Here is a 72,089-nt window from a genome sequence, read left to right on the forward strand (position 1 = left end):
ATAAAAATAATAATAAAACATGGCGCTCCTAGGACCTATACCCTCGTTTTTTCGTTGTTCGAGGTATAAGTTTCGTCATAAAAAACTACAACACGCGTGGGCTTTAAAAGCGCTTTTTTTGGCCTTTAACAGCGCTTTAAAGTGCTGCCAAAGCCAGCGCTGGCGTAGGCTACGAAAGCGCTTTTAAAAGCGCTCTGGTAGACCCCCCTATAAGAGCGCTTTTTCCAGAAAAAGCGCTCTGGTAGACCCCCCTATAAGAGCGCTTTTTACAGAAAGCGCTCTGGTAGACCACCCTATAAGAGCGCTTTTTCTGGAAAAAGCGCTCTGGTAGACCCCCTATAGAAAAAGCGCTCTGGTAGCCCCCCTACTAGAGCGCTTATCCAAAAGCGCTTTGGTAGGTTGCGTTTTTTTTTCTTTTTTTTGATCTTTATCAGCGCTTTTTGTAACAAAGCGCTTTCGTATGTGGACCTTTAAGAGCGCTTTTTAAAAGCGCTGTCGTTGCTAAATGAGATATTTTAAAGTGCAGCCTATAATTTCAGCCTCCCAGATCGACCTGTAATATTTTCGACCTGTAATATATTTTCAACCTGTAATATTTTCGACCTGTAATATATTTTCAACCTGTAATATTTTCGACCAGTAATATATTTTCGACGATATATTTTCAACCATAGGTAGGACTATATATATACTAATATAATACCATTATAATATCCAAAATTATATATATACATCATTATGTCAATCAAACTAAATCTCTAACATCAACAATATTATACTTCAAATATTAATTGGCAACAATATGAACAAAGTTAGTAACCATATATTATGGAGTACTATAATATTCTCTTCAAATCGACACAAATCCTACTACATGAATAGCTGATGAATATAAAATTGACACAATTCCTCTTTGATTTCTTCCAACTTAAGTTTCGGGTAAGAAGCAGCACGAAATTCGTCAAAGTACTACAGAATAAAAACATAATATGAATGATTTAGTTAAATGTAATAAATTATAAGAAGTTATCTAATTAAGTTATAAATCCATACCGTGATTGGAATCTCTAATTGATTCATTTGAAGGATTTCTTTCATAAACCTCAAAACAAAGTATCCGCAGTCTGAACTGTTCCGCTGTATCGGACACTACATAGAAAAACAAATAAGAAATTATAGTTGTCTTGTTTTATCAAGTAGCATAAATATTATAAGCAAAATTGTGAAAAATAATGTACCTGCACTTTGATCCAAGTAATGTTGTTTGATTTAGTCCGGGATACCTGTGCGTCTCGTTGACTTCGGAACACTTGTATTGATCTAACAAAAATATAAAAGCATATATTTAGATTAATCTCACAAATAATTAAATATATAAATATACAAGAATATTTAGAACGATCCCACTTACAAATCAATAATTTCCTTCATAGCCGGATAATTGCTCCACTCACCATCTACCGAATTCAGAAAATATACAACTTCTCTTATCGGGTTGATAGCAAGCAACAACCAGTGTGCTCTATAAGTTAAAACAATAGGTTATATAAAAATTTTGCTACGCAAAAGAAACAAAGATTAAATGAACCAAGAATGAGAAACTAACCCTACTGATCGGGTATTATACGCCCAAAGAATCAGACTTTCTGTATTGCCGGATGACATGAATCTATCGACTAAGCGTTGTCTAACTGATTCCGGTTCCGAATCAATTGTCATTCCGCTGCAATGGGCGGAAGACACGAAACGGAATCTGTTTGACAATGCAGTCCCGCGCAACACTCTGTCATGCAACAACCTTAAATAAAAACATTATAAACATATTAGCGGATGAGTGAAAAACATAATAAACATAATGTGTAAATAAATTGTTCGACTAATTAAATAATATATCGGATGAGTGAATATTACCGGATGTACGAGTGCATATTAGCGACGCCTAGTTGTTCTTGCGTAAAAATCTCTTCCAAGTCATCTATTGCAATATGTGAAATGAATTCAACACCAAAGATACCTTCCTCCATATTGATTTGACGGAGAGCACCTTCCTTCAAATCGGACATATCAACAAGTGTTCCGAGCGTCGTCCGATATCGAGGAAAAAAAGCACCACCTTTTTTTGCCGCTTGCTTCGGAGGACCCTTAGGCGGTACGCTACGAACGACCTGTGTCACTTGTTGTGACTCCCGAGCAGATGCCTAAAAATCAAATAACGATCGATAAAATATAAAATCATGGAGTTTTACATTCAAATTATATATTAACACCTTAAATGTACCTCTTTTAGTGATGCAACAGACTCCTCCTCCTGTAAAATCCCTTTGCCCTTAATTGCGGGTTTTGTAGGAGCAGTCTAAAATTAAAATGTAAAAAATAATTAACGTAACGGTGCAAAATTGACATTCGAAAACTAAATGATTCATAATGGTTTTGACTATACCTCATCACCAATGATAATGAGCTCCGAGGGCCATGCAACAAATGACCCTATTGCATCTCGCATCAATGTTGTCTCTGAGACCATGTCAGGTACTGGTAGCACCGCATCATGATCTAATACAACATCAACTGATACTTTCAGGTGTCCATCCGGGAGCGGTCTATGGTGAAGTAAATCTCCCACAGTGTTGTGCACTTTTCCCTTGCCAACTAGGCGATAAGACGGTGACGATAAGTATAGTTGGCAAGAAGAAATGCCCTAAACCAATAGTAAATATAAAGTCATTATCGTTAATAAAATAGAACAATTTGTAAGGAAAAGAAATTTATAATTACCTCGGGAAGTTTTCTTTGACAGTTAAAACTAGCTTTATCACTAGTTTCTTTCACCGATGCAGTATTGCACTTTTCTCTCATATACATATCTTTATCTCTTTGCAATTCAGAGACTTGTGCTTGCAATTCCTGCAATTTTTGCAACACTTCTTCATTTGAAGGATTTCTTCTCCTAGGATGCTTGTAAAAAGAGGTTGGAGTCACACCATGACCCTTACCCCTCACCCGACCGGGATACTCAGGAGCATCTAGTGCTCTACTAAGTATGCTCCTATCATCCTGGTCCTCACCGGTGGACACCGATTGCGACAATGTCTCCTGTAATTCATTTACATTTCAATAATTATTAGTGGAGATAAAAAATCATTTATATATTAAAAAACATTTGATTTAATTAAAGACACAGTATTATACTTACACATTCAGCATAAACTCTCTGAACATCGGGATCGACAGCTCGATTCTTGCCCACACGAGCTTCCTTCCACAACACATGTTCAGGAAGTGAAGTTTCCTCACTTTTAGACTCCTCTAACTATGCATTGACACAAATGATAAAATCGTCAAATAAAACACATTTAGACAATTAATTAAAACGCATTTCTATTTACTTACAATTTTATCCTCTAAGCGTGCATATCCCAAACGCCCTTTTTTGTATGGATACGCGGGTTTGGATGCTCTCGCACTATTCGTGCCACTCCTTTTCCGAAAATCTTCATCTCTTTGATTTACAAACTCAACCCAATCTTTTTCATCAATGAAGATCTCATACTTTTTTGGCCGTCCCGGTGCCTCTTCAAGAAAGTTTCCATCTTTATCCTTAAGATAGGTGTTTGTCAAAAAAGCTTTCCACCCTCTATATCTTTTCCCGGCCAAACTAAGTATGTAGCGTCTACGATCATCTGGTATCTCAAAAGTCCTCTGCAAAAAAACATACGCATAGTGTGTTAGTATAAGTAATTTAAACAATTTATCGTCAAGATAATAACAACAACCATATATGATATATACCTGAAGCTCGTCCCAAATCGCTTTTTTTTCGCATCCAACTCTTCGCTTTTCAGATTCCATTTAGCTACGGAGACTGGAATATGCATACGAACAAGTGTACCAATATAGCTTGTCAACTTTGTAGAATTAGGACCAATTGGTTGGTTTTCAGAATTCCATTCCAAATGGTATACTAATCCTTGGTCTCTATGTCGAACGATTCCCTTCATAATGGTGATGCCTCGTGCAACTTCTTTTGCTTCAGTATCAGGTGGAGCATTTGTACCCGGAGCATCTCTTTCTTGTGAGTTTTCTTGTGAGTTTTCAGGTGGAGCATCTCTATCCGGAGCCATTGAACCTGTATCAAACAAACTAAAGCACATTAGTACACTATTAATAAGCTAACAATCTATACAAGTCAAATGGAAGTCAAACCATGCATGTACAAGTAAATCGGGAAATTCTATCGGTACAAATCAAAATAAGCGTCAAAAAAGAAAGTTGTCGGAATTGAACGAAATTTACACGGCTATGGTAAAACGTCCCCACAGACTCAAAAATAAAGTCGGTTTTCCGAAATTCAGACCCTAAGCCCGACTTTTGATTACGGGAAGAAGCAAAACCCATAAAAAAACAGTCCCGAAATGTAAAGATAAGTGCATGAGCAGCTCCGGAATCGTCAAAATAGTATAGTTACATGTAAAGAAGTCGACAAACGGATACATGGTTCAAAAGTTATGTACAAAACGAGAATATGCACCAAAATTGAATAAGTACTATACTATTGAATAAAACAATCGGTACAAATTGAATAAAGCAAATTAGTCGGAATATGTATACTATTACCTTTATCACTAACGTCTCTTTCTTTTCTTGGTAGGATTGTGTTCTACGCGTCTCTTAACAACGCGGACGGTTGGATTGATCCAAATACCCTCATTATGATCATTTCTAGTACAAGATTCATTCTCATTTTGATCGTTTCTTGTACAAGATTCAATGCCAACACCAATATCACCTTGATCTTCAATGTTTTCATCAACTATTTTGTTAGATAAAAGCACTATAGACCATTTCGTACTTGTCGGATCATTGACATAGAACACTTGTTTAGCTTGAGAGGCTAGAATGAAAGGCTCATCTTTGTACCCTACCCTATTGAGATCCACTTGCAAAAATCCTGACTTATCCATTCGTATGCCACTATTATTTTCAACCCACTTGCAACCAAATACAGGAATCTGAAACTTCGCGTAATCAAACACCAAAATGCGCTCGATAACCCCAAAATATGACAAATTTGCAAATTTCGGATTTAAGTCATTCACACTTGATATGTGCATTGCTTCAGCTACCAAGGTAACACCACTATTTTGCATAGTACTTTTATCATCCTGTTCTTTGGTATAAAATGTGTATCCATTAATTGCGTATGCGCTATAAGAAAGCACAATTACACTTGGACCATAGGCTAAACATCTCAACCTTTCTGTTACTGAAGCAGGATCTGAACGATACTTTGAATAAATATGATCCCTAAACCACGCTATGAAACTTCGATTATGCTCTCGTACTATCCAGCTCTCATTTCTATTTGGATTTAAATCTCGGAGAACAACCTTGTGCATTTCAACATACGGCTCAACCTCAATCTCATTGTGCAGAACATACAAGTGTGCTTGATCCCGTTCGACCATTGATACTGTCACAACTTTATTTCCAATTAGCCTTTTTCCTTCTTTTTTTTCGACAATATGAGATTTGGGGAGTCCAATTGATTGAACATTTGACAGATATTCAGTACAAAACTCAACCGCTTCTTCAACAACGTATCGTTCGGCAATACAACCCTCCGGTCGACTTCTGTTTTTCACGTACCCTTTTAATATTTTCATATAATGTTCAGCAGGGTACATCCATCTCATATAAGCTGGTCCGCACAATTGTGTCTCTTTCACAAGATGAACGACTAGATGAACCATTATGTCAAAAAACGAGGGAGGAAAATACATTTCAAGATCACATAAAGTAACAACTATCTCTTTTTGCAATGTTGGTAAGATCGCGGGATCGACCACCTTACTGCAAATTGACCTGAAGAAGAAACACAACTTAGTTATTACGCTTCTTACTTTTTCTGGCAGAATAGAACGTATACCTATTGGTAAAAAAATGTTCCATTATAACATGGAAATCATGCGTCTTCAAACTCTTTAACTTGAGGTCTTTCATGGACACAAGTCTTCTAATATCTGAAGAGTAGCCTTCTGGAACTTTAACTTCACTGAGGAACTTACACAATGTTTTCTTCTCCTTTCTAGATAGAGTGTAAACAGCAGGTGGCATATATGTTCGTCTTCCTTTCGTCACGGGTCCCAATTCAGTTCTCATTCCCATGTTTACCATGTCCTTCCTTATGTTAAGGCCATCCTTAGACTTTCCTTGTATATTAAGTAACGTACCTATGACGCTGTCAAATACATTTTTTTCAATATGCATAACATCCAAGAAATGTCTTACATACAACGACTTCCAATATGGAAGTTCAAAAAAAATTGACTTCTTCTTCCACCCACCTTTGACAAGTGAGTGTGCAAAAGGCTTGCCAAACTGAGTGCTCACATCTTTCACCTTTTCAAAAATTTGATCACCTGACAAAAAAGGCGGGGCTGTACGATGTTCGGCCTTTCCATTGAATGCTTTTCTCCACCCACGGTAGTGATGATTAGAATTTAAGAATCTACGATGGCCGAGAAAGACATTCTTCTGACAAAGATCCAATCGTGTCGTATCAGTTTCATCTTCACAAACAGGACACGCCTTTTGACCTTTATTGCTGTAACCGGATAGATTTCCGTATGCTGGAAAATCATTAATTGTTCCAAACAACATCGCCCTCAAGTTGAAACTTTCCTTCCTATACCCATCGTAAACCTCCACACCGTTCTCCCACAAAAACTTTAAATCTTCGATTAAGGGTGCCAAGTATACGTCTATGTCATTCCCTGGTTGTTTAGGCCCAGAAATTAGCATAGATAACATCATGTACTTACGCTTCATACATAGCCACGGAGGTAGGTTATAAATCATAAGAATCACAGGCCATGTGCTATGCGAGATACTTTGAATACCATGCGGGTTCATTCCATCAGTAGACAATGACAACCGAAGGTTTCTTGCTTCTTTTCCAAATTCAGGATAATCAGTATCAACTTTCATCCATTGTGGTGAGTCTGCCGGATGTCGCAACTTTCCATCAATAATTCTTTCATCTGCATGCCAAGTCAAGTGTCTTGAATCGGTCTCACTACGATACATGCGTCTAAATCTCGGAATTATAGGAAAATACCATAAGACTTTAGCAGGAGACAACTTTTTCTTATATCGAGGGGCACCACATTTAGGACACTCATTCAACGCTGCATACTCGTTTCGAAACAAAACGCAATCGTTTGGACATGCATGTATCTTATCATAGCTCATGCCAATAGAGGACAACATCTTTTTGGCTTCATACGTTCGATTGGGAAGAACATTATCCTTTGGTAGCATATCTTTCATAAGGGCTAATAACTCTGTGAAACTTTTATCCGACCATCCATTGTCCGCCTTTAAGTTGTAAAACTTTAACACCGTAGACAATCTTGTGAATTTTGAACAACCATCATACAACGGTTTCTCTGCATCGCTTACCAACCTCTCAAACATTTTGGGACAATCCTCAAGATCTTCTTCAAGCGCTTCTGCAATCTCTTTGACTTGATCGCACTCGTATGTGTCTGTGCAATCGTCGTTTGAAGCATACTTCCTATTACAACTCGACTCAGCATTCCCGTTACTTTTCTCACCATGCATTGTCCAACATGTATAACTTCTATCAATTCCAAACCGTAGTAAATGGGATGCCAACTTATTCACGTCAACCTTACCCCCATAACAGCAACCCAAGCAAGGACACGGCATTCGAAGCGGGTCTTCGGAGTGCGCAACCGCAAACTCAACGAATTCCCATACCCCTTTCTCGTACTCTTTCGACAATCGGTTTGAATTCATCCACGTCTTATCCATGTCTTAATTAAGCTAAACAAATGCTTCTTGGTTTCTCTATCAGGTACTAAGGAATTCTGTCAAGATAATAAATAGCTATCATCATAATAGAATACCTAATCAGAATACCTAATCAGAATACCCGATTTCTTAAAGAAGACATTACCTTATTTCAAGGTAATATAAGTCCACAAACCAAAAAACTGGTTGAGAGACACTAAATTGATATTAAATAGAACCATAAACAATAACCTATAAGCAGAAAATAACAAACTATAAGCAAGAAGAAAGGGATAGTAACCTGAATTAGACTTGATGTGGGAGATGGGTAGGTTTGAATCGGCGTTGTACAAGTAGAAACCAGAGACTTCAAAGTAACTGTAAAATTAAACACACACACACACACGATGCAGTTAAATACAAATATCCACTGTACCAAACAAAACTCATGTAACTAATGCATGCTAACATAAACTACAAGATATTTAACCTTGACATATAAGGTTCATCCTTTTCAAGTTTAACCTTGACATATAAGGTTTAAGGAATTATCGCTAGAAACAAGATATACATCTATACCTCTATCATTTTTATTTGCATTGTCTTCCTATCTTCCCTCGTAATAATACCTTTTGAGGAACATGTAATTTATTTTTATGTACCCCACCTTGCCATAATTATAAGACATAATTTCTTTTCTAATTCGTGACTTGTCGGAATTCTCAAATTCGTAACACTTATGTAAATTCTTAGTTTGGCCTCTCTCTTATGACTCTATAACTATAGCTTCATACTGATTATGATTGACAATTAAACAACACTCCTTTCATCTAAAATCTTCATTAAATATTATATCTTCAACAGTTGACATTACTAGCTTTTCATTTAGATACTACGTTAAAATAATGCTTTAAGAACACTCCTTTAAGAGTGTTCTTTTTTACATTACCATTTTCTCATTCTAGATTAATAGATTTACTATTTGAATCTTTAGATGATGGACTAATGATAGTTTAAGCTTTTATTCAAATTTAATTTTAGAAAACTACTATTTTGCGAAGACAAGAGTTAATATTACACAACATATCAGTGTCAGCCTTAGAAGTTAGAACAAAATTATCCATACAATTAGTAGAAGTTATGAAATGAAGAAAAATATCCATACAATTATACAACATATCAGTGTCAGCCTTAGAATTTAGAACAAAAAACTACTTGGAAGACTAAATTCAAATATATAATTATAACACTGCAATTCATATGGAAGACCAACCCAGAAACATTGATTACAGTTATACAATTTAGAATCGATGAAAGAAACTCATAGGTAGTGTGTATCGGAAAGCAAAGAGTGAGCAACATGTTTCTATTTACAAACCAGAAATGTTTCTATTTACAAAGACTGAGCAACATAGTGGGAAGACTTTACCTGAACAGAAGCAGCAAGAAGATGTTGATTTTGACCAAGAAAACCCTAAAATCCCACAGAACGGCGTAGCAGCGGCGGCGGCGGCAGCGGCGGCTAGTTGGTTTGGGAGTGAGAGTGAGACGACGACGGAGGGACGGAGGAGTGGCTGAGACCACGGCGGAGGGAGTGAGAGCGAGGAAGCAGAGAGTACGTGAGCGAGGAAGAAGAAGACGATGTACGGATATGTTTTGTGTTTCTGAATAAAATAACGTGTTTTAGTTTTATGAAAATTTTAAAAAGGGCTACCAGAGCGCTTTTCAGAAGCGCTTTCATATGCCCCTTTATACCAGCGCTTTATTACTAAAAGCGCTTTCGTACCCACCCCCTATAAGAGCGCTTTCAAAAGCGCTTTCATACCCACCCCCTATAAGAGCGCTTTTAGAAAGCGCTTTCATACCCACCCCCTATAAGAGCGCTTTTAGAAAGCGCTTTCATACTCACCCCCTATAAGAGCGCTTTTAGAAAGTGCTTTTATTACCCCCCCTATAAGAGCGCTTTTCTAGCGTGATTTTTAATTTTGTTTTTAGCCAAACCTACCAAAGCGCTTTTGGGCAAAAGCGCTTTCGTAGGTGTGCTGTTAAAAGCCAAATTTGGCATAGTGAAAAGTGTTATTTGTTGTAGTAGAAGGTGGATTTCAGGTAAAGGTTCGGCGGTGTTGACGTGTTCGTGCGTATTTGAAGGAGGAAAATGGTAGTTGGAAATAAAAATGGGTGTGGAGTTGCTTTAATGGCGTTTGAATGAAGGTGATGCGGTTGTGTTTGTGTTTTTTAACTCAGAAATAATGGTGAGGTTGTCAAGCAAAGTAGTGTTGGTATGAATAAGTTGTTTGTATGTAATAATGTGTTGTAGGGCTGAAAGGTGGGTTTCTGGTGTAGTAAGGTTGTTGTAATGGTTGATGGTTTTTGTTTGAGTAGAGGTTGTTTTGGTTAGATAAGTGGAATCCATGACTTTATGGAGATGATTTGAAGATGAGTCAATGAGAGCTAGAAGATATATGGAGGTCTAGTTTTGAAAGAGTTATGTATGTCGGTTTTGTGGGATTTAATACATGAATGGAAGTTACTGTGTAGTTTGTGGAGCAGAAAGAGAAGCGGAGCAATGATGTTGGTGGAGCAGAATAAGTGTTTTGGTTAAGGGTAATTTAGTTGTATAGAGTTTGTTTGTGGATCTGAAATAACAGTGTGGTGGAAATTGTGATATGAAAGAGTTATGGAGTTGCAAATTGAAAGAGTGAATAGAAAGAGAAGGTTTACGTGATGGATGGCATGAAGAAGAAGATGATAAACCAATTATGTTTAGCTTTTCTCTATCTCTTTCCAAGTTATCATTTTTTCCAAAAATATCAGAGTGGATTGGTCTATTGTCAAATGAGAACGATATAGTTGTGAATTTAAGGGCGGCTGGTGATTGGTGTATATAGCTCCCTTCATGCAAACATGCATACTACATATTTATATTAAGAGTGTAGGGTTTTTTTTGGTTAGAAAGAGATGTGGACTTTATTGAATGGGCCTCGAGTCCTTAAAACCACACACACTTCCAAATAAATCAAACCCCCTTCCTTTCTTTGTATTTTTTTTAACCAACATATAGATTAAAAATAAAACTAACACTAAATATTTTTTTAATTGAATTGAAATAAGAAAATATGAATTAAAATAAATCATTTTTTTTGGATATTTTCAAAAATGATAAAAATAAAAACAAATATCTATTTCTTCTCTAAAATGAAAAATTCAGATAAATGTTTAACCCGAATAAAATATGCAAAGATGCGAATGAAAGTAATTTTTGTTGACTTTAATAAAATTATAATTTTTTCAAAATATGTAAAATGCGACGATTGAACGATGAATGCATACGACATACTCAAATAAATGAAATACATGGGGCAAAATTTGGGGTATGACACTAGCACACTCTCACACACTACCTACTAGACTTACTATTTATTGATGTATGGGGACCTGCCCCTATGATTTCCACTTGTGGATTTAAATACCTATGGATTTGTGTCGATGCTCATTCTAAATACACTTAGGTACTTCCTATTAAACTCAAGTATGACGTTCTAATCACCCTCACACACTTTATTACAGCTATTGAATTTCAATTTTCTACTAAAGTTAAGGTAGTGCAAACTGATGATGCATGAGAGTTTTAAGATGTCACTTCTTTGTTCCACTCAAAAGGATTTCAACATAAATTAGCTTTCCCTCACACACATCACTAAAATGGATTTATGGAGAGAAAATACAAGTATGTAATAAAAACATGCTTAACACTATTGGCCCAAGCCAATCTTCCCTTAAAAATTTAGGACCATGCATGTATTAATGCCTAATACTTAATAAACAGAATTCCAACTTCCCTTTTAGGCATGCAATCTCCCTACAATGTGCTTTATCATTCAATACCTGACTTTGAATTTCTCAAGGCATTTGGATGTGCTTGCTATCCACATCTTAGGCCTTATTCTCCTTGCAAATTCAAATTTGATTACATCTTCTTGGGATACTCTTCAATTCATAAAGAATACAAATATGCAACATCAAATAGTAACATTTATATTTCTAAGGAAGTTATCTTTTATGATTCCAAATTTCCATATCCATCCCTCTTTCCAACTCAATCTTTCCCTTCACTATCTAATATTATCTCCTCTTGAACCTTTAATATGATCCCTATCTTTCCTTATGCTTATGTGTCTTCACCATCTTAACTAAACCTATATATTGTCTCTCCTTATTTATTCTCATCAAGCCCATCACCCACTACTTGTTCTTCAAGTACATCACCTTCAATGGATTCACCTTCCATCATCACCAGTCATGTTTCACCTAGCTCTGGATCATCTTCCCCTTATGACTCACATTTTGAACTATAGTCGTCTTTGCCCTCTTCTCCTTAACCCTCATCATCTTCATACATGTCAACACATATATTATCCCCTTCTCCAGCCTTACCTTTTCTCCATCCTCAAAACACTCATCCCATGGCCACCAGAATAAAATGGGGAATTGTGGAACCAAGACTACACCCAAATCTGCTTCTCTCTGAACTAGAAGCCTCCTTTATAAATTGGCGTTGAAGTATCCTAAGTGGTTAGCAACCATGAATGATTTATATTCTGCATTGTTAAGAAATCAAACCTGGACTCTTGCTCATTTACCACCCTATAGACATGTTATTGGTTGTAAATATGTGTTTAGGCTTAAACAAAATGTTGATGGAAGTGTGAATAAGTTAGGGGTGGCATTTTGATAATCCAATGGATTATTTTTATTTTATACTTTAATTGGTTTAAATTATTTACGAGTTTCTTCGGGGGGAAAAAATTGAGTTTTAAAAAAAAAAACGAAAAAAACGAGTTTTTCCGAAAAACGAAAAAATCGTGTTTTTCCGAATAACGAAAAAAATCAGGTTTTTTCGAAAAAAACAATAAAGTCGAGTTTTTTTCCAGAAAAACGAAAAAATTGAGTTTTTTCGGAAAAACGAAAAAGTCGAATATTTTTGGGGAAAATGAAAAAATTGAGTATTTTTCGAAAAAATGAAAAAAGTCGAGATTTTTTGGGGGAAACGAAAAAAATCGATTTTTTTTTCGAAAAAACGAGAAAAGTCGAGTTTTTGCGAAACGGAAATATCCGGTTTTTTTCGAAAAAATGAAAAAAGTCGAGATTTTATGGGGAAAACGAAAAAAATCGAGTTTTTTTTTCGGAAAAACGAAAAAAGTCTAGTTATTTCGACAAACAGAAAAATCGAGTTTTTTTCAAAAAATGAAAAAAATCGAGATTTTTTTGGGAAAATGAAAAAATCGAGTTTTTTTTCGAAAAACGAAAAAAATATGAGTTTTTTTGGAAAAATGAAAAAAGTAGAGTTTTTTTTTGGAAAACGAAAAAATCGATATTTTTTTCGAAAAACGAAAAAAGTCAAGTTTTTTTTTGCAACACGAAAAAATCGAGTTTTTTTCCGGAAAAACGAAAAAAGGCGAGTTTTTTTTTCTCTGGAAAAGCGAAAAAAAGTCGATTTTTTTTTTGGAAAACGAAAAATTGAATCTTTTTCAGAAAAACGAAAAATCAATTTTTTTTTGGAATAACGAAAAAATTGAGTTTTTTTTGAAAAAACGAAAATATTGAGTTTTTACGAAAAATCGAGTTTTTTTTCGGAAAAACGAGAAATCGAGTTTTTTTTTTGAGAAAAACGAAAAAAACTATTTTAAAATACATAAATTATTATTTTTAAAAAAATAAAATATTTTAAATTAACTTTTGGATGGATGGATATCCATCGATTATAAATTTGTTAATGGATGGATTTTATTCCTTAATGGATGAATTGGATGGATTTTATTCCTTAATGGATGGATTGGATTGAATTTTTATTTAGAGAGTTTAATGGATTGTAATGGATTAATGGATTGGTTTGATCCATCCATTAAGGATCCAATCCATATCCATCCAATCCGTCCATTTTGCCACCCCTAGAATAAGTACAAATCCAGGTTGGTGGCAAAAGGCTTTCACCAACAACATGGCTTTGACTTCACTTAAACTTTCTCCCATATAATAAAGCATGTCACAGTCGGAGTTTTTTTTACCATTCTCATATCTAAAGGTCAACTTGACTTTCTCCCCTATAGTGAAGCATATCATTCAACTTGAAATTGTTGACTCTACTATGGTTTGAAAACTAAACAAGTCCATGTATGGCCTCAAGCAAGGTCTTAGGACATAGTTTGACAGACTGACTCAAGCCTTTACAGGATTTGGATTTGTGTCCAATAGGTGTGACCCCTCCCTCTCCACTCTTGTCACGCCTACATATATCATCTTCATGCATGTATATCTACATGAAATCATTGTCACTGGAAATTCCTCCACTCATATACAATAACTCATCACAAAGCTTCACTCTTAGTTTGCTTTGAAGCAGTTTGGCGGTCTTAAGTATTTCTTGGGTATTGAAGTCCTCCATCTTAAAGATGGCTTTTTTTTCTTGTCTCAAGCCAAATATATCAAATAACTATTATCTTAAGGCAACATGTCAGATACAAAAGGGATCCCTACTCCTATGATGTCAAGTCTAAAGCTCTCCAAATATGGCACAGACTTGATGTCTGAACCCCCCATTTTACAAGTTCATAGTGGGTGCACTGCAGTATGCAATTATAACAAGACCTGAAATTAGCTATGCAGTAAGTAAACAAGGCATGTGAATTTTTCTCTCAACTAGAGGTGGTAAACGGGCATGTTCGTCCAGTTTAGACCCGCCCCGCAAAAGCCCACAAAAATGGGGTGGGCTTTGTTAAGGGTGCAGGCCTAAAACTCTGTCCCGCTCTGCAAAAAATTGAGTGCGGGGTGGGGCGGGCACACAGACATTGTACCTTTTAAGCCTAAAAATTGCAAATTTTCATTTTAATGCTTGCGCCCGTAAAAAATAGGGCAGGACAAGCATATTAGAGGGTACGGGTCTAAAACCCTGGTCCGCCCTATAAAAAAGTGCGAAAAAAACGGGAATGTCCGACGGGTCGGATCCGTTTTTCTACCCTACTCTCAACCCCTTGATAGTCATTGGGTTATGGTCAAAAGAATACCCAGGTACTCTCCATCATGGTCTACTTTTTCAACCCGCTTCTACGTAGGGTCTCATATCCATTAAAGGCTTTTCTAATGCAGATTGGGGAATTGATACTAATGATAGGAAATCCACCTTAGGCTCCTCTGTTTTTCTAGGTCCAAACCTGGTTTCTTGGTAGGCCAAAAAGAAAACCCTTGTGGCCATATCAAGTACTGAGACTCACTATAAGAGTCTTGCTAAATCAACCTCTGAAGTACTTCGGATTCAATTCCTCTTGGCAGAGCTTCATGTGCATTTTACTTCACTTATGTTGTTTTGTGACAACCTTAGTATTGTTGCACTATCACAATCCAGTGCGTCATGCTAAGACCAAGCACATGGAGCTTGACATCTTCTTTCTTAGAGAGAAGGTTCTCAACAAGACTCTAATGGTTCAGCATGTTCATGCCTTTAATCAATATGTTGATCTTTTTACCAAACCCTTTTCTCCTCTAAGATTTTTGCAACTCAAAGACAAACTTCAAATTCAAGATAAGTCCTTTATTACCTAGAAATGACCCTCCTTTTGAGGGGAAGCTATTAGAGTAACTAGAGTTAGTCTATATAGAAAAGTTGTAACGACTAATGATAAGTCATGTAACTAATTGTGTTGAGTCAGCACATTTAAGTTAGTTATAAATACTCAGTTCTAAACTAAATAGTAACTAACTTTTGAATATAAAGTTCATAATTTAATAATACAAAATTTTTTCTCTATCCTCTCTACATTTCTACAATTTCTAATCATACCAAAGATATCAAATAACTACATATATCATCATTAGTTACTTATAGATGGAGAGAAAGATAAACACTACTATTGATGGTAAAATTAAGAAAATTACACAAAAAAAGAAATGAAAAAATTATTTAATATTTTTGAAAACTAAAGCTCATAAAAAAATAAATATAAAAGAAATATATTGTCCTTCGTGATCACTTGCTCTTAATAGGATGTTAATTTATGACCAACCCTGACACAAGTTAATTAAAGTGTTGCAGTTTCTTCTATCATGTTTGGAGGGCCAGAAATTCAAACAGATTTGATGGAAAAAGAATTCATTAGAAGTCTTGTATCACTAATATTGTGGTTAGAGCCAAGTGGATAGGTGACAATATGGGAAACCCCTCGGACAATTCTATCACAAGCTTTTCAATTTTGAAAGGAATGCATATTAACATAAATCCTAAAAGACCCTCTTCATTATTGGAGATTCTTTGGTGTCCTCCCCCCACGGGATGGGTTAAAGCTAATATTGATGGTGTAGCTCGAGGTAATCCGGTTCTTATGGCTTGTGGAGGAATGTTTAGAGATAATAACGCTACTAATTTGGGAAGTTTTTGTGATTATATGGGAGGAGGGAACTCTGAATTGGCTGAGCTATAGGCAGCTATGGTTGCTGTTGAAAAAGCAGTTAGTATGGGATGGAGGAAGCTTTGGATAGAAACAAATTGTATGCTTGTGGTGAAAGCCTTCTCTGATCCGGCTCTTGTTCCTTGGAGAATCAGATCTCGTTGGCTCAGTTGTCATGCTTTCTCTCCAAGTATAGATTTCATGGTCTCGCATACTTATAGGGAAGCCAATTTTTGTGCTGATTATCTAGCGAATATTGGGCATACTTGTAGATATTTTTGTTGGTTTAATTTTGTTCATCCTATCTTAGTAAAGGATTGTCTTTTAGACATGGATGATATCCCTAGGCTTAGGCTCATTTCCTAAGGGGTCTTGGTTCGGTCCCCTTGTGTTTTTGTAATCCTTATTTTTTGTTTTAATGATATCTTCAGCATATTAAAAAAAAAAGAATGACATGTTCTCATAGTGGTCTTTAGAGTAAGATTAGAATACCTAACTTACTAAGATTCCAAAATAAAACAAATTAAATCTATGCTAATTTACAATTTAACAAGTACATTTGATAAGCTTATAAATTCAAAATAAATAAAAAAAAAATCAGTTCATTTGATCTGAGCTGAAATAAGTAGTAGTGATCTATAATTGAGCATGCAAGTTCAAATTGAAAACAAAAAGTTCATGATAAATTTGCGTTGAATTTCGAACTAATCTAATTCTTATTAGAGCAACTAAACTATTTTTTGACTCAATAGAACTCATTTAACAGCATAGTAAAATGTTACAAAGTGACCTTATGTATCTAGATGGTGTAGTGTAAAACAAATTTACATCTCGCATCCTCATTATTCAACATCATAGCATAGTCAAAGACTAAAACAAAGGATTAAACACTGAAACTGAACTCATGAACTCTTCATCCGATTCCAGAACCATCATTTTGTCCGGTGAAAGACACACTTCCAGATCTATACTCCCTCCTCCTTCTTGTCCTGGATATGATGTTACTTTTCCATCAGATTTGTTAGCATAACCACTTCTAACAGCTAATGCTTTTCCCATTCCAAATTCATTTCCATACATATTAAACCTCGGTGAACTACCCATCATAACAGAACTAGGATCCAATATCATATCCAGTCGATACACAATAGGAGACTCTAACCATTTTTCCACCGATCCCCGGACCACTTTGTCATCATGATTTGCAATAGCCAAATGAATCTTCCAAGCTGCCCACCCTAGATCTTTCTCTAGCAGTTCCTTTACAGTTGCTTCAGCACTCACTGCATAGAGTGAATTGCCAAAATAATCCTTTGGAATAGCCGGTTCCATTCTCGTTCGGTTGTTTATAGCTAAGTTGCAAGTTGTTTTCTGATCAGGCTGTAGTTGACGCGAACGGGTTATAGATCTCCAAACTAGTGCTGATAAAGATTGGAAAGAAGAGATTTTGTTTGTGTTGGACTCTTTGTTAGCCTTTGCTTTGAGTTTTGCTATAGATTCTGCTGAGAAATGGAAGATTCTCTCTCTCAATATCGGTGCTTTATATCTTTGAATAAACTCATCGTGATGTTTGAAAGGAAGGTTGATAATTGGACCATAACCTTCTGGAAACCATCTATTATGGATGGGTTGGTGTGAAATTGAAACAGGAACACTAGCATTATTTTGAAATATTTCAGAAAGTGTGTTAAAGAAATTCCAATAAGCGGTTCCATCACCAATACAATGATTCATGGAACAACCTATGAAAACACCGTCCAATAATTCAGTAACTTGAATAGACAACAAAGACATGGTGTGATCGTCATGGTTGACAGCTTTGTGGTGATCAAAAAACGATTGAACAATGGGTGGAACATCAATGGGGGATAGGATATCATCTATGGTGATATCTAAAGTTGCATAGATAAATTTAGCTCCGGGACTGTTTTTGCAATCGACAAAAACAGTGTAAGAAGGAGGATCTTGGGTTTTGTGTGTAACAAGACGTCCTGAGAGGGGATAGTAATGGAAAAGTGTGAGAGAAAGAGAGTGTTTAAGTTTTATCAACAAATTCTCGATAAAATCTGGTTGATTAACTAGTGAAGATGTTGGTTTTTTGAAGAGAAGGCCCTTTTGGATATAGTTTAGAGATAACATGCAAATATCCCAATGTGCTAAATAGCATATTTGATTCGAGTCTTGGATAGGGGGGTGCGGTTTGATGAAGCATTCAAAAATGTGTTTCAGAGGAGGAGTGCCCATCTTTCAGCTGGTCAACAAAACTCGTGTTTATGTTGATTAGAGGGAGCTCGTTTCTTTTGAAGATAAGTTTGTTTGACTTCTTCTGTTGAAGAAAATTATGATTTATTGTTTGTGTAAGATAAATAGTGCAGGCACCTGTATTCCACCGTAGAATTTAACTATGATATGATAAGGAGGTCGTGGATTCTCTACATTCACACATGTGACTACGATCTTACCTTTATGAGAAAGAAATAGAAATAAATAAATAAATAAATAAATATAATAATAAATGAGTTCGAATAGTCTTTTAGCAAGGCTCGGGAAGGTTGGAAGAAGCGTTTTGAAAATCTTGAATTATTTAAAGGGTATACAAGAAAAATATTTGCATAAAAACAAACATGAAAAAATATTTGCATGAAAACAAATATAATATGTGATTTTATAAATAATTAATTATAATTTTTTATTAATTAAAAAAAAAATTCTCTCTCTTACTCAATCACAATTCACAATCACCCCATGAATCTAATTAAAAAAAATAAATTTAAAATTTTCTCTCTTTTTATCCTCTTTTTATTAGTTGTTTCTAACACTAAGAGTTTAGGTTCGCATCCGTGCAAGTTTTTCTCGGGTATACAAACGTCTAGCAGTAACTTGAATTTTTCCATCCTACTTAAGTGCACCCTACCATATGGAGTTCTACAATTCACTTAAGTTCATTGTACCTTACTGTGTTTCGTAATTCTCCTAAGTACTTTGTAACTTACAGTGTTCTATATTTCACTCTCTCACCAATTTGTCCTTATGTGTGTAACCTTGTAGGTTCTCGTGACGTAGGCAATTATACTAAAACATATATAATATAATAAATCTTGAGAGGTGTCTAGCAAAACATCACTGCTACTCAAATCATAAAAATGTCATGAGATCTGGAAAAAAAATTGTGATTATGTATGTTATACAATTATCCTTTTGCCCTCCAGTCTATACTAAACACAAGGCATAGATTGTGTCACTCTTCTTCAGTTCAATTTTGGGCACTTAAACCTATATTCTATTATGCGGGATGGACAAATTCCATCTAGGTCACTAATGTATCTCGACATGATTTATGGATCACCCATTAACCATTTAAATGGTCATCAAATTAAATACAATGCTTTAATGGAAATACTCTACTCCACATCTAGGGCTCATAATGACTAAGTCAAACTTAATGTTTCATTAAACGGACTAGTTATTCTAGGAAATTTATTATTTTAGAAAAAAACATAACAAAGAAATGTCTTTTACTATTAATAAATAATTCGATACAAGTATAAAGTTCTAATAAAACTATAGGTTTAGGGCTTACACCAACACTATTAGGGACGATGGTCTTTTCTTTTGGAGGTTTAATCGACATTTCTTTCAATTTCTTGGTAAGGGGGCACATTGATTTCCATTGCATTTGTTTTATCTTTTTCCTTTTGGTCATGTTGTGAGGCCTTATGTATCTTTTGTTCTCCAGAAAGGTTGACGCATATCGTTACTTGCTTGTCATAAACATTGTGATACTTCATTTTTAAGTGGGCTTGAGAGGCCCAACGTCCATTGTTGCTGTAAAGGGTCTTCCCAGGATGTAGTTGTCAACACTTATGTAGGAAACTACTAAGAATTTTAGGACAAATGAACTGGTGTCCCTTCCTTTTTCCTAGGGTGATCATTAGCTCGATATACCCCTGGGTATAAGTGATCGTGTCGCTGAAAGCTTGTAAGTGGTATCCCTTATATGGCCATGACTTCTCTCTTTTCAGTCAATTCATTTCAAAGAGCTCTACATATATAATTCCACAAGAACTTCCTCCGTCGATAAGGATTATAGACACGTCATGGTTGGCTAAGGTTGGTGTTATTACCAAAGTAAAATTATCATTTGGAATTATGCATACCTTTTCGATGTCCCAGAACCAGCTTCCTCTTCCTTGTTAATCGTTATTAGCCTAACGATTCTTCTTTTTATCGTGCCTTTGGAGGGGGTCCCTTGGTTGAAGAAGGCTTCCCAATAAATGTGATGTACTTACGCTTTCCTCTTCGGCTTTCCTCAACATCACCTTTTTTGTCTTTCTTTCCTTTAGCTTCGTTGATTACCTATAAAGTTTTCTTTCGGGGCCTTTTTCTCCGGTTGGGGATTGTTTTTCCTTAGTGATTCGTCTCTCCTTTGATAGTCTTTCTTTTTTCCCTGACCCTCATTTTGGCCATCCTCCTGGGTGTACCAAATAAGTATCCCTTTCTTGATCTGCTCCTTAATCACATCCTTTAGATGGACGCATCCGTCAATGTTGTAGCTATAAATATTGTGGAACGGAAGTACTTTGACTTATTCGTCTTAGTTGAATCCTTGGCAAAATAAGGATTATTAATCTCATTTTCTTTAAAGTAATTATTTGTGCATTCTTAATCCCTTGTATAAGATAATTATAAGAAGTAAAGTAAATAGTGTAGTTCGGGGAATATGTTATTTTAGGGATGGAAATTAAGTTTGTATGGAATTCAGGTATGTGCAAAACATTAGTTAGATAGAAATAAGGATTGAAGTAAACATTACCAAAATAATAATTTGTAATAGACGCTCTATTAGGAAGTCAAGTTATGATTTGTTAATCTCAATTAAGTGAGTAAAGAGATTATTAGAGTGGCATATATATATGATTTGTGCCCCATTATCTAGAATGCATTTGCTATTATGAGAATTTAGTAAAAGAAAAATGTTATGAGTACTTGAAAGTTCATTCATGGTGGTATTCATGTGGTGAACGCACGCTTGTTGTTGAGTTAGAACTTGTTAAATGAGATCAAGAAGATTCTTCTATTGATCAGAAAGGAAGTTAACCAGGAAATTGGTAGAAGGGTGATATTTAATTTGTTATTAAGTTATGTCTTCATGAATGTCTTTAGTGGTGGAAGTTTCTGCTAAGTTTATCTTTTTAAGGTATGGAGGAAGCTCATTCTTCTTGAAGAAAACTTTGATCGTGTGGCCAGGCTTGTGAAATTAGGAGCAGATCATGATCCCTCTACCATGACCTGTAGGAAAGTACCTTTTAGCAGAATCTGGGGAACAGACTCTGTTGTAAGGTTTGGTGAGTTGAGCAATGAATTTATCTTCATTAGTTAAGGTGGTATGTTAGTGCTGATGTTGAATAAGCATTGATAAAACCTTGTTAATGTGCGCAAGTGGTTGCATGAGCATTATTTGGGATTTAACGGGAGTGTATTTGATCGGTCACCATTTCTACCTAATTTCTATCATGTATTCGGTCTAAATTTGTCGATTCGGTAACACTTTGATCAATGTTTTAGTGCTTTTGTTTAAGTATTTCATGTTCCATTGTTTTTATGTTTACTTTGCATTTTGTTTAATTTAAGTTATTTAGATGCTTTTTATGCCGTTTGGTTAGTTGTGTGCAAGTTTCAGGTCAGAACGAGTCGTCTTAAATGTCCAAGCAACCATGAAAGAAAGAGGAGCAAGAGAAAGAGAAAAAATACAAATACTGGGAGCAAACACGGTCGCCCGTGCTTCCACGCACGGCCCGTGTCAGATGATCACCTCTCCCCCATACAAAATCCAGGGGCGACGCACGGCCGCCCGTGCTTCCACGCACGGCCCGTGTCAGGATGGCTGGGAGCAAAAATAAAAATAAAAGCAGCACGGCCGCCCGTGCGTCCAAGCACGGCCAGTGCTGCTGTGAGCGTAAAAACTTCCAATTTTAGAGCTTTTTCACCAAATCTCCACCTTGAGGGTACTTTAGACATTTCTTTTGCCTGAGATTTGTACCTAGACTATTTAATTGAGTTTGAGAGAATTATTTTGGGACTTTGGCATCACACGATAGAAAATCACAGAAGAGAGAAGATAGCTTCATCAGGAGTTTTGGAGACGGAGAGATTCAACGGTGGACACCATTGAAGATCAAAGTTCCCAATTATCTTTGTAATGTCTAAATTCTTTACTATGTCTTTCTTGAATATTATGAGAGGCTAAACCCCCCAATGCTAGGGGGGTGGTCCTGATTTGGTTTTGTAATAACGATGAATTTGTGATTTCGTCAATACATTGGTTTATGATTTTCAGTTAAATTATGCAATGTTCTTCTTGTTTTCTTTATCGGTCAAATAAGGATTAATCTATGGCTAACAAATACAGGACTGTAGTTGTTAGGGTTTGTGCATAATTTGATTATAGTAGATATCACCTAGGACTAGGGATACCCTATAATTACCACATAATCTTGATTATATAAAAGCTTGGTTTCAATTTAGGTTCCTAAGGACTTAGGATTTAGGTTGGAAGACCAAAGGTTTCCTCACTAAGGACTTAGGAGGAAACACCCTAAAGATGTGGTAACTGAATGTTATGAACTTGTTGAAGAGATCTTAATTCTGAAAGTGTTACATGCCAAATCAACCACTCACCCTAGCATCTCATATATTTGATAACAAAAATCAATTTATTTTCTCATTATTTTACTTTGCAAGGATTTAATCCCCCAAAACCAAAACATTAATCTTTTGTTCAATTGAATCATATTTTACGAATCTGTATTTCCTACGCAGTCCTTGAGATCGACATTCGGGGAATTTCCCCTATTATTACTACAGAGGCAAAAATAGTACACTTGCTATTTTTCCGATCAAGTTTTTGGCGCCGTTGCCGGGGAATGCCAAAATACAGATTTTTAACTTAAGTTCAATTGAAATTTTGTTGCTCTGCGACTAAAATTTTATTTTCTGCATTTTTTATTTTTATTTTATTTTCTTTCTTATTCTAAAAATTGTCTAATCTGTTTATGCGAGGTAAGGCCTCAGCTGAATTTCTTTTTGACGCAGAAATCGAAAGAACTTTGCACGCAAGGCGCAGACAAGCTCGTCGAGAAAATCTGGAATCTGAAGAAGAAATTATTTCAGTTCATTCTGGTTCAGATTCTGAAAGTGAAGGAGAAGTCATGGGAGAGAATCCACCAGCGCCGGAGAGACTTCTTGGTGACTACGGTGCTACAAACACGCCGGGAGGTAGACTGACAATTGTCAACCAACCGGTAAATGCGGCTAACTTTCAATTGCATCCGAGCACAATAAATCAGCTGGAAAGAAAACCTTTCACCGGAAAGGTTAATGAAGATGCAAACAAGCACCTACAAAGGTTTCTTACCATGAGTACGACTTTAAAAATTGAAGGGCATACCGAAGAGGCAAAGAAGCTGAGAATGTTCCCGTTCACCTTGGCCGAAGAAGCAGAAGAATGGTTCTATTCTCTTCCAGCAGGCAGTATCACGTCATGGGAAGAGATGGAGAAGGCTTTCTTGAATGAGTATTTTCCCGCCTCGGTCTTTATAAGGAAGAGGTATGATATTTTGAATTTCAAGCAACAGGAGGGTGAACTTTTAGGAGATGCTTATAAAAGATTCAAAAGAACCCTAGTGGCATGTCCCACTCACAACATGGACAAAACTGACCAAATGCAGATATTTGTGAATGGGCTCAAAATGAAAACAAAACAGTTGATCGATACAGCAGCTGGAGGCTCAACAAATTTCACAACAGCCTCCGGAATTATCAAGATCATTGAAGCGATAGCTGCAAATGAGCATTTGGAGTTGTATGACAGGTGTACCAATAGACCTGAAAGAGTTATTGATCTGAAGTTGGAAACCTCAAAAATTCGGGTTGAAGATGCTATAGCTGCAGAGGTAGAAAAGAGATTAAAAGCTATGAATATAGGTACTCAACAGGTTGCTCAAGTCCAACAAGCTCAACCTGTGATTTGTGAAATCTGCCAAGGCCCTCACCAAACTGTGTGTTGCGTTGCTACTCCCCAGCAAATTGAAGAAATCAAATTCTTGAGGCAAAACAACCCGTATTCTAACACCTATAATCCAGGGTGGAAGAATCATCCCAACTTTGCTTGGAAAGATCAGCAACCAATTCCTCAGAAGGCGGAGTGGGAAGTAGCTATTGAGAGATTGGTTGGACAATGCTCTCTGTTTCAAGAAGAAACTAGAAACAACCATAGGAACACCACAGCTTCGATAAAAAATTTGGAAGTTCAAGTGGGCCAAATAGCACAACATCTTACTCTACAAGCACAAGGTACCTTTCCGAGTTCAACTGTGAAGAATCCGAAAGACGAAGAGAAGATTAATGCTGTTACTACAAGGAGTAAGAAAGTGGCAGAACCGGAAAAAGAAAAAGAGGAAATAGATGATCCTATGGTAATAGAGGTGGACCTGGAAATAAGAGAGAATCCGAAAGAGCCAGAAGTTGTGATACCACCGGGTAAACCAGTTGAAGAAAAAAATAATAAGAAAGATGCTGAACCGGTGATCAAACTACCTTTCCCTTCCAGAGTGACAAAGAAGGATTCAAAAGAAAAAGACTTTGAGAAATTTACTGAATTGTTCAAAAAGCTAGAGGTGAATTTACCCTTCTTCGAAGCACTTGAGCACATGCCATTGTATAAGAAATTTCTGAAGGAGGTAATGACAAAGAAGAGATCAGTGGAAGGAGAACAAAAGATTGCAACTGAGAAGTGCGGTTTAGTCTCGTCAGTAAGGAAGATCCCAACCAAGAGGAAAGACCCTGGAGCTGTGGCAATACCATGCACTATCAAGGATCGAATGTTCAAAAAGGCACTCATTGATTCTGGTTCCAGTGTAAGTTTAATGCCACTATCTATTTTCAAAAAGCTTGAATTGGGAGAGGTTAAGGAAAGTAAGAAAAAGTTAAGGTTCGCTGATCACACCACCAAGAAATCTTATGGGGTAGCGGAAGATGTACTAGTGGAGGTTGACAAATTTGTTTTCCCTGTTGACTTCCACATCATGGACATTCCGGAAGACGAAGAAACACCTATCCTTCTTGGGAGACCCTTTTTGTTGACAGGCCGCTGCAACTTTGACATTGAAAAAGGGACACTAACGCTAAAATCATTTGATGAAGAAGTAACCTTGAAGATGTTGGGAGTTAAGAAACATAGGACAGGTGTAAATGATCAAACTACTGTGGATATGGCGGAAAGTGAAAAAAAAGACAAAAGGCCTGAACAGCTCCAAGAAAAAGTCTCAAGCATAGCCTCTCGGGTGGAAACAACTCAGGGAGCTATCAAAAGTCCGAAGAAGGCTAAGGAAGTCAAGAAGAATGCGGGAAGTGAGTTGAAGAGAAAAGTGGTCCATGCTTATCATCTTCATGAGTTCTTGGGTGAGAAAGTAGCAAGCAACAAAGTTTGGAAAAGGAAATACCCTCCATAATAAAGGGTAATGGACCGTCGAGCCATGCGACGTTAAACGAAGCGCTTCGTGGGAGGCAACCCACAATTTTAATAATTTATTTCTTTGTTTGTTTGTTTTATTTTCAGGAAATAAAAGAGAGCATCTCTAGTGGAAGCTAGGAAGTGATCATTGGAATGCAATACCTCTGTAAGCAACCTCTCCAAGGCTGGTTCTAAAACATTGAGGACAATGTTTAGTTCAAGTGTGGGAGGGGTTCTTTTCATTTGCTTTTAACTGTTTTCCATTTTTTGTTTTTGTTTGTGTGTTATGTTGACATTGTGTTATAGATCGACTTATGGATGCCGAATGAATGATGAATGGTATTTAGTGGATGAAAGGTGCAACCTGAACCTATTCCCCCGAGGCACCCTGGAAGTTGATGCAGCCGAAAGAAAAGTAACAGTTGGACGCAACTTGCGGATACTGGACAAAGAGGATTTTATGGTGTACCTACGCCAGAAAGAAGCCACATGACACGAGGAGTGCTTTGGAACCGGTAAGCTTACCCAACATGGTGAGGTTATAAAAAGCCAAACACAACAGATTATCATCATGAGAGTTCATTCAGGTATGACTTTATCATTCTGATTTTGCGTATGTTCTACTGACACAGCATAATATGAGGATACACACTGAGGCATTTGTTTGTTTTACCACCTAAGCCTTTCTAGCCATCCTAAATTATATGTTTATCCTTTGTTACCCCAGTTGAGCCATATCCTTTTGTTTGTTATAACCATATCTGTAACCCCCAGCCAAACACTTCCAACCCCTGCTCGGCATAAATGTTGTGGTTTTCAGAGTTGTGCTAAAATCTAAGTTTGGGGTAGTAATCATCAAAGAAGAGGGCAAGTAAAAAAAAAATGGAAATAAAATTTTTGAGACATATGAATGTATGTCCCATAAAAATAAAAATAAAAAGAAAGAGAAAAACTTGCCCGAATGAAAGACTCAATTACATTAAGCACTCACGGAAGAATGAGTGAAGCAAAAGAGTCTAAGTCGAATAAATTCCCAGTGTAACAAGTTGAGCACAATTACGAAAAACACAACATGAATGTCGAACCCAAAACCATTTGTTTATCCATTTCCTTGTGTATCCCACCGTACCTAAACCCCATTACAACCCAAAAGGCCTCGAAAAGTGTGTGAACTTTGTTAGTGTAGTGAAGGTAGAATTTATTCAAAATTAAGAGTTGATATTGCATACTTTTATTTTGTGAGTACAAAACACTTTAACCCTGAGAGATTTGGTGAGAAGTGTGAAAAAGCTTGCAGGCAAAAAGGTACTCTGATGTGGAAGTGTGGTAGAAAGTTTGGTTCGGCAAGCCAGAGATTCGATTAAAAAGGTAGACGCAAGTCGCGAATAACATCGGCAGTGTTGTGGAAAGAAAAATCCAGGGTGACCTCTGTTTAGTCTCTTGCATCACTTGAGGACAAGCAATGAGATAAGTTTGGGGTTGTGATCGGTCACCATTTCTACCTAATTTCTATCATGTATTCGGTCTAAATTTGTCGATTCGGTAACACTTTGATCAATGTTTTAGTGCTTTTGTTTAAGTATTTCATGTTCCATTGTTTTTATGTTTACTTTGCATTTTGTTTAATTTAAGTTATTTAGATGCTTTTTATGCCGTTTGGTTAGTTGTGTGCAAGTTTCAGGTCAGAACGAGTCGTCTTAAATGTCCAAGCAACCATGAAAGAAAGAGGAGCAAGAGAAAGAGAAAAAATACAAATACTGGGAGCAAACACGGTCGCCCGTGCTTCCACGCACGGCCCGTGTCAGATGATCACCTCTCCCCCATACAAAATCCAGGGGCGACGCACGGCCGCCCGTGCTTCCACGCACGGCCCGTGTCAGGATGGCTGGGAGCAAAAATAAAAATAAAAGCAGCACGGCCGCCCGTGCGTCCAAGCACGGCCAGTGCTGCTGTGAGCGTAAAAACTTCCAATTTTAGAGCTTTTTCACCAAATCTCCACCTTGAGGGTACTTTAGACATTTCTTTTGCCTGAGATTTGTACCTAGACTATTTAATTGAGTTTGAGAGAATTATTTTGGGACTTTGGCATCACACGATAGAAAATCACAGAAGAGAGAAGATAGCTTCATCAGGAGTTTTGGAGACGGAGAGATTCAACGGTGGACACCATTGAAGATCAAAGTTCCCAATTATCTTTGTAATGTCTAAATTCTTTACTATGTCTTTCTTGAATATTATGAGAGGCTAAACCCCCCAATGCTAGGGGGGTGGTCCTGATTTGGTTTTGTAATAACGATGAATTTGTGATTTCGTCAATACATTGGTTTATGATTTTCAGTTAAATTATGCAATGTTCTTCTTGTTTTCTTTATCGGTCAAATAAGGATTAATCTATGGCTAACAAATACAGGACTGTAGTTGTTAGGGTTTGTGCATAATTTGATTATAGTAGATATCACCTAGGACTAGGGATACCCTATAATTACCACATAATCTTGATTATATAAAAGCTTGGTTTCAATTTAGGTTCCTAAGGACTTAGGATTTAGGTTGGAAGACCAAAGGTTTCCTCACTAAGGACTTAGGAGGAAACACCCTAAAGATGTGGTAACTGAATGTTATGAACTTGTTGAAGAGATCTTAATTCTGAAAGTGTTACATGCCAAATCAACCACTCACCCTAGCATCTCATATATTTGATAACAAAAATCAATTTATTTTCTCATTATTTTACTTTGCAAGGATTTAATCCCCCAAAACCAAAACATTAATCTTTTGTTCAATTGAATCATATTTTACGAATCTGTATTTCCTACGCAGTCCTTGAGATCGACATTCGGGGAATTTCCCCTATTATTACTACAGAGGCAAAAATAGTACACTTGCTATTTTTCCGATCAGTATTGCTCATTGAGCCTTTTGATAAAGAGAGTGATATGGCCATTGTTGTGATAATTATTTTTAATAGGTAGAATAAGTCAATAATAACAACTTAATCACATGTTGGGAGGGGACAAAAGTTCTCTTGTTCTTGCCATAGAATGGTAAAGAATCATGTGATGAATTAATCCCATTGCCTCATCGAGAAGATTTCTTCTTTCACATCAAAGAAACGGAAGATGTCTCCTTTATGATAATGATTTTGAGATCTTGCCGAATTTTTTAGTATATTTCAGCCAAAAAGGATACTCTCAGTAATATATGCATCTATGAAGTTTGTAATCCATGCTATGACCATGGTATTACATTAATCACATGCCAAGGTCATTCAATTAGAGTTTATTGGGAGAATTAGGGTTATGTCGATGAACCCTAATTTGTTCTTCAATCTGAGCACCACTTCGACTGATCTAGACCAAGAGTGATAGTTGTTGAGGGATGTAAAAACTATTGCATGACCAGGGATATGTGAGAGATTCATGAAGAGCGGGTCCAACATATCAGTTTGATAGTTGCGATGAAGATTAGGGTTGTGATTGGGAATGCAGTGTTGAAGGTGGGTAGTTCGGGGATTGATGATGATGGTAGGGGAGATGTATTTTGTGTGGTGGGTTCTTCTTCAGTGGCATCGGCGGGGGTGACCATTGTTGAAGGAAGAAAAAAGATTTAATGGGACGAATATTTTTAGTTTTGTAGAGAAGAAAGAGATAATAGAACGAAGAAAGAGAAAGACAGACGTAGATTAGGTTTATCAAACGATGAGGTGATAAAGTTGAAATCGAATAAGCCAATTACGAAGTGACTTATGGCAAGAATGGTGATAAAGTATTTAGAGATATCACTTGCAGGGAGTCATGTCCTCTAGTATGGGGTCATGTGCCCCATTATGTTTTTTAAAAATATAACCCCTACACATTTTTATAATTATTAATAAAAAAGAATATTTAATTAAAAATAATATGACCCATCAATAATTTGAAAGAATATTTTTTTCTATGAATATATTATGAGAAATGAGATGTAAAATCACATGGTTTATGAATGATTGTTTAAATTTCATTCAAGTTATTTATTATGAGTTTTTTATTTTGAAAGTCAATTATAAAACCAAAATATATGTGACTAAAATATAGTCTTGTTTTGTGTTTAATTTTAAAAAGTTTTGACTAAAATATACTAATTTACAATTTAATAAGTATCAGTTCTTTTGATCTGAGCTGAAATAAGTAGTCGTTGATCTATAACAAGCAAGTTCAAATTGGAAAAAGAAAAAGTTCATGATGAATTTGAGTTGAATTTTGAACTAATATAATTCTTATTAGAGGAACTAAACTATTTATTTGACTCAGTTGAACTTATTTAATATCATAGTAAAATGTAAAATGTTACAAAGTGATGACCTATGTTTCCTGATGTAAAACTAATTTACACCTCACATAACAACACTTTAGCATATTCAAATATTAGAACAAGGGGGGACTAAACAAAGAAACTGAGTTCATGAACTCTTCATCCGATTCCAAGACCATCATTGTATCTGGTGAAAGACATACTTCAAGATCTATACTCCCTCCTCCTTCTTGTCCTGGATATGATGTTACTTTTCCATCTGATTTGTTTGCATAACCACTTCTAACTGCTAATGCTTTCCCCATTCCAAATTCATTTCCATACATATTAAACCTCGGTGAACTACCCATCATAACTGTATTAGGATCCAATATCATGTCCATTCGAAGCACAATAGGCGACTCTAACCATTTTTCCACCGATCCCCGCACCACTTTGTCATCATGATTCGCAACAGCCATATGAACCTTCCAAGCTGCCCATCCTAGATCATTCTCTAGCAGTTCCTTTACCGTCATATCAGTACTCACTGCATGAATTGAATTCCCAAAATATTCCTCAGGAAGAGACGGTTCCATTCTCGTTCGGTTGTTTATAGCCAAGTTGCAAGTTGTTTTCTGATCATGTTGTAGTTGACGCGCACGGGTTATAGATCTCCAAACTAGTGCTGATAAAGATTGGAAAGAAGAGATTTTGTTTGTGTTAGACTCTTTGTTAGCCTTTGCTTTCAGCTTTGCTATAGATTCTGCTGAAAAATGGAAGATTCTCTCTCTCAAAATCGGTGCTTCATATCTTTGAATAAACTCGTCGTGATGTTCGAAAGGAAGGTTAATAATTGGACCATAACCTTCCGGAAACCACCTATTATGGATGGGTTGGTGTGAAATTGAAAGAGGAATAGTATTAGTGTCATTTTGAAATATTTCAGAAAACGCGTTAAAGAAATTCCAATAAGCAGTTCCATCACCAAGAGAGTGGTTCATGGAACAACCTACGAAAACACCATCCAATAATTCAGTGACTTGAATAGACAACAAAGACATGGTGTGACCATCATGGTTAACTGCTTTGTGGTGATCAAAGAAGGAATGAACAATGGGTGGGACATAAATGGGGGAGAGGATATCATTTATGGTTGTATCTAACGTTGCATGGATAAATTTAGCACCAGGACTATTTTTGCAGTCGATAAAAACAGTATAGGAAGGAGGGTGTTGGGTTTTGTGTGTAGTAACAAGACGACCAGAGAGAGGATAGAAATGGAAAAGTGCGAGAGAAAGAGAGTGTTTGAGTTTGTCAATGAAGTGTTGTTGGTTTGGTGATGATGCTGGTTTCTTGAAGAGGAGGCCCTTTTGGATATAGTGTGCAGATAACATTAAAATATCCCATGGTGCTAAATAGCAGATTTGGTTCGAGTCTTTGATTGGGGGATGCGGTTTGATGAAGCATTCAGAAACGAATTTTAGAGAAGGGGTGCTCATCTTTCGGATAGTCAACAAAACTCAAAACTGGTGCTTATGTTGAACAGAGAGAGCTCGTTTCTTTTGAAGATAATTTTGTTTGACTCATTCTTTTGAAGAAAATTATGATTTGTTGTCTATATATCGTGCAGTAAGCTGCACTCCACCGCCAAAATTGAACCATGGTATGGTCAATAAGGAGGACGTGGATTTTCTGCATTCACATGCCTACAAACAAATTGACAAAAAAAGTTTGGAGAAAGATAAAATGGGAGGTAATGACAAACTGGAATTTATGAATGCAGAGGATTCAAAGTGGTGAAATTGTAAGGGTTGATTATTATTCCACGGTATTCATGTTTTTTTTTTTTTTTTTGGGTTTGTTTGGTGTTTGGTAGAGTGGCTGGGTCTGGGATTTCTATGGGATCTTCTTGTTCACAATCAGGCATTTAAAGTAATAAGTAATCATTGTAGAAAAATGTAAATGAAGAGAAATAACTGAAGAGTTAAATGGTAGTGCACTGACAGTGTAAAATAGGGAGTCATGAATGTGCCATGTCATTAAAGTTTTTTTTAAATAAAAGAATGTTTTAATTAGATGCATGGTGGTGATTGATTGACAGTGTAAAATATTTTACACTGTCAGTGCATGACCCATTTTCTCATAATTGAAGAGTTAAAAGTTAGTGCACTGACAGTGTAAAATAGTTTTACACTGTCATCCAATAGGGAGTCATGAATGTGCCATGTCATTAAAGTTTTTTTTAAATAAAAGAATGTTTTAATTAGATGCATGGTGGTGATTGATTGACAATGTAAAATATTTTACACTGTCAGTACATGACCCATTTTCTAATACATAATTACAAATATGCATATCATCTTTGTACCATAGGAATTGGAAAAAGATTCATATGCAACCGGGCCTCTCAATAGGGTTATAATTTTTTTAAGTTAATAGGGCATTATGTTTCCGTATCTTAGCCGATCCACCCATTTTTTTAAGTCAGTCATTCTCTTATTTTCTAAAATAAATATTATTTTAACAACTTACAGAAATATATCTTCATACAGAATTTTCATCAAATACGCGTCAGATCTTTCTCATTTCCAACAAAAGCACTATAAATCACTTCTCAAGTGTATCTTCTAATTCATTCCGTTCAAGTATTTTTTTTTTATTTCATTCAATCCAAGTGATTCAACTTGAACCGCACATTCATTAAATTTTTCAATCCAAATTCTTTTTTTCTCTACACGCATGAAGTAATATAAACATTAGGTCGTGTAATTCAAGTTAATATATAGGAAGTTACACTCATTGTTAGGTAGTTATATTGAGTATTGCATTTTGCTCATTGTACCTTGTATTTTTGTCATTTTTGCTTTTTTGAGTTGCAAGAAACTATGGAAGTGCATTTTCGTATTTGTTCAAAATTTGACTTTTCAGGAATACGAAAATTCATTTTTGTATTATGTCAATTTGTATTGGTTGGTTTGATTGTGAATGTCTCTCATCTGGGTTTGATTTTTTCAACTTTGTTTGATTTGTCTACTTTAATTATAGGTAACATGGCTGACAACTAAGAACGATTGAGGCACAGTAGAGTGTCCCAACATGCATTTATTCGCAGGAAAATAGTATGAGCCTCACGACCATTGGTTGGTGCTAGTTCACATGATGCGGAAGCGTCGTCTTCTGGGGTTCAGATACCTTTGGCTTTGGCTTCCCATAGGCAGGTGTCACATGTTGCTGCCCCAGAAATCCCATCAGTCCAAATTAATGCATATGTTGTTGATGATGTCGTTCCTAAGGAATTTGGAGGAGATCCCTATGACACCTCATTATTTCATATGTATACGAATCATGCTCTTAGGCACGTTTGGAAGGAAGATGTGAAATTTATTTGTATTTATTCTTCGAAACATGTGTGTTATAATATCAAACTGTCTGACAATGATGTATTTTTTACAGTTCCATGATGCTTTAAAATGCTTCAACCATGGTAGGAAGTTGCGAGGCTATAGCTGCCTAAGGAGCGGTGATTTCGTGATGTCATGCAGCTATTTGGGCTGCGAGATTTATGCATGACCAGTTATGCTACTGTTAACCATGGTATGTTGTCAACGTTCGTTGAGAGATGGCACTCTGAGACGTCATTTTTTTCATCTTTTGCATGATGAGATGTTCATCACACTAGATGATGTGTCGTCCTTGCTACATCTTTTGATCAAGGGAACATTAGTAGACCATTCTAGGATGACCAAATCTAATGCACTGGATATGATGGTGAACTATTTGGGAGTTATCCCAAAGGATGCCCTAAAGGAGATTAAAGACACCATAGGGTGTCTAGCTAGATTTGGATTCCTGAAGAACCTATATGTACACCACCTGGTTACGGCAGTGGAGGCTGATAGTGATGATGCACAAGTTATGCATCATATAGCAAGTGCATTAACGTCATACCTCATGTACTTGGTTTACACGTCCATATTTGTGGACAAGAATGCCTATTACGCCGATGTGGTTTGCCTTATATATTTCATTGGCTTCAAAAGGATTCATGAGTACATATAGGGGCCACTTGTTTAGTTTACCTATACTCGAAGTTAGTTGAAGGCTGTCTTTGGAAGACCAAACAGATAATATCTAGTTACACGTTGTTTAAGATAATATATCTGCATCCTATACTATTACTATACCATTTTCATGACATTTGCACTACGTCATTATTAATAATTCATGTGTACTATATTCTAACATGGATCCTCCATCACTTTCTATGCATCTCCAACTGGTCATATGTTGATGAATACACTGGGGATAAACCACGTGATTGTGCATTCTTCTCACTCAAAGAGAATCGATCGACTGAGCCCTTCATAATGCTTCTTGACTATACTGCACCAAATGATATACCATTTCGGCCGTAAGATCACTGTCAGACGGGTCCCTTAGATCACATAGCTTTCTACTCTAGATGTAGTTGACAATTTGCAAGTTGTTGTCTGATCATGATGTAGTTGACGTGCACGAGTTATAGATCTCCAAACTAGTGCTGACAATGATTGGAAAGAAGAGATTTTTGTTGTCTTGGATTCTTTGTTAGCCTTTGCTTTAAGTTTAGCTATAGACTCGGCTGAGAAATGGAAGATTCTTTCTCTCAAAATAGGTGCTTCAGACCTGTGAATAAACTCGTCGTGATGTTTGAAAGGAAGGTTGATAATTGGACCATAACCTTCTGGAAACCACCTATTATGGATGGGTTGGTGTGAAATGGGAACAGGAACACTAGCATCATTTTGAAATATTTCAGAAAGTGTGTTAAAGAAATTCCAATAAGCAGTTCCATCACCAAGAGAGTGGTTCATGGAACAACCTATGAAAACACCATCCAATAATTCAGTGACTTGAATAGACAACAAAGACATGGTGTGACCATCATGGTTGACTGCTTTATGGTGATCAAAAAACGATTGAACAATGGGTGGAACGTTAATGGGAGATAGGATATCATCTATGGTGATATCTGAAGTTGCATAGATAAATTTAGCTCCGGGACTGTTTTTGCAATCGACAAAAATAGTGTAAGATGGAGGATCTTGGGTTTTGTGAGTAACAAGACGTCCTGAGAGGGGATAGAAATGGAAAAGTGTGAGAGAAAGAGAGTGTTTGAGTTTTATCAACAGATTGTCGATGAAATCTGGTTGATTAACTAGTGATGATGTTGGTTTTTTGAAGAGGAGTCCTTTTTGGATATAGTTGGCAGATAACATGCAAATATCCCAAGGTGCTAAATAGCATATTTGATTCGAGTCTTCGATTGGGGGATGTGGTTTGATGAAGCATTCAGAAATGTGTTTTAGAGGAGTGTTCATCTTTCAGACAGTCAACAAAACTCAAAACTCGTGTTTATGTTGAACAGAGAGAGTTTGTTTCCTTTGAAGAAAAATTTTGTTTGACTTTGTAGAAAAAAATGATTTATTGTCTGCATATGATAAATAAATACACAAAGGATAAAGCTAACATGTGCCCCAAGAGCACATGCTAAGAAATCTAAATATAGTAAATTTGTATTGAAAAACGTAATAAACATATTAATTATAAACTTTTTATGAAAACAATGCACAATTTCTTAGAAATAATTTCTACATTTAGCTATTAACATGTGCCCTTAGGGCACATGTTAGCATGACCCATAAACAAATACTACTAGTATAATATAATATGATCGATCATGCAGGCACACACATTCCACCGCCAAAATTGAACACATTCCACCGCCAAAATTGAACTGCGATATGGTCTATGGTCACGGCAGAATCTTCTATTTAGTGCCCCTAGAATACATAACTGCAAGGGACTGGAATTGAATGCACGAGATTCAAATTTGTGATCCGAGTGATGGTATTGTAAGGTTTATTCATTATTCCAAGGTATTCATGGTCCATTTTTTGGGTTTTGGGTTTGTTTGGTGTTAGGCAGAGTGGGTGTACCTTGGATTTTTAATGCTTCTTTACAATCTGATTTGGGGAGGGAAATCAGGCCTTAAATTCAAAAGTAATCAATAGTAGAAAAATGTAAAAAGAGAAATAAATGAGGTTGAATTTTCATGACTGTATCCCATATAGTAGATTTCAAGCATAAAACATTCATAATTTCAAAATGCATATCAAATTTGCGCCCCCAGATAGTAGATTTCAAGCATAAAACATGATTCATAATTTCAAAATGCATATCAAATTTGTGCCAAAGGAATCAGAAAAAGTTCCGAATTATTCTCCAATAGCGTACATGTAATTGCCACCCAGCAAAGTTGAACAAATTTGGAATCGGCAAAAATAAATTTTTCATGAACAAATTTGGGAGTGGCAAAAATAAATTTTTCAAAATTTTCAGTAACATACCAAATTTCTAGTAATTTATTTATAAATTTCCAGTATGAAATTTCCGATAGTATAAAAAAAATATCAAAGATAAACTACTGAATTTTTTAAAAAAATTCCAATATTTTCTTAAAATTTTTGATAAAAACAAAAACAAAAATTACAAAAAAAAATTTAAGGTCATAAAGCATGGGAGTGTCAAGTTTATTTTTTGAGGTGGCTCATGACAGTCAGTCAATCTTGTACAACTCCCTAAAAAAATATTCATAATAATCACCATCATTTTGGATTAGTTGTCTAGGTTCAGAGGAAAAAGCGCCTAAAAAGAGGAAAGAGCCTGGTTTAATTATTCAGCTTTTATATCTAGCATATCCTTATCCCTTATTACCATTTTGTTATAACCCTAACTGAACGAACCATTGGAAATTTAAGTCGGAATTAAACAATGTCAAAGAAGTCAAATCAAATAACCAAATTGTGAAAAAGGAAACGAAACAAACCACAAATCAATATGCTAGCTAATCCAAGGAAAATCCAAGGAATATTGCTAAAATCCTAATCCTGCAAAAAGCCAGAAACACAAAACTGTTACGTTCAAAGAACGTATGGATCCCTGTAAGCTGACATTCATAGTCTAAGACTCGTGATTGTCATTAAGAGAGAGAGAAGCCAGTTGATCAGCTGGGCTGTTTGATTGCTGCTGTGCAACATTTCTCAGCACTTCCACGGCCTCAGCAACTTTAGTCTTGAGAGCCTCTGGTGACTCAATCAGATGTAACACCTCAGGCTGGTCCATTTCCAAAAGCATCCCAGTAACCTTCGCAGCTCCACCATGTTCAATCTTTTCTACTAGGGGGTATAAAACTTCACCAAGCATCTATGAATCCATTAATGAAAGAGAGTCAATATGAGAACATCCTAATGCACATCAAACAATTTAGTAATCAACCCAAATGTGAGGAAAAAATAGCCAGAAACAGGTCTTACGGTCCTCTGCTGTTCAGGAGGAGCATTTGCAAGGGCTGTAGCCAGAGCCTGAATGGGTGTTCCTCCTGTTACTCCTGGCAGCGGAATACCTTGCAGGTTGCGACCAGGAGGAGGGTATCGGTAGACACGTCCCCTTGGAAGCATCTGAAAAAACCATCAAAACGCATCTCAACAACAAGCATAAATAGCAAAAACAGGAGAAATGAAACAAAAATCCAAGATGCTGCATGAGCAGACCTGTTGCTGCATCATTGGCAATGACTGCGGGAGTTGATGAATAGGACCTGCACCTCGCCGTCCGCCAGGACGCTGACCTTGTTGACCCTGCTGACCCATGGGCACAAAGAAGTTTGGCATTGGAGCACCACCTGGTCTCATTCCAGGAACCAGTTGCTGTGGGTAACCAAATCCAGCCTGCATTTATTATTGCTCAATTTCTAAATATAGATTCAATAAAGAAGATTAATTGTGTAAAAAATGTTCATTTATCATTGCCAGACAGATGCAAGAGTAAGAGAATACAGCAGAACTTATTGCACCTATTTCTGAAATCACAAAACTTAAAAACGTTTCTGAAATCACAAAACTTAAAAACGTACAGAATTGGTCAGCTAATGCAGAATTTGACGACAACATTTCATCCACAAAAAACATTGAGATCTTCTAATAACATGATATCATGCTGTATGAAAATTAACAAACAAGATTATTAACTTCTATGTAATTACCTGAGATATGAAGGCTGGAGGAGCTTGGCCATACATGAGTTGTTGTCCCATCCCTGGAACTCCCCCAGGGTAAAATGGCATTCGCTGCGCAATAGGAGCCATTGCAACCGGCCTCACTTGCGAAAACTGTGCCTGTAGAAAATATGTAAAAAAACGTATACAAGAAATAAATGAAAATGAGCAATATGTGAATACCTTTAGGTGATCACTTAAGAGTGGTTTCTATTTTTTAATTGAGGAAAAGAGATGAAAGAATAAAGTAATGGTATATTTTAACCATGACAAATCACTAACCCCTATTTATTCTAGTATTAGACTCCTATTCCTAATTTTCACTCGGGGAGAGTAAAAATATTCTTAAAATGTATCAACAAAATTATGAGACATTTTATAGATATTCTAACATGAATGAATAACACAATAGGTTATTAGATTATTAATCATAGTCTCTCATTTATTTTACTTTAAAAACTCTACCTAAAACCCTGATAATTTCAATAATTCACAACTAGCAATATATGTAATTGTTTTAGATTAATGACAATCTTTCTCCTGATTCTAATTGAAAAATGTCCATTATCCTGCTTTCCTTCCGCAAGATAATCTGATAACTTGACCATCTCTTGAGTGATCACTCCCTTTAAGTCTTTCCGTTTTGCCAAATTTTATGGAATTGTGGTTATTCCCAATCAAATAATTGTGCTTGCAACATGTAGTTATAAGTTTATAACATAAAACAAGGTATAAAAATGTCATACATTGTTACATGCATCTGTGAGGGAATCAAAGCCATATATATACTCTTGTGAAAATATCATGCATCTATATTATGTTTCATGTCATACTGTACACTTCATATTTGCTTTAATACCTAAGAGGTAAACAATCAAAGCAACATAATTGCAGAGAAATATATATGTGATGGATGAAAGACATGATAAGACACTTTTCAATGAATTGGTAGCAACATAATTGCATAAAGAGATAGCCAATGAGTGATGGACGATAGACATGATTTGGAAAAGGCATATGTTGAGTTTCAAAAGATATTTTATAAGAGGTTTACAGAGAGTATAAATTCTATTTTGTACATTTATTTTCTGATAAAGCGAATATTTGAGGGGGTTACCACTGCACAGGTCGGACCACAAAGACTTACCTAAAACCAAGCTCTACACCAAAAGCTTTTAACATTTATCTTGTTGGTTTTAGACGTGTTTCCAAAACACTTCTAAGAATCGGTGTCAAGTTACATGCTTTTTAAAAATGGTTTATATTTATCGAATAGGGTACATATATCATTTGAGCTATCTAAGAAAAATTCTATCAAATGACTATACATCCTGCAACATTATATGGTACTGAAAAATAAACCCAAATTGCAGTGGATTAATTTGGTGAAAAAGGATAAGACTATCAATGAAAACATTTACCAAAAAAGATGGGCAGCATCAGTGGCGAAAAAGATGGCAAAGTCACTTTAGGTGATAAGAATATGTGAATAAGACATGTAGAAACACAGTTTAAGAGGTTAACCCAAATAGTTGATAATCCAATAGTTTGAAATAAAATATGAACAATTCATGATGGGGCATTATAGCATTATTTGATAATTTTGATTGACTGGCCAACCCCGCCATATATATATAAACTTTTGGGGATATTGTACAACTATTGTTTATCTTCAAAACAAGAATTTTGCTACAAAACGGAAAAAAGTGTAATTTTTTAATTAAAGTAAAAGAAGAACATGGAAGTACACAAGCTAATTACCCTCCATTGTTAGCGAATCATCATTAACAAGGGAAGCAATGCAGGAATTTATGTTTCTAAAGATCACAACCCTGTAATTGTAAAGCATAGAATTAACTGTTAAACCATTGCTGCACGATATTACCTGTAACCTAGCTTTTCTCTCTTCCTTTTTCTGTGCAGGAGCAACATAGAGAGGTTTGCCAGCAACCATTTTTCCATTCATCTCAGCAAGCTGCAAGTACCAATAGATTTGTATATGATCAATGAACTTCCCTGTCAATTTTTAAAATAATGGTCACCAGAATCTTTACACTTACAGCTCTAGTTGCTTCCTCAGGAGTTGAAAAAGCAACAAATCCAGATCCCCTACTGATTCCCTGTGGATCTCGCAGAATCTGTAGATCACAAAAAAAGAAACATGTTTTAAAAAAGATGAAGGTTTGACAATTGCACTTGCACATATGAACAGAAAGAGGAACCTTATTCACATACCTTGCATGAAGTTACTGTACCAAACTCGGAGAAGAGTTCGCTAAGTTTTTCATCGCTGACATTATCATCCAAGTTTTTGAGATACAAGTTGGCACCATAATATTTGTCCACAGTTTCCTTTATAGCCTGCTCATGTCTTTCTTTCAGTTCAAGTTCCCTTTCATACTTTTTCAGGGCTTTTCCAACATACCACTCCTTGTCATCAAATTTCTTTCCATTAAGTGCCTCCACAGCTTTAGCAGCAGCATCTGCATTTTCAAAATTGACAAAACCAAAACATTTTGATTTACCATCTACATCTCTCATTACTACAGCACTAGTAATAGTTCCATATTCTCCAAAAATGTTCTTCAAGTCATCGTCAGCAATCGCCTCTGATAGATTTTTCACATAAACATTATTAAACTTAGCAGTACTCAAGGTGTTATCTCTATCCTGCTTCCGTTGGAAATGGCCAACATAAACAGGCTTATCATTGATCAGCATGCCGTTTAACTTATCAATTGCACTTTGCGCAGATTCCTCATTCTCAAATTGCACAAAACCATAGCCTTTAGACAGGCCAGAAGCATCCATTGCTATCTTGCAAGAGAGAATACTCCCAAAAACCGAAAAAGTGTCGTACAAACCCTTGTGATCAATTGCCTTATCCAAATTCTGCACCGTCGAAAATCACAAATTTCAATAAAAGAATTATCAAACAACCACCTCGACGAATAGAACTTCAAAAAAAAACAAAACTTTATATATTTAAACAACTCATACAATAAAAATAGTCAGTTTAAAAATTCATCTGACGAACACTACCTTGATGAAAATATTGGCAGCACCACTCTTGCGAACACTGGGGTCCCGGTGAGAATACATTATCCGAATCGGTTTGTTGTTCAGTGGAGTGAAATTCAGCACATCCATAGCCTTTGCAGCTGTGAGACAGTTACATTTGTAAATCAATATCAACATAAATAAATACACAAGAGCAAATGTGGCTAAACCTAACAATGCATTTTATTTTATTTTTGATAACATAACAAAAATAAGTATCCATAGGTATCAATTTTCCAAGGTGATATTAACATTAACATAAACCTAACATTGCATTAGAATTTCATGATTCGAAAAAGAAAAAAAAAACTAACCGTCATGAGGGTTACTGAAATTGACGTAACCGTAACCTAGGGATTGCTGAGAAGCCAAATCCCTACAGATCCGAACAGAAACAACCTGACCGATCTGATTGAAAAGATCATAAATCTGCGAATCATTGACGTCATGATCGAGATCTCCGACGTACAGCGACGTCGTAGTGAGATGATTTGGAACCGGAGCAGCAGCGTCATTGTTGGAAGTCTCGTGAACTTGCGCCATCGGTGGTTAGTTTTTCGATTGAAAATATGTTACCAAAACGAAAACCCTAGAATCGTTCTACGGGGAAAGATGATTTGAATACTTTTTGGTTTTTTTTTTGGTTTTGGATAAATCCGCCGAGCCGCGAACAATGCAGTGGCGGAAGTGCGGTGAACAGTGCTGCAAGGAGGAGAATGGAATGAAGAGGAAAAGTGGTATTTAATATTTTTGGTGGCAGCGCAGTTCGATCTGCACAGGGTTGGGTGTTTTGGAAGGTGAGGGTTATATACTGCGACTATTAAGCCAAAAATATTTTGAGATAGTCTATGTTTGTTTTTTTTTTTTTAGGATGGGAACATAGTCTATGTTTGTTTGTTTTTTTTTTTTTTGTGGATGGGAAGATAGTCTATGTTTGTTAATGTCAAAATACACTTAGTCAAAAAAACATTTTATACAATTATAATAAATTTGTTTGAACAGAAAAAAAATTGTTTGACTATGGGCCTATTTCTTAAAAATCTCAAACAAGTGGTTTTATTAATGAGAAAATATCACACAATTTCTAATTAAAAAATTGTAAAAAAAACTAAAAGAAAAAGTTAATGATATCTTTGGCTAAAATGTGAGCTACTTAGTTAGTTTTTCATAAAATATGTTATTAGAATTTCATTGTTTTCAAAAACAATATAGAAGAAGAGAAACAAGCGAATAATAATTATTAGTTGAGCAATCTTTTTGTGGACGGTGAATAGTCGGAGCGATATTTTTAAAATAAGGTGACAACTTCTCTACCTGTTACAAAAAGTTGGTTAATGTACCTTCAACCAACAATATTATGAAATTTGAAAACTCTCATAACGGGTAAACGTACGCCCCGAGGGAGATCCCTCATAACTCCACTTAAATTGAGGTACACTAAAATTAGTCACAAATCAACCCGCAATCAAATTCTAGTCTAGTTTGACATATGAGAAACATTTTCATGAGTATTGACTTTAACCCAAGAATCTAAAAGAGAATGTCATCAAATTGCACTCGACATATTCATTTCCATAGTAATTATACTATAAAAAGAAAATTTAAGACCATGTGTATTAAATTCAATCAACTTAAAAATCTTTCCAACATGATTTTTATATCCAGATTCTTTTAAAAGTCTATCATGCTATAAATATTGCCACTTAATCAAATATATAGATCATGTTTATTAAAGAATGGATCATCAAACTTTAAATATATATTATACGTCAAATAATGGAAGCAAGTAGCAATCTCGATATGCATGGAAAGTTGTTTATCAAGCACTACTGCATATCAGGTAAAAAGGTTATTAAGTAAGTTTGTGTTTAACTCTATATTCACCCACTGGACCTTTACATTTCCAAATAAGTTTGAAAATGGGAAAGTGGTTTCTTGTTGTGAAAATGATGTCATCATAAGTTAATTTTAGGGTTAATGATTCATTAATAATACCACGGCAAGCAATAAAACAAATTTGCGAATCATCACTAAGGATTTTAATGGTAGGAATAGTGTTACAAATATGCAAGGGGGCTTTAAGTCTAAAAGTTAAAAATTCAATATCCTTGATCTAATGGTAAAACCTTTTACTTGAATGCGAAAGTCAATATCAATAAACTAATATTAAGACTATTTTAAAGGTACTAGAGAGCACGAGAAAGTGGGGTATGAATTGTGTTTACCATTTTAAAATATTCTTTATACAATAAAATATTTGTTTATCTTTGATGGATTCCAATTGCAACTAAATTCATTTTAAAGTTAAAGGTGTGGTTGATACGTATTTGAAAAGTTCTTTTCCAAATAGCTTTTATTCAGTTTTAATACAGAGTTTGATAGAGAAAAAAAGTATTTGAATATAAGCCATAAATGATTAATTAAGGATTAGAAGTAAATATAAAATATTTAGGCATAGATATTTTATATTAGTTCACAAAGACTGAGATTACGTCTGGTCATCTCTTTACTAGATATTATGTCTTCTTTATTTGAAGAACTTAGTCCACTAAAAACAACAAGTATTGTTCAATCAACCTCTGCAGCCTTTTTGAGCATTCCTTTTCTCTGCCTCTCTAGGTATTCAAGTATTCATTTCCTAACCTCTTGAGACTTGGTGAGTATTATTTCCTCTTCATCTCCATGTCCCCCATTAGATGTCATATATCATTCTTAACATTTTTTAGCAGTTACATTGTTAAGGAATCAAATGTTCTACATGTCTTTCAAACTTACCTTTAAATGTAAAGGTTGTTGCCACTAGTGATCATAATTACAAAGGTGTGAATTACAAATTAATTTCTAGGATGCTAACTCACATTAAGAGGATATTACAAGTTAAAGCATTTATAAGTTCAAGAATATAAGACCTTGTAAAGAGACAATATTACAATTTATATCTCACTTGGTCAAGCTTTTCCGAATGTATTCTTTTAATATTTAACATGCCTTTATTTTCTCTCTCTTTTTTATACATTATAATTATGTTATATTTTGATGGACACGTGGTCAAAACTCGTGAGTTTGTGACACCTATGATTCTAATATTAGTCATCTTAATAAAGTAAATACATTCGCTCTTACATATTCGTGTTTTCTTAAACCTCCCACATTTGTGGACATTCCTTGTGATTCTAAGATCCTTCGAATTCGCCAACTTCATCAATTTGAATGAAGTTTATTATATAATATAATCGTTGAGAAATATGTGTTGGAACATTGTAAGTAGTCATTACAATTATGCATATAGTCATGTGAGGTTGTATATGTAATTGGTAATTGTTTCGTTCAGGAACCAGAAATGATGAGAGGTTGGTAACTGTTGATCTTGGACAGCGACTCTAATCTCCTTTACAGTGGCGGGGGATGGACTGCATGGCTAGCACCCCAACACTCAATTCAGTTTAATGTGTGATATGAGTAAAGTGAAGTTAGAGATCATATATTGTGTATTTTCTCATAGCATGTGAGTTATTTTATATGTTGGGTCGAGCAGAGTGAGCTTGAGACGGATTAGACCTTAGTTACTTGGGCCTTTCGCTGGTCCAGAATAGTTCCCCCCAAGTCTTGGTCGGGAACTAAGAGAGTCGGGGTAAGCCTTAAGTTTCATTAATCAGCCTCTGTGTAGTAGTCCATCATGACGTAGAATTGAATCGCTTACGATCGGTTTGAAAAGTGATAGGGAACAGGCACATGTAATGCGGTTCCATCCTTAAGATGCTTCATCACCCATTCTTGACATGTGTGATGACGTGACCAACTAAGGTGCGACATAGTTTATTGAGTGCTAAAGTGCACTTGAGTGGGCATGTATCCATATGTGGAAACATAGTTATTGATATAGTAATTTATGTTCGTTGTTGGCTATGATCCTTCAGTTGCCATTGTTTATAAATAGGGTGAGTTAAATATTTGGAGATTTTTTGCAACCTTTTTTAGCTTTCAAGTTTTTAGTTACTTTTTTAGGGAAACATCTTCGTTCCTTTATTTTTTGAAAACACCATCAAAAGTGATCCAGAGTATTCTCTTAAAGCTTCTTCCCTTTTTCACTTCTCTTGCTCCATTAATCTCTTTTAACCTTTCTAACTTGAATTTTCTTTAGCATTTTCTGCTTTTAGTTAGGATAAGTGATAACACTTTGATTTAACGAGTGATTATGAAGTAGAAAATTCATCTGGGTCATCCCCTTGATCCTTTGATCCCTTCACTAGTAGTGATTTTGTATGTCCAAAAATCATATCAATATTTGACGATGATGGGTCAAAGAGGATTTATAAGGCTTCCTTGGGGGAAGATACTTCTTCTTCAAAGTCGTTGGTCGCCCTTATCTCTAATGTTTGTAGGGGAATGAATTGTGTCGAAATCCCTATGCATTTATCACAAATGTAGGCAGAAGAATAAATTGTGTCGAGATCCTAACGCCTCCTCATCGGAAGAGGAAGTACAAGTTAATTTGCAAAGGAGGAATTATGCTAGAAATTTTATCTAGGTTCATCTGCAAAATGTAGGTTATGAAGCTAGCAATGCTGAAGTGCTGGAAGATTTAAATCTTAGGTGTCAGGTGGGTGCGCCGACGTATGATTGGATAGATGCAATAGTGGTAGACATTTCTTTGGCTTTTAGCAAAAAAAATGTATTATTACATCAAAAGCAAAATGGTGCCAAAATGACATACATTTTATACACCATTACATCAAATAAGTAAAAAACTAACATACAAAATTATTGTGCACTAGATTCATAATTCTAAAGGAAGCAAGATGCACAACGTGACCATGCATCTTTTGTTGTCTTGTCTCCAAACACCTATAATTTCAAATAATAATACTTGTTAGTATAACACTTGTTGACACACATGTATAAACTCTTAGAAATTATAACAAACAATAAATTATGAATATACAATAAAAAGTATTCACTTGTTTGTTTTCTCATATGCCTTCTTCATGATTATAATGAATATCATGTACATCATCTGTATCAACTTCTTCATATGAAGTAGGCATTTGTGTTGCGAAAGAAGGGGCCTCAGGAATATCAAAATTTTACATCTTAATTTTCATTACTACGAGGAATGCGTTTTCTTTAGAGAATAATTGACCATCATTTGTCAGAAGGGTCGGCGATTTAAAACACGTATTTTACTTAAGATGCCATGATGAATGGTTTGTTCATATAATTTTCCTTGTCAAGGTCATCCCTTTTGAATCATAACTCATCAATTTGTACACATGTGTTAGTGTAAATCCACTTGCATTTAAATAAAGACATTTTGAATAGATTATAATTAATCTTCTGAATTTCTCAATGACCATAAAGTATGGTCTAAATGTCATTATAGGATTGTTATCTTTGGAGTTAGAGAAGTACATGGATTAAGCCTCAACCATACCCCTACTATTTTGCATTTTAATATATCATCCTTTGATTTTATATAAAAGGAAAATTTATTAATGTTGTATGCAGTCCAAGTTACTATATCAAATTTAGGCATGTATGACATATATTTAATTGTCTTTTATGCACTCACGTAATTTGTAATCCTTTCATTAAACCAATTAATGAAACTCTTATTATGCTCTTTCAATAACCACTTGTCACTCATTCGGAAGAATTTTTTCTTGATAAATATATTGTGAGAAGATAAGTAAGGTTGAAATTCATCATCATTATTCAATATATAAAATGTGCCTGAAGAACTACATCCTAAGCCATTGACTTAACATTTAAACTTTGAAGACCTCTACCTTAATATCTTCCATCATGACGAGACTTTAGAATTCTTATAGAGTCTGCTTCTGATATATAGTTTGAACAAAACTCAACATGTTCTTCTATAATGTACCTTTCAACTATCGAAGCTTCCTGGGGGTGATGATTCTTAGTATACCCTTTAAAGATCTTTAAGTATCGCTTTATTGGATACATCCACCTTAAATAAAATGGACCGTAAAATCTTATTTCCCTGACTAGAAGAATAATTAAGTGGACCATAATTTCAAAAAATGATGGAGGGAAATACATCTCCGATTGACACAAGATTATTGCAGCCTAATTTTCCAATTCATCTAATTTTTTGAATAAAATACTTTATTACATTTTCATTAAAGAATAAGCACAATCTTTTTATAGTTACCCTTGTATTTTTTGCTAAGATACCATTGATAGCCTCTGGTAGAAGTTGTTGCATTAAGATATGACAATCATGATATTTTGAGCCAGTTAGCTTGAAATATTTTATTGATACAAGTTTCTTGATGTTTGATCAGTACCCTTGGGTATCTTTGATAACATAAAAACACTCGCAAATTTTTTTTCTTTTTTAGATAGAGTGTGACATGAGGGCAAATATGTTCTCTTTCCTAATTCTTATGGAGCCAATTCTTGTCGTAGACCCATCGCCACCATATCTAGACGATAATTATTACCATCTTTTGTCTTGAATTGAATTTTTTAGAAGTGTTCCAATCAAACAATCACACACATTTTTCTTACATGCGTCACATCAAGACAATATCTTACATCGAGACTAGACGAATAGGGAAGATCAAAGAACACTAACATCTAATTCCATATATTTTTCTCAACAGAACCTTGTTGGTTCTTTCCAAAGACAATATTAATTTGTTGTTGTCGTTTATAAACTTATTTTCTGGTTAAATACTTAGAAGCGTCAAACTCCTGCTCTCGATTAAAAAGTCTTCTACAATCTACAATATGGATGATTGAGTTTTAGAAATTTTTGATGCCCAAGTTAAACAGTGTTTTTTCTATACTGAAGTTGGTGAGATCATGAATTATATTCACATGAATAATACACTTTATTCCCTTTGATTATGTGTCCAGACAAATTAACATATGCAGGAAAATCGTTGATTGTGCAAAATAACATGGCACGCATCTTAAATTTTTCACCTGGATAAGCATCATCAACATCAACACCTTCCTCCCACAAAACTCTCGAATCTTCAATTAATGGAATTAGATAAACATTTATGTCACTTCCAAATAGTCTTGTTCCTGAAATCATCATAGATAACAACATATATTTGTGTTTCATGCACAACCATGAAGATAAGTTGTAAATAATGAGAAGAACAAACCACGAAGTATGGTTAGTATTCAAATTACCAAATGAATTCATTCCATCAGTGTTAAGTTCAATCCTAATGTTTCTTATCTCATTGCCAAAATTAGGATACAGTAAATCAATTTTCTTCTACTGCAAAGAGTCATTAACTTGACAAATGTTTCCATCACATTTTTTTCATCATCATGCCATATAATATTATTTGCATTATTAACATTAGCAAATAATCTCTTGAATCTTTGAATTATTGGCAGGTACCATAACACTTTGGTAAGAGGACGTTTCTTGCTTACATTACCATCGTCATCATCATTGTTGTTCTTCACCTTGTAGCGCGATTCCCCACACTTCAGGAACTGATTGTGTTTTTCATACTATTTCATGTATAATATACAATCATTACACCATGCATGTATTTTTATATACTACAAATACATTGGACACAATATCTTTTTGGCCTCATAATTATGGTCTGACAAGGGGTGTTCGCAGGCCGATTTGTTTCGGTTTTGAGAGAATTTGATACTCAAACCGATTAAAATTATATGGATTGGTTTGAATTGGATTTGCAAATATTTTCGATAAATTTAAAACTAAACCAAACCGAGAAACAACGGGTTGGTTTGGGTTGGATTGACCGGGAAAATTAAAAAAATACAAAAGTATTTATAAGAAAATAACTTATTTACATAAATTGATTTTTCATAATGATATAAAAAAATATTGTATCAATAGTGTTCAATTATAAATACTAGACTATGAATTTTTTTATAATAGATTAAAAAATATATAACAAGAAAAACATCTATCATAAATACTTTTGAATCTATAATTAGTCACTTGAGTTAGTATGATAATGAATGTGATTTGTAGCTCGGTTACCACAATACACTAACAATTTTTTAATGACAAATCAAAATAGCATAACTTGTCCACATACGTCATTTATCTTTTTTATTCTTGAATTTGAATGCTTGGTAGTAATTTTCATGACAACTAATTATGGTTGGTTTAGATAGACATGTTTGTGGTAGAAAATTGGAAATAGATGCCCGAATCAATTGTCATCGGATTTCATTGGTTTGCCTCGGTTCTTGCCCAAACGGAAAAAATACTTGATCCAAACACTATGGTTTGGTTTTGATTCCGGTTTGGTTAGGATTTACTTGAACCAATGAACAGCCTTGGGTCTGACAATTTGTTACCTCATGGAAGCATTTCTTTCAGCAACTCAAGCAATTACGTGAAACTTTTATCCGTCCATCCACTTTTTCCCTTCAGATTAAACAGTTTTAGTACCGCAAACAATCGTTTAAAATTTGTGCACCCCTCATATAAAGATACATCCTTGTCACTACATAAAGTATAATAAATATGGGCTTTCCTAAAGATTCTTCTACAATATCATAAATCATATCTTCTAGTCGATTATCCATATTTACATCAACTTCATGTATTTGTGACATCACAATTTGGTTTTTATCTACTTCACCATGTCACGTCCATATTGTATAATTTTGACAAATTCCACCATAATATAGGTGATATTCTAGCATATAACAGAAGGAAAATAAAAGTTTTATCTACGCAAATTCAAGAGCTCTTTTATTATAAACTGGGCTTAATATATTAGCTTTCATTCAACTACGATCCATAATGCATTATGATACTTATATCAAATGCTTGTAAAATTATTTAACATAACAACAATACAACAACAATATTATCAACAACACAATAACAATTTCAATACAACAAATTACTAAGTCACATTTTAAAAATAAAAAAAATGCTAAGTCATTACAACAATACAACAACAACAAATAACATTTTCAACAACACCAAAATAATCTAAATCTCACTCTCAATCATAACAACATATACCCTTAAACAACAAAAAGTCAACAACATTCAACATTAAAACTCTAGGGTTTAGGGTCTCAAGAACAACAACAACAACATAAAGGTGAAGAATAAGAGTCAAAGAAATGAGTTTCGTGAATCCTTATTACAAGTTTCAATTTTCCTTTCCTTCATTCGTACCCTACATAATGTTAATGAAGAAATGAGTTTATTAAAGATGGGTTTTTGCTAAGGAGCTATTTTGTTCATAAGAGTTTTCGCTAGAGTGTTGTTTTGTTATGAGATAATTAACTCCAGCTTGTTATAATTTAATTAAAAAGGAATAATTTTTCACACGGTTACTAATATCAATTGTGGTGATAACATACCATATTTCACCTCATTTATATATATATATATATATATATATATATATATATATATATATATATATATATATATATATATATATATATGTATGTATGTATGTATGTATGTATGTATGTATGTATGTATATATATATATCAATTGTGGGGAAATATTCTACAAATTTATCTATATCAAGACTCAACATGTTCATTCACCTTTTCACTAAATCTATCTTATTCTGCCTCTAAACCCCATCTTCCATTCTTTGTTAGAATTTTAATAAGGCCTCGAAAAGAAAGATTTACATAAATCCCGAAGGGCGAGATAATAAAAGCCCAGGCGGTCAGGATTACAAAATCACCTAAGTGCATTAATACAAAAACCCACGAGGGGCAACATTACAAATAAACAAAAGGCCTGGTGCTTCTCTTCTCCCATAAATTGCTCCTCAACATAAACCATATATCCTGCATTATCCTCTGAGTCCTGGGTAATCTCTCAAGGGACCCTGTCCTTCTCATCCACAAGTTGACCATCCTTGACTATCTTGAAGAGATCCAACTCGTTGAGGTCCAAGTCAGGGTATAAAAATGCAACTCGGGGCTTCGCCTTTTCAAAGGCCCTATCTTCAGAGGCAACGATGTAATTTTGAGCATCAGCGAACTCTTTAATTTCCAACGTCACTCGGGAAAACTTATCTTCCAACTTCTTGACCTCCTCGCCTTTTAATTTCCCAAATTTATTTAGTTTGTCTCATTCCTCAGTAACATAATTCAAAGAGTTTTTAGCCACAATAGTCTATTCTTTTTTAGTGTTCAGACGGACTCTGAGTTTGGAAACTTACCAATAAGATTTAGAATAGGCGTTGAACATCGCTTGCTCCAACACGAAACCCTTCATACAGTGGTTGTTAGGGAAGTTAACAGGGAAGCTCAGACGCGTCTCCACGTAGCCCAAAGTGTTGGAGTCTTAGTCCCAAAGGAATTGTACATTGGGAGAAGATGAAAATCCTTTTTTTCGTGCATCCCTTCCAAATAAATGAAGTCATGTTGTGTCTCCACGTTAAAGAAAGATAGATGTTGTGCCTCCATAGAGAGGCGTCTCATAGAGGGAGTTCCTGCCTGGCCCGACATGAAAGGCTTCATGATCTTTGGGAGGCACAAGAATGGATCCTCCACCACCTTTCCTTTTAAATTTCCCTAACAGTATTCCAGTGTGACTTTTAGAATCGTCAAACCACATCTCCCCGCGAGCAGCCTTTTGTCGAACTCGAATATATTTATTCTGCTCAACAATCAGTAAAGCCACGTGTCATGCGAAAAAATAAGGGCATCAATCCAAAGCAATGTGAATATTATGGAATCCCTAAGTAACATCCAAAATTATTTAAATAGTCGATAATATTTTTGTCGTCATCTTCCCTCTTATCAAGTTCAACACTTTCATGGAACTCATCTAGAACACGTTCAGGACTTCCCTCAATATAGTAGTGAGAAATCATAATTATACTCATTTATTGTCACTGGATCTTCTATTCAATAGAAGAGGAATCAATCATCATTATCTTCATCATACATCGCCATATAAAGATCATATTTTCCCATCACTTTCACAAATTTATCTTTTAGATTTTATAGTGGTTCGAGTGGGGGTGAAAAGGACCATAAAGGGTAGCGTACACACCATGACATATCCACTATTGTTGGCAGTTTTCGTGCCACAGAAGGATAAAAACAAGAATTCAAACGCCTTGATGAAATTCCATCCATTAGGCAACATCTAAATAGGGGCAATGTTGATGGTGTTAAGTATCTTAGACTCAAACGTAGTAAAAGGGATTAAACCCCCTAATTCTTAGATCATAAGAATATACATGTAGAAGAAATCATTTTATAAGTCCTAAAGGGTCACCGTGCAAACTCTTTCGCCCTTAGAGCAAGGCTTCAAAGATGACGTCTTATTCATCTTATGTTTTAGACAAATTTAGATCTTCACAGAAGGAATCCACCTTTCATTGTTTGTCGTACGTCGAATCATAGTTATCGACCCGTGACTGTTTGGAAGAGCTAGACGCCATCAGTAACCTCATAGTGCTTGAGAAAGTGGAAGGGAAAAAGGAATCACTATCACTATCACTCAGACTGTGACTATCAGAGCTAGTAGTGCTCTCATAACTCCCGACCTCCTCCATTTTTAAAAGCTTATAGCCGATTATCCCATATGTTCCCTCAATGTTCTCCATGCAATCTAAATACTTCTCCAACAAGTCTCTACCATTAAATGGTACTTACCCTTTCCATTCTCGTCTAAATCCCTAATAGTTGTCATGATTGAAAAGGAAAAAGGTGAAGAGAAGGAATAAGGCGTATACTTATAGGCGAGCAGAAATGAAAGCTTTGTGTTTAGAGAAGATGAACTGCTTTCTCAGAGAAAGAATTTTGTGATAATATGTTTTGAAAATAGGAGGGAGTTTCTATTTTATATAACCAGAAACTAGGTTGAGTAGGAAATGATGACCTTTCCCTATGCAATCCAACAATTACCGAGAGATCTCCCCACGTCTCTAACGCAGTAAAGTATCGTGTCGTTTCTTCTTCATAAGAAAATGCCATCATTAAAAGCATTTAATGTTGCACGAGTTAATGCTGGAGACACTTGAGGGACTCGTCTCAAGCTTCACTTGAGGGACTCGTCTCAAGCTTCTCTTAAAGGACCCGCCTCAATTTTCACTTGATGGAATCGCCTAAATCTTCACTCGAGGGACTCGCCCCAATCCCATCTGGGTGAATCATCCCAGATACCTAACCAAGAGATTTTCAAAAGGCCTATGATTAAGTTTAGAGTCATACTCATTTAATCACTATGCCCTTTTCAAGACCTCGGGCTTAAGAGATTATTTACTTAAATGATTTCATTGGACCCTAGGAGGAATAATTCAACAGACACAAGGCAAGAGAATTGCACTAATTTTGGGCGAGTGTCCAACAACGTGTCGTAGACCGCCCAAATTGAATATTTATTTTAAACACCCAAAGTTGGTCGTGTATTGGGCCCGAGCCTAGCGATCCTAACCAAACCATGTTTCATATTGATTCAACAGGTGCGGTATGTGTTGCATACAAAATCTATCAAGGAATGGGGAATAAATGTTTCTCCTACGATTTCTAGAAGGACTTAGTCTTCCAATCAAGCGCCTCTGGCCGAAAGAATGGGGAATCGCTCCTCTTGGCATCTGATCCAGACCTAATAAGTCTCTTATATATACCACTCTTACAAAAGGGGAAAAGGATCATGCATTCCCTAAAAAATATATACAAAATCTCTCTACCACCCTTACATGAGCAAGCTCTTACCACATTTTAAACCAGAAATCTCATACATCCCTATACAACTAGGGGTTGTTCGACATTGTACCTTTTTACACTACTATAAAAAACACATTTTACCTCAGTTGAAAAAAAGATTTTACCTAGGTTTCACATGTGAGGTAACGAAGAGCGTCATGAAAACTTGTCACTTTATCCATCAGGTATTGTTCAACCGATAGGAAAGTTGTAATGGTCATTGATTCGATCCCCAACAACAACATTTTTTTATTTTCAAAATTATAAAGTGCATGTCACATACCTCTCAGATTTTGTTAATATTAAAGTGAAGAAAAATTATTTACATAAGTTTTAAATTAAAACCGAGGGGTAAAACTTTTTTTGTCATAATGGTTTAAATCTCAATTTACTGGCCTACATTCTTTTTACATATAAAATATATATAAATTTTGTGATAGAAATCAATAACATTTTATTTTATAGAAGAACATAACTAAAAATATACACAGAATATTAAATTACATTGTTTATAGAATTTAATGTACAAATATCTAAAATGGTACACCAAAAAGGAATATTTCCTTTTTATTTTTCCAAATTTAAGGGAATAAATTGTATATATTTAAAAAAATTAGTCATAACGCTCCCAAAACATATGCTTTGGTTATTGATCGGTAGAGGTAAAAACTTTATTGTATTATATAATCAAAACCTATGTTTGGGTTATTGATCGGTAGAGGTAAAAACTTTGTTGTATAATATAATATTTGTAGTAGTGTTAGCAAATATATCTTGTAAAAACAAAAAACAACACGTTGTCTCTATATCTTCATCAAAGGTAGAATATCAAGCATTGGACAACACAACTTGCGAAACCCAATGATTGTTATATTTACTCAAAGATTTGACTATTGACTATCCGAATCCAATCCAGTGATCATCTTCTATGATAAGAACTCTACTATACTCATGAACAAACAAAATTCATAGAGATGGACTGCTGTATCATTCATGGTGCAGGAGAAAACATGCATTTAATACCCGTATACTCAAACACAAGAGGTAGTAGGTGTATTTACCAACCCTGAACCACAACCCTTTCTTCACTTTGTTTCACAAATTTGGTCTGTTTAACCTCTATTCCATGTTGAAGGGGTGTCCAATAATAATGTTAATTCTCATTGTGTACCTTAGTTATTTTCATTCTCATATAGTCATAACTTTATTATTTTGCATAATATGTGGATATGTTGTTACAAAAAATTGTTATAAAAATCCTTAGTTGTGACTACACAACTGTATATATTCAGTCTCACATTTATAAAAATACTAAATTTTGATGGAATGATTTCTTATCAGCTATGATGTGTTACACTTCAATGGACAGTGTTAACACATCTTCTCATTTTTTTGTTCTGTTTTGTTGGGAGCTTAGCCCCTTTTTCCCTCAAAAAAAGTCATGGCTATGAAACAGAAGAGAACATTCACATTCACATGATAAGCACTAAACATTTACCGCATTTATCAAAAACATAAAACCGACATAACTATGTAATTATATTTCTGATTCTTTTAAAAGAGGGGAAAAAAGTGGTCCAACTCCCAAGTTAGAATTTTATAAAGAGAGAAAAGAAAAATCTCAATGGACCCCTACTCTTTCCATATATAAAAAAACAAAATATATGGTAAGGTCCAAAAAACACTCTTTGAGATTGATCACCACTTACTCTTCACCTGTCTAGTTCATTCTACATATCAACAACTAACTATTTTGGTGCTTATCTCAATATCCACTTGTTATACTTTATAACAACTGATACAATATTAAATTTTTTTGTACCTTTCAAACTAATGCGGCTTTGTTGGGCCACTGCCGTTCCTAGGAATCCTATCTTTATCTCTTCACCGTTTATTGGCCTCTTTTCACACACACTAGTTCATTGCATTCATTTGCACAACAACAATCATCACCATCAAGATAACATACAAGAGAATATATATCTCACAAAAAAACGCAACCTTATGGGAAAAATACCATGTTAACATATTCAGACCAAATTCAAATAACCAAACAAAATAATATAGTATCAAACAACAAAACATGATTATTCATAATTTTCATAATATTTTTCAGAAATTAAATAAAGAGTAAAAGTAGGTTACATTAATTTATGACAAGAGTCTATATTCTATAATCTATTTCTGTTAACAATTCTAAGAAACAGAAAGATAAAGAAATTGCAGAGAGATTACAGAGAGAAAATATAACAGTATGAATTATATTAATAATCTTCAGGTTTTGGAAACTCGTTCAAATCAGGTTTAACATCAGAGTTAAATGGAGTAGAAGTAGAACTAGAACGCGATGAAGCTTGAAGAGCGGTTTGAAGAGCATCAACTCTAGCACCGACCGTGGTGGCTTTCTTACGTATTGAATCAGCGGACATGTTACCTTGTGGAACAGAACCGTCTTTGTTGTTGTTGTTGATGTTGTCTTCGTCGTCTTGGAACAATAATTCGGGGAAATTAAGGCGAGCGGTCGGACCTCTTAGGTAGAACACGGCGGTGTCGTAGGCACGTGCGGCGGCTACGGGGGTGGTGTAAGAACCTAACCAGATTCTTGATCTTTTGTTTGGTTCTCTTATTTCTGCAACCCACTTTCCCCACTTTCTTTTCCTTATTCCTCTGTATGGTTTCTCTTGTTTGTGATTCTCTTTGGGGTTGATGTTGTTGTTTCTTATTATTGTTGAACAACACTCTCTTTCTTCTTCCATCACCATGATCTTGTGGCTTTGCCTATGCTGTATTTGTATTTGATTCACCTGAGTTGCTAAACTAAAGCATATATATAAATTATGTGTCGATATTGCCAAAGCTATAGTTCAGGAAGATTCTGTTTATACTCTCAAAAGTATGTGGGATTGGTTTCTATTTATATGAAGAAATATATATATTTTTCCACCGGTTGTAATAAGAAAGAATTGAAAATATATGCTTTAAACAAAATTGAAAATTGTCATTTTATAATATTAGTTTGTAACATATTATATATTATATGTTATTTTAAATTTTTTCTTTTTTTAATTTTATTTTTTGAATATTAATAAAAATATTTACTATTTGTAATTTAAATATTGAAAAATTGTTTGTCATGTGGTTTCTATTTATATGAAGAAATATATATTTTTCCACCGGTTGTATTAAGAAAAAATTGAAAATATATGCTTTAAACAAAATTGAAAATTGTCATTTTATAATATTAATTTGTAGTATATTATATGTTATATATTATATTAAATTTTTTATATTTTTTGTATTTTTTAAATATTAATAAAAATATTTACTATTTGTAATTTAAATATTGAAAAATTGTTTGTCATATGTGTTATACAACCTATAGTGATTTAGTTGTGAGAACAACTTATTTGACAACTTTAAACTTAGGTTCAAGCTTAGGTCATCCCCTTCAGCAATTATATATAATTGGTTTGATCCTCCTATTTTATTTGATTTACGAAATTGATTCCTCAAATTTAAATTTAAACAATTTTGGTCTTTCTCATATTTTTGCACTTAAAATTATTGATATTTTCATTTTCTAAATGACAAGTTTCTTATGAAACATGATAAATCAACCTATAGTGATTTAGTTGTGAGAACAACTTATTTGACAACTTTAAACTTAGGTTCAAGCTTAGGTCATCCCCTTCAGCAATTATATATAATTGGTTTGATCCTCCTATTTTATCTGATTTACGAAATTGATTCCTCAAATTTAAATTTAAACAATTTTGGTCTTTCTCATATTTTTGCACTTAAAATTATTGATGTTTTCATTTTCTAAATGACAAGTTTCTTATGAAACACGATAAATCAACCTATAGTGATTTAGTTGTGAGAACAACTTATTTGACAACTTTAAACTTAGGTTCAAGCTTAGGTCATCCCCTTCAGCAATTATATATAATTGGTTTGATCCTCCTATTTTATCTGATTTACGAAATTGATTCCTCAAATTTAAATTTAAACAATTTTGGTCTTTCTCATATTTTTGCACTTAAAATTATTGATGTTTTCATTTTCTAAATGACAAGTTTCTTATGAAACACGATAAATCATCGTATATAAGAATATCGTGGAAGTTTATAGATAAAAATTTAAATTAAAAAACGAACATCTTATCGATTTTTATGCAAAACATGAGAGGGGAACCAAAACGGTTTAAATTTAAAATAGGAGGACTAATTTCATGAATAAAGTAAAATTAGAGGACTAAAACTACAATTTAGCCTATATAATTTGTATTGTTGGCCAATACCAAAAAAAAAATCTAAATTAAACTGTATGAAACTGAATCAGATCCATTGAATTTTTTCAATGAATCTTCTATAACTAACTAATCATCCATAGCTAAACCGAATCACCAATAATTTAAGAGTAAATTACAATCCTCTCCCACAAGAGATACTGATATTAAATTACCCTCCCCTTTTGTGTTAAAATATACACTCTTCTCCTCTCTTATGCAAAATATATTACATTCTCCGACTTTGATCGATACTCATATTACACTACCCTCCTCTATTATGTTATAATACATATCTTTATCCTCTCTTATATAAAGTATGCTATATTTTCCTCTCTTAAGAGATAATCATCTTACACTATCTTCCCCTGTTATTTTCTTGGTCTAGTAGTCTAGTTGCTAGAATTTTACAAATCCCTTAAAGGTGAGTAAAGATGATGTTGTAAGTGTGTTTGAACCCGCACTCATGCAATCATATGATCCTTAAAGGTAAATAAATTATACACTCACATCTCTTCTTTGACAAAGTATATTACAAAAAAAAGCACTTTTCTCCCCTAAAAGGTGAATAAATTACATTATCCCTCCTCCTTAGATTGAAATCTATATTTTTCTCCTTCTTTTATAAGCTATTCGTTAATCTCTTGTTAAGTATATTATTCTAATTTAATATATTAAAATGTTTATGAGGAAAACCTCTTGAAACTACCAGTCATGGTCATCGTGGTTTGTTCATGCAAGATCTCGTTTAGTTGGTCCAAATTATAATTTGTCTCTTTTGCACTCCCAGGCATGTCTTGATGTTGATAGAGAGTTTCTCCCAAAATTATTGTGGATCATTTTCAAAGTTCATTAAGATTATAAATCATTCTCATTCACCGAATGTCCTCCTTGCAACGGTATATGTAATTGGTAATTTGTTTTCTTCTCCATGGTCAGAATGTTCATGTGTTTTTAGCCACTTGGATTATCTCACTCTTCTCATTTGCAAACTTTCTTCTTTGTGTCTCTTTTGCTTAGGCCTTATTTTTTCTTAGGGAGAAAATATTTACAACTTTCCATTCCTGATTAAATATTTGAGAGCATCCTCCAATTATACGTATTCTTATATGTTATAGTTGTTGCACAAGTGGAAATGAAAGTATTGAGATTCGTCCACACCTAAACATTCTTAGAGTGGTTTTGGTGTTTCAACTTGTTCTTCTCTAAAATTTATATTAATCTATTCTTACAAGATGCACTCTCTTGATACATTAAATGGCGTGTAATCTATGTATCGGAAGACAATGTTCTCTTGGCCTCTCAGTTGGTTTGTAAATATCTTGCCTTCACCCCTTATTTTAGTTTCCTTGTTGGGTTTCTTTGTTTCCCCTTCTACTTTTCCCCCTTCTTAAATCCTCTGTCATAAATTGCCTTACTAAGGACTAGCTCTGCCTCGTATAGTATGAACTTGTTGGTCCTTGCTAGTAGGTTGTTAAACGTTTCATGAACCCTGATTCTAATACTCTTGGCAAAGTTGGACCCTTGTTGAAGTATTAAACTTAACTTGTACTTCTTAATCTTCTCGTCGACGCCCATGACTAGTAATGCTTCTCCATTGAACCTCTAGATGTAGGATCGTAATGGCTCACCTTTTGCTTATTTTGTGGATCTCAGACTTTCCACTAACATATGTTGCCTTCTCGACCCCATCAAGTGTAGAAAGACAAGCACTTCACGTGGTTCGAATTTGCTAAAAGTATGAAATATAAGGAAATATATTTCATGCATTTCACGTTGTTGAGAAGGAAACACAAGTCAGTGGAAAGTCTGGAATAAATTAGACAGGGGAAGAAAAATAAGTACGACCCTACATCGAGCAGTTCAACGTAGAAGAGATACTAGTCAATGGTGATAACGATGGGAGAAGGAAGTACATGTTGAGTATAAAACTTCAACTGGGGTCTACATTTTCCAAAAGTACTAGAATTAGAGCCCCTAAAACCTTCAACAACTCTAACGAATTTCACATACAAATACATAATGAGTCGCTAAGAAGAAGAAATAATGTAATTTATTCATCTTTTAGGGAAGGATAATGCCATTTTTCTAATATATTTTGTCGCAGAAGGGATGTAAGTGTATAATTTATTTACCTTTAAATAGCATCCGATTGTAAGTGATAGAGTTTGAAACCACATCGTCCTACTTATTTTCTTTTAAGAGGTGAAATTATAGTCACTAGACTATTAGACCAAATAAAAAAAAGAAAATATAATTGAAAAAACATTGTAATATGAGCATATTTCAAAAGAAAAAATAGTGTAATACCAGCATATCTCAAAAGAGAGAAGTGTAATATATTTTGCTTAAGAAGAGATATAAATGTATATTTTAACACAAGAGAACAAGATAGAGTAATATGAATATCTCTTGAGGAGGAGAGTATAATTTACTCATAATTTTATTTTTCAATGAGTTATTTTAATTTTATACCTCAGAACAACAATTTTATCACCGTATATGTACTTCAATCAATATTTTAAAAATCAGACCAAAAATCAAACCAATAAAATATTTTATTTAAGATTTAATTGATTCAACCGATTAAACCTACGATCGAATCGTTTATTAAATAAATTAATAATATAAAATTAAATTTTATAGATATCTTACCGAATCATATGTTAAGAATTTAATAAAATTAATATTTCAAAAATAGATTACAAACTTAATACAGCCATAACAATATAATACAACAATAACCATAATATATGATATAATATAATAACATAACATAATTCTATACTTAATTTCAACGTTCATTTAAGATTAATTTAAACAAAATAAATTAAACTAATTTAAACCTAAATTAAAATAATAGAACCGAACTAACAATAAAATTCAAATAATTAAGAATACATAAATTAGATAAGTTAGAATTAAAAAAAATAAATAATACAACATATTTAATTGAATAATAATTAACAAATTCGAGTAAAACAACGACAAACAAATTATAATTGACAATGACAAACAATAATAATTTGAACGACAATAGTTGAACAAGGTGACATGGTGATGATGAATTGTGGTTGAAAGAAAAACTATAACAAATTGATAAAACTTAGAAGTTTGTATGGTTGTAAAAAAAATAAGAAATTAATTTTTTGTGATTGAGGAATGTATTAGGTTTTGATATTAATTTTTTTTTTAAAAAAATAATAAAATGATTAGTTTGATGATTTTTTTATCCGGACAGTTTTACAAAATTTGCTTTAGTTCTTTTGTTAAATGGTTTTGAACAGTTCAATTTGATTTTTTCGGTTTTACTTCGATTTTAATCCACTAACGATTTTGGACGACTGACCAGACCAAATTCAACTCAACTGATTGAATCACTCGATTTAGTCTAATTTTTAAAATATTAATTTCAATCCAATCATACTATAAAAATTTTAAAATTCAACTCATTTGAATTTTTTACTACAAAAATAAACCTATGATAAAACCATTTTATTATATTTATTTTTATAAATGCTTATTAAATTTTATTGGTGAGTATTTGAACTACACCCTCTCCAATGAAATGTTAACTGGAGAGAATCTGCTCCCATATTTTATGTCTTGAAGTGAAAGTTTGAAATTACAATATCCTCTTTTTAACAAAAAAACAAGTTATTCTTTGAAACTACTCTAAAATACCTTTACAAATATTAATATTTCCATATAATTAAAAACGCATAAGAAAGTACAATAATAGTGTGATATATGGTTTTTAAATTTTGAGTGGTCCTAAATCTTTAGTTCCATGTTGTTCTCTATCAATCTCCCAACAACAACATCAACAAAAAAAAAATATTCTACATGGAGTATATATCTACAATAAATATTGACGGTAGAGACGGGTGAAGTGAAAGGAAGGGAATGAGTTTTCCTTTTGGCTGCTAGTGTGTCGACCGGTACCGCCGCCACGTTGAGTTTTCTTTAAGATAAATCCAAACTAACCTCATGCTCTTTCTTTTTTCAAATCACTTACAACTCTTATCAAATTAAAATAATCTATTAATTATTATTATTATTTTCTTAACTAAAAGATGGCCGACACACTCCATCACAGCAACCTCTCTAACGCACTCAATTCGAATGACAATTTTGTTCGTATAGTATGCACCACACGTGGCATTTCGTGGTTGTTATGACAACCGAGGTGGATGGGTTATGCCTCTCTACTGTATTACCCTATCATGCAATTATTGTATCAAAGACAAATACAGTCGTATCGTATGGTGTATGTATTTAGCCATCCGCTTTTGTTTTTGTACTCTTATTTGTTTATATTTGTCAAACAAAGAATTAGGCTGAATAACGTTTTCTATTTTGCTTTGAAATTGAAGGGTGGCCTCATTGATTGACTTCACAATAGTTGACAAAAGGAATTATCTTAAATAACAAGGTACTGTTTCAGATAGAAAATAAACAGTTAATAGGATGTTTAAATTATTATTTATTTTGTACTCAATAATGATGTTTAAATTATTATTCTTTTATTTATTTAGTCGTGCATGTTATATACTATTATATTAGATCAAACGACATTAAAATGGCAAATTTAATAATAAAATATTTTTTATAATTTTTTTATTATATGTAGATATAGCAAAATCAACTATTAGATTGGAAACTACTATCATATATATCATTGATAAAATTTTATATCAATAAGAAATTATTTAATATGTTAAAGAGATTAATCAAATTAAGCGTTTTGATGAAGTTACGTAAGATGTTAATTTTTATGCATATTATTGATTAGTGAAATGATTTTTGATTAATATGTAATTTTATAGACATGATCTATAAATAGTAGCTTTCAATTCAACGATTAATTTTATGATATGAATATGTAGTAAAGAGTTATCTGATGTGTCATAATATCAAGTTTAACATGTCAATTGATCCACACATGCATTTGACTTTTATTTTAACTACTTATAAGTAATGCAAACAGATGATGTGATGAATTGATAGTGTAAAAAAATGCATGTAAAATTTTTGACTGACCTACATGAGAAAAGATCAACACTAAGGCTTACAGATGTTATGATGTACAAGTGTGTATGAAGGAAACATGCATGTGTGGACTTGATAGTTTCACCACGGGTGAGACTAAGGACTAGATCTACGTTTTATTGAGGAACATACAACCTGATGACTTTCTTAGCAAGTGTCCTAATATAGTCAGAGCAATAAAATAAATTTGTCTCCACGTGAATTTCAAATTCAAACAAGGTGATAATCGTGCGATTTAAAATAAAACAAGGGGTTATCAATAACGATTTGTATGAAAAATAAGTACAATAATAACTTGGATTAGAGTTTCGATAATGAAGAGCGATTAGATCTTTATGCAAATCCTATAATTATTCTTTGTTAATGAATATGCATCACTTGAATAACAATCACTTTATAATTATACGGCGAATTAACAAGACCAGTTCACCCACACTATGCCAAAAAAAACTTTAGACAACATTTTTTAACCTAAGCAGCGCTTCCTATTCTAGCGCTGTTATAGGTATAGGCAGCACTTTTTTATAATGAAAAAACATTGACTTAAGTTCACTTTAGGCATCACTTTTTGTTAAAAGTGCCGACTTAAGTGCATTTTAGGCGACATTTTTTGTTAAAGGCGCTTGCTTAAGTTCTCTTTAGGTATCATTTTCTGTTAAAAGTGTTGGCTTAAGTGCACTTTTAACAACACTTTCTGTTAAAAGCGTTGGCTTAAGTGTTCTTTAGGCAGCGCTTTTTTTTTAAAAAAAGCAGACTTAAGTGCACTTTAGGCATCACTTTTTATTAAAAGCGCTGTCTTAAGTGAACTTTAGGTCGTGCTTTCTGTTAAAAGTGTTGGCTTAAGTCCACCTTTAGACAATGTTTTTTGTTAAAAGAGCTGACTTAAGTTCCCTTTAGGCTACACTTATTATTAGAAGCGCTGACTTAAGTCATTTTTAGGCAGCACTTTTTATAAAAAAAACAATTCTGTAAGTCCTTTTTAGGCAGTGCTTTATAGGAAAAACGTAGGCGTAAGGCTTGACAAATAGTTTGTGTTAGTTGTTATCAAGCAACGATTTTTGCTAATAGGCCATTTTTCCTTGAATTAAAGTTTGAGATATATTCTTAAAATTTAGGTGTACATTTCATATCTTAAAACTTAATATGAAATAAATCAAAACCAAATTAATTAGAGTTTACTTCAAAATAGTAGTGTAGTTGATGTTCACTAATCATAAGTAAGTATTTGTTATCATATCTACAAAGACTGGTGCGATATTAATGTCGTTCAACGGTTAATACAATTTTAAGTAGAGAATCGAAAGGTGTTTTGATCGTAAAAGTAACGATATGTAAAAAACGACAATTGGTAAATAAATTTTCAGAGATATGATAGCTTGTTGGGACTGGGTTTCGTCCACCGATTGTGTACATAGTTCACTAATAATTTATACATGACTTAGATATTAATCAATATCATCACACATCTCTCACAAATAGTGTTTATGCCTAAACTCCAGATGAAGATTCGACCGTATTGTTTAATCGATAAATTTTTCAGTATGTTAAATAATAATGTAGCATTAAGAATCGACACTTTTTGTGAATGTTTAAATCTAAATCTATATCTAGAGTTTATAGTTTAGAATTTTAACAGATGGTAATCTTAGATCAAGATTCGAACTGTATTTCTCAATAATAATTCTAATCTACAAAGTTAACAGTAAAATGAAGATAACATCGATACTCAGGGCCGGTCCTAACTTTTTAGAGGCCCTGGGCTAGTAATAAAAATGGACCCTAAAGAAAAACTAATTAACTAACCTTGAATTTTGGTCATATAACAAGTTTTTAAATATTTAAGGCAAAATACCCTTTTTCGTCCCTTAACTTTCACTCGGGGTCCATTTTGGTCCCACAATTTTTAAAAAGTTCACATAACTCCCTTATCTTTTAAAATGGTGTCAGGTTTATCCTTTCCGTCTATTTCATTGAAACGTCCGTTTAGAGTTGCCAGCGTGGCATATGACCTGGATCTTCTTCTCCTTCATTAAAAGGAATGTTACTTCTGGAAAACGAATTCTTAACAATTTGGGGGCTAGGGTTTGTTGAATAAACACCATCGTGAGAATAATTTACGGGCTGCTAGGGTTTTCCAGAAATCCAGAACAATGAAATCGTCCACTTCTTCGTCATCTATGTTACAAAGAAGCCATGCAAGTTTCATCTCTCAGCTTGGTACGAAGTCGGAACTGCCATGGAAACCAGTTTGCTACTGTGGAGATAAGGCCATTCTAAGAAGGGCAAAGACCACTAAGAGTTTTGGAAGATAATTTTGGGGGTGTCATCATTTTAAGGTACGTTATTTTTCACAGAGTGTTAGTTTATAGTGTTGGTTTATTAGATTTATGAAATTGAACATGAGGGTGTATGACATGTAGGGGCCTGATCATCCCGGGTGTGGGTTTTTCGAGTGGTTCTGCGAAGAATCTGAAGAAAACAATGGGCAAATCATGATGGTTAGGTTGGAGAAGCTTGGAAAGAATATTGAACACATTTAAGAGGAGTTTGTCAAAATTAGATTGTCAACTGAAGAAATAAAGAAAGAGACTGATCACATACAGAGTCAATTGAAGAAGATGATGAAATATGGAAAATGCTGTAGCTTGATGATTATCATAATTTTGTTTGTAACCTGTTTTATTAAGGATTAGGTTTTATGTTAGTGAAATAGTATTGTGTACCAGTTTTATGAACCAGTTATGTACCAGGTTTAATCTTCAAATTGAAAGCATTATGTTGTGTTCAATTATGTATCAATTATGTACCAATTATGCACCAGTCTTAGGAACCAATTATAACCAGTTATGTACCAGTTTTATGAACAAATTGAAAGCATTATGTTGTGTTCAATTATGTATCAATTATGTACAATTATGTACCAGTTCAGAATTATGTACCAGTTCAGTTTAGTGTTGTAATTTTGAAAACAGAGTATCACAACAAAATGCTTATAATGCAACCAGAACAGAGCATCACATTAAACAAGCTATGCCATAGAGGTTCAAAAGATACATTAGACTTGCAGAGTACTTATAATACACCAGTTAGGATTCCAAACATTACAAAAGTGCATAAAACCAGACAAATTACATAAAACCATAATTGTTAATAAGTTCCAAAAGTGCTAAATAACTAATATAAAATCTAAAGTGCTAGACATTCTTCTTGAATGAGGCTCTCTTTGTTGGTGTTGTCCTCCTAGTTGTTGGCCCAATTTTTGATGCACCTAGTCTTGTGGTTGGTCCTGGTGGTACCCAAGGAGTCTGTGGCCTTCTCACACCCAGCTTTTTTGCCTTGCTTGTTGTTGCCTTTTTTGCAGGACTTTGTCTTGTTCTGGATGTCTGAGAAGCTGGTTGACTTTGTTGAGTAGCTGGCTGTGCACTAACTTGTTGAGTTGGCTGTGAAGTTGTTACTTGTGATGTTTGTTGAGTACTTGGTTGTGCAGGCCCTTGAGGAGTTTGTTGTGATGTTTGTTGAGTAGTTGGCTGTGCAGGCCTTGTCACCTTACATGTAGCTTTGTTGTGCCCTGACTTTTTGCATCTACTGCATTTCACAATCAGTCCTGTCCTCCTAAGTTTTCTGTCAGTACCATCAAGCTCTCCTTGTTCAAGATTCCTCTTCTTCTTTGGTCTGCCAGGCATTTTTCTGAACTTAGGAGGATGCACATCTGGGTATTGTGTCCTTGCCCATAGGTTAGAACCATTCATAGGATATATAACTGGTTTGTAGACAGCAATGTACCTACTCTTCCTATAGTACTCTGGAATGAAATCTTCAAATCTAAAGTTCCTACTCTTCATACATGACAATGCATGAACACATGGCAAACCAGACAACTCCCACCTCCTACATGAACATATGTGGTCCTTCAAGTTCACAGTGAACATGTCAGCTGGATCTTGCACATGCTTAACTTCAAAAATATGTTCATCAAACATCCTACACAATAGAATAACCAAGAATCACATTACAGCTCATGCATAATTAATTAAATACAGGAGATCACACTTGTTTATACCTTACAATCCATGAGTTGGTGTAGGTACTTGTTTTCTCCACTTGTTTTCTAATGTTTGGCAGCATTGCATCATCAGGTAAATTCTCAAACCGCATCCTATTCTTAGCCCATCTCTCCATAAAATAGGTCCTGATCTCTTCCAGCATTGTTACTAAAGGCTTGGTCCTTGACTCAAGGATCACACTATTGAATGCCTCAGACATGTTATTGAGTAGAGTATCATATTTGTTAGTTACCTAAACACAGCATATGAACAGGTTCTTATTATCAAACATATACATCTTATCAAACAAGTAATAGCAAGTAATAGCAAGTTACCTTAAAGTGTGATTTACTCCAGAATCTTGGAGATGTCTTCATCATATGTAAATATGCCTCATCACTAATAAGTCTCATAGACCTCATTTCTCTCTCCCAAGCTTGTACATAGGTTGACCTTGCAGCTTTCCAGATAGCATCTTTCAACATTTTACCAGGATACTTCTTCCTGAAGTTATTATAAAGGTGCCTCACACAGAATCTTTGTTCAACACCTGGAAAAAGTTCATCCATTGGTGGTAGTAGACCCTGAAAATTCACATAAGAATATAATGCATCAATAAAAAAGTGTAATGTGATACTAAAGACATAATTCTGCACAAACAAAATAAACCATGACCTTTTGCTGGTCTGAGATGAATGTGTATGTCAAACACTCTTCTTGACCACCTAGGTCATCAATCAGCAACTGCAAAAACCAGGTCCAGCTATCCCTGTTTTCTCCTTCTACAACTGCAAATGCAACTGGAAGCATCTGGTCATTTGGATCCCTCCCTATTGCAGCCAGAATTTGTCCACCACACAACCCCTTTAAGAAGCAACCATCTAGACCAATGATGTGCCTAGATAACGTAAAGCTTTCCTTACATGCTGCAAAGCAAACATACAGCCTTTTGAAATATGGTCTTTGGTCCTCACTACCATCTGGGACTGGATCAACATTAATCTTGATAGTAGACCCTGGGTTAGCTCTTAGCAACCCATGGCAATAATCATAAATCCTTGTATAATCCCCTAAGAAAGATCCATCAACCATGTCTCTAGCCTTAAATCTTGCCCTTATAGCCTTAGTCTTGTTAACACCCACATTCCACTTCCTTTGAGCCTTTGCCTTTATGTCCTTAATCTTCATCCTTGGATTGGTTTTCAGAGAGTTTTGAATTCTCTTGCTCAGCCATTTAGTGGTCAACATTTTCACATTATACTCTCTACTGCACTCATGCTTGTCAACCAATTTCCTTAGTTGCCATGTTTCTTCATTTGGCAATTTAGCACAATATGCTTCCCATTGACACACATCCTTGCATTTAACCCTCACCCTCACTTTGTCATTCTTTGTAAATCTCATATTTCTTCCACTTTGCACAGCATATGATGTTATAGCTTCCTTGAAGTCATCCTTTGACCTAAAGTACACTCCTACTTCCCACTTGTAATCTGCCATGTCCTTCTTCACATTAAACATTGGGTAACTCTTATGTTTAACATCACCTTCTTCACTATCACAACCACTTTCAAGTTCCTCACTATCATTTTCTATTTCCTCTTCCAAACCATCTTTATCCAACTGTTGTTTGCTTTGTTCCCCCTCTAGATCTTCAAGAAGATCATCCAAATCTTCTTCCTCTAAATCATCAAAGCCATCAGATGAATCATCAAATCCCACGTCCATAGCACTCTCATAATTTTCATCAGCATTATCATCTCCACTATCAGTAGTAGACCCATCATTCACCTCACCCACATTGTCCTCATCCCTCACAGTATGTACCTCTTCCCTCACAATAGTCTCTTCATCCCTCACAGTAGTGCAATCTTCCCTCACAGTAGTGCGATCTTCCCTCACAATAGTCTTTTCATCTCTCACAGTAGTGCAATCTTCCCTCACAGTAGTGCAATCTTCCCTCACAATAGTCTCTTCATCCCTCACAGTAGTGCAGTCTTCACTCACAATAGTCTCTTCATCCCTCACAACATTGTCATCATCCATCAAAACATTATCATCTGCCCTCAAAACATTATCTTCTGCCATCACAACATTATCTTCATCCAGACCAGCAAATTCCTCATTAATTTTTGACATTAACTCTTCTGCTTCAATAGGAATATCACAAAATTCTGGTTGAGCTACTGTGTGTTGAATATATATCTCAACCTTTAAGTGCACCCTATAAAGATCAGCTATATCTAAGGCTCCTTTATCATCAACTAATTCAAGCATGCCTTCAGTAGGATCTCTGTACCAAATTCTCTCAAACTCTCTATAACCTAATTCCTTAAGAACACCAACAAATTCAAAATAACCCCACGTATCTGCATCTATTCTCAACTTTGCAACGTCTCCTCCTTCATACTGACCATTGTTAATATCAACGAATCCACCACTATGGTGAATGGTTAAATTCAGAAACTCGTCCATTACACCTGAAGCAAAGCAAACCCTAAATAAAATTCGTGCTTTAATAACCCTAAATCAAAACAAACAAACCCTAAATTAACAATCCCTGATTTACAAACCCTAAAAGCGGACACTAAACACGAACCCTAAAAGAGAACCCTAAAAACGAAACCTAGATACAAAACATAAATACGAACCCTAAATGACATACCTGTTGTGATTCAGTGGTGTCAATCCTCGCTATTCCTTCAGATTGCAATGCACAGACGAGAAGGGTACCCAGAGTTTCTTCGAGCTTTTCGTCTTCTATGGACAAGAGAAATGAAGTATTCTGGAAAATGGTACTTAGTGGAAATGAGAATATAACCCTATAATGCTGTATTTGACACATCAGCACTCTTAAAATGCCACGTTTATGATAAAATAATGAGACAACTAACAGAACCAAACGGAAGGATAAACGTGGCACCATTTTAAAAGATAAGGGAGTTATGTGAACTTTTTAAAAATTGTGGGACCAAAATGGACCCCGAGTGAAAGTTAAGGGACGAAAAAGGGTATTTTGCCAATATTTAATTATGAAAATAAATATTATTTAAATTTTACATAAAGACAAGACTGTTTCATACAATTTAAAGGTCCTGTTCCAACTTTAAAAAAATAATCCCTAAGAAATAGAATGCAAAGAATTTAAAAAGAGATATTTTATTAAAGTGTAAATAATATTAAAAACCAAAACAAATAAATGATCTATAAATATCTATAAATATTTAAAGAAAGAAACGATCTATAAATATTTAAAGAAAGAGATGCTCTATAAATATTTCAATATTCCAATAAGAAAGTTAAACAACAAACTTACAATTGACTATGCAAACATTTATCTTTTAACTACAATATTAAAATTAAAGTGTTTTAATTAATAAACAATTAAAAATTAAAGTTGTAAAATATGAAAATAGATTGCAACTATTTGTTAAGAATTTGTAAAATATTTATTATAAGAATTAAAATCAAACCACATATAAAAATTTGTTACGTTTTATCTAAAAAATTTAATAATAAATGAAATGACTGTATAATAAATATTTAAATATTAAATTGTAAGATATTTATATATCTAGAACTTATGTTTTAAAAATAAAATTAAAAAGTTATTAAAAGATAGAATAATTAACTTTAGAATTTTGTGAAGTGTTTTTTATAAATAATTATAATAGAATTGGTGTTAAGAAGTGATGAAAAAATGATGTTGATAGAATGGTGGATATTACACCATTAACTATTTAGCTTGGATCGATCCCATAATTACTGGATTGAAAAACAATTACTGCTTCCGCTTGGACAATGCAGCAATATGCCTATGGGTTCAGCATTTTTGTATTTATAAATATTTTTATGATATTACTAGAGCCCATGATCCAAATTTTTGAGGCCCCATGGTTTTTGAGGCCCTGGGCTATGGGCCTGCTTGCCCTGGCCCAGGGCCGGCCCTGTCGATACTCATGAATAAATAGATTATATATATTTTTGTTATTAATAAACATACATACAACCATGATGAACTACATTCAATCCCAACAAGAGGGAAGAATTAGCTACTCATTATCATGGTAGATTGATACAAAAGAGAAGAATAAAGATGAATGAGCATCAATAGTGATTTCCCGACGGTTGATGCGTATCCAACTTGTACTCTTCAAGTTTCATTTTCCCTCTCTATCTATCTTTATGGTACTGTGTTAAAATCAAGTGGAATCTTTTTATGTTTCTAACTAAAGCCTATTTATGTTTCTTCATCAAGAAAACTACTACAAATAATACATTCCATGACAAATATTTCACCTTATCCATTGAAAATCCGAGGTCAAATAACCTTGAACGCGCCATTATTCATTATTTTGTTTAAAAGATATCTTATACCTCGGTTTTGCCCAAAACCGACATAAAATGTTGCTTAGGATTTGAGCTTCGATTCCTAACTCCTGCAATTTTAAGTATTATTTGGAACCAAAAGGTGCCTATGTTTGACAAATTATCTTATCCCTCGGTTTTTGTATAAAACCGAGGGTAAAAAAGGTCATGAAACGTAGCAAATGTAGTTTATTTTTTATTTGTAAATCAAATAATCTAATCCTTCGATTTCTTAAATAATCGAGGGAATATATAATCAGATTTTATTATAAAAGCACTCGTTAATAAATTTCTACCATAAGCCTAACTTATATGTAGCTGCTCCGCTCCAAACTCGTACACATCAGTCTTTTAGGTGAGTTGCAAGACAGAAAGATATTCATTATTTTTCTTTCTATCTTTAACGAAACATTTTTCTGCCCTTGCAATCTATCTCACATAATGATGTTGATGTTGTTGTTT

The 72,089-nt window shown here is 34.5% G+C and overlaps 5 protein-coding genes across 5 annotated transcripts; all 5 read right to left on the reverse strand.

The window, feature by feature from the left end:
• Positions 1 to 16,940: 16,940 nt before the first annotated feature.
• Positions 16,941 to 18,629, reverse strand: LOC131655315 (uncharacterized acetyltransferase At3g50280-like). Its single transcript, XM_058925199.1, has one exon. It carries the CDS (start codon positions 18,495 to 18,497, stop codon positions 17,124 to 17,126), a length of 1,374 nt encoding a protein of 457 aa, XP_058781182.1. The 5' UTR covers positions 18,498 to 18,629; the 3' UTR covers positions 16,941 to 17,123.
• Positions 18,630 to 30,018: 11,389 nt separating this feature from the next.
• LOC131660848 (uncharacterized acetyltransferase At3g50280-like) lies at positions 30,019 to 31,634 on the reverse strand. The gene has a single exon (XM_058930197.1). The coding sequence runs from the start codon at positions 31,533 to 31,535 to the stop codon at positions 30,168 to 30,170; it is 1,368 nt and encodes a 455-aa protein (XP_058786180.1). The 5' UTR covers positions 31,536 to 31,634; the 3' UTR covers positions 30,019 to 30,167.
• A 1,988-nt stretch (positions 31,635 to 33,622) lies between these two features.
• LOC131660849 (uncharacterized acetyltransferase At3g50280-like) lies at positions 33,623 to 35,499 on the reverse strand. Its single transcript, XM_058930198.1, has one exon. It carries the CDS (start codon positions 35,394 to 35,396, stop codon positions 34,473 to 34,475), a length of 924 nt encoding a protein of 307 aa, XP_058786181.1. The 5' UTR covers positions 35,397 to 35,499; the 3' UTR covers positions 33,623 to 34,472.
• A 1,324-nt stretch (positions 35,500 to 36,823) lies between these two features.
• LOC131660847 (polyadenylate-binding protein 8-like) lies at positions 36,824 to 42,014 on the reverse strand. Its single transcript, XM_058930196.1, has 9 exons — positions 41,506 to 42,014; positions 41,174 to 41,292; positions 40,367 to 41,023; positions 40,192 to 40,269; positions 40,017 to 40,106; positions 38,120 to 38,251; positions 37,629 to 37,805; positions 37,392 to 37,535; positions 36,824 to 37,281 (listed from the first exon to the last, which is right to left on the reverse strand). The coding sequence occupies exons 1-9, from the start codon at positions 41,732 to 41,734 to the stop codon at positions 37,039 to 37,041; spliced, it is 1,869 nt and encodes a 622-aa protein (XP_058786179.1). The 5' UTR covers positions 41,735 to 42,014; the 3' UTR covers positions 36,824 to 37,038.
• Positions 42,015 to 55,960: 13,946 nt separating this feature from the next.
• On the reverse strand, positions 55,961 to 56,787 carry LOC131660850 (ethylene-responsive transcription factor RAP2-1-like). Its single transcript, XM_058930199.1, has one exon. It carries the CDS (start codon positions 56,636 to 56,638, stop codon positions 56,141 to 56,143), a length of 498 nt encoding a protein of 165 aa, XP_058786182.1. The 5' UTR covers positions 56,639 to 56,787; the 3' UTR covers positions 55,961 to 56,140.
• Between the last annotated feature and the right edge of the window lie 15,302 nt (positions 56,788 to 72,089).

This window comes from Vicia villosa, linkage group LG3, assembly GCF_029867415.1.
Source record: "Vicia villosa cultivar HV-30 ecotype Madison, WI linkage group LG3, Vvil1.0, whole genome shotgun sequence".
Lineage (NCBI taxonomy): Eukaryota > Viridiplantae > Streptophyta > Magnoliopsida > Fabales > Fabaceae > Vicia > Vicia villosa.

What these genes read in the sequence shown, in the direction of transcription:
- LOC131660849 (XM_058930198.1), bottom strand. Translation starts at nt 35,396, where the DNA reads ATGAACACTCCTCTAAAACACATTTCTGAATGCTTCATCAAACCACAT.
- LOC131655315 (XM_058925199.1), bottom strand. Translation starts at nt 18,497, where the DNA reads ATGGGCACTCCTCCTCTGAAACACATTTTTGAATGCTTCATCAAACCG.
- LOC131660847 (XM_058930196.1), bottom strand. Translation starts at nt 41,734, where the DNA reads ATGGCGCAAGTTCACGAGACTTCCAACAATGACGCTGCTGCTCCGGTT. An exon ending in TTTCAGTAACCCTCATGACG is followed by an intron (nt 41,293 to 41,505) that starts GTTAGTTTTTTT and finishes ACTGTCTCACAG; the next exon opens with CTGCAAAGGCTATGGATGTG. An exon ending in CTCCAGCCTTCATATCTCAG is followed by an intron (nt 37,806 to 38,119) that starts GTAATTACATAG and finishes TAATAAATGCAG; the next exon opens with GCTGGATTTGGTTACCCACA.
- LOC131660848 (XM_058930197.1), bottom strand. Translation starts at nt 31,535, where the DNA reads ATGAGCACCCCTTCTCTAAAATTCGTTTCTGAATGCTTCATCAAACCG.
- LOC131660850 (XM_058930199.1), bottom strand. Translation starts at nt 56,638, where the DNA reads ATGGTGATGGAAGAAGAAAGAGAGTGTTGTTCAACAATAATAAGAAAC.